The sequence below is a fragment of the Idiotropiscis lumnitzeri genome, chromosome 8 (genome assembly GCF_059441095.1).
Source record: "Idiotropiscis lumnitzeri isolate Australia: NSW breed Sydney's pygmy pipehorse chromosome 8, RoL_Ilum_1.0, whole genome shotgun sequence".
Lineage (NCBI taxonomy): Eukaryota > Metazoa > Chordata > Actinopteri > Syngnathiformes > Syngnathidae > Idiotropiscis > Idiotropiscis lumnitzeri.
The window spans coordinates 20,954,138-21,015,085 of NC_142398.1; the positions used below are offsets into that span (position 1 = coordinate 20,954,138).

General features: G+C 40.6%; 5 protein-coding genes across 10 annotated transcripts; 3 read left to right on the top strand and 2 right to left on the bottom strand.

The window, feature by feature from the left end:
* Window positions 1-17,934: 17,934 nt before the first annotated feature.
* On the bottom strand, window positions 17,935-21,547 carry LOC148332710 (uncharacterized). 2 transcript variants are annotated; one of them, XM_088303119.1, is made up of 4 exons: window positions 20,891-21,547; window positions 20,729-20,814; window positions 19,874-19,925; window positions 17,935-19,404 (listed from the first exon to the last, which is right to left on the bottom strand). In XM_088303119.1, the coding sequence occupies exons 1-4, from the start codon at window positions 21,183-21,185 to the stop codon at window positions 18,272-18,274; spliced, it is 1,566 nt and encodes a 521-aa protein (XP_088159245.1). In that variant the 5' UTR covers window positions 21,186-21,547; the 3' UTR covers window positions 17,935-18,271. The 2 variants fall into 2 exon arrangements, with proteins under 2 accessions (XP_088159245.1, XP_088159246.1); XM_088303120.1 differs by lacking the exons at window positions 20,729-20,814; window positions 20,891-21,547 and adding an exon at window positions 20,325-20,687.
* Window positions 21,548-21,996: 449 nt separating this feature from the next.
* Window positions 21,997-29,666, top strand: LOC148332711 (uncharacterized). Its single transcript, XM_088303118.1, has 4 exons — window positions 21,997-22,566; window positions 23,686-23,858; window positions 24,860-24,908; window positions 25,489-29,666. The coding sequence occupies exons 1-4, from the start codon at window positions 22,311-22,313 to the stop codon at window positions 29,559-29,561; spliced, it is 4,551 nt and encodes a 1,516-aa protein (XP_088159244.1). The 5' UTR covers window positions 21,997-22,310; the 3' UTR covers window positions 29,562-29,666.
* Window positions 29,667-31,747: 2,081 nt separating this feature from the next.
* Window positions 31,748-36,466, top strand: LOC148332712 (prostaglandin D2 receptor 2). 2 transcript variants are annotated; one of them, XM_088301723.1, is made up of 3 exons: window positions 31,750-31,900; window positions 32,968-33,032; window positions 34,939-36,466. In XM_088301723.1, the coding sequence occupies exon 3, from the start codon at window positions 34,946-34,948 to the stop codon at window positions 36,287-36,289; it is 1,344 nt and encodes a 447-aa protein (XP_088157849.1). In that variant the 5' UTR covers window positions 31,750-31,900; window positions 32,968-33,032; window positions 34,939-34,945; the 3' UTR covers window positions 36,290-36,466. The 2 variants fall into 2 exon arrangements, with proteins under 2 accessions (XP_088157850.1, XP_088157849.1); XM_088301724.1 differs by lacking the exon at window positions 32,968-33,032 and having other exon boundaries at window positions 31,748-31,900.
* Window positions 36,467-40,355: 3,889 nt separating this feature from the next.
* Window positions 40,356-54,084, top strand: cabp2a (calcium binding protein 2a). 3 transcript variants are annotated; one of them, XM_088301829.1, is made up of 8 exons: window positions 40,356-40,533; window positions 40,606-40,788; window positions 45,418-45,639; window positions 50,748-50,778; window positions 51,259-51,393; window positions 51,725-51,834; window positions 51,942-52,089; window positions 52,856-54,084. In XM_088301829.1, exons 1-8 carry the CDS (start codon window positions 40,474-40,476, stop codon window positions 52,879-52,881), a joined length of 915 nt encoding a protein of 304 aa, XP_088157955.1. In that variant the 5' UTR covers window positions 40,356-40,473; the 3' UTR covers window positions 52,882-54,084. The 3 variants fall into 3 exon arrangements, with proteins under 3 accessions (XP_088157955.1, XP_088157958.1, XP_088157956.1); XM_088301832.1 differs by lacking the exon at window positions 45,418-45,639 and having other exon boundaries at window positions 40,362-40,533; XM_088301830.1 differs by lacking the exons at window positions 40,356-40,533; window positions 40,606-40,788 and adding an exon at window positions 43,895-45,181.
* Window positions 54,085-55,262: 1,178 nt separating this feature from the next.
* On the bottom strand, window positions 55,263-59,798 carry LOC148332714 (uncharacterized). 2 transcript variants are annotated; one of them, XM_088301828.1, is made up of 7 exons: window positions 59,606-59,798; window positions 59,364-59,529; window positions 58,768-58,866; window positions 57,878-58,672; window positions 57,440-57,582; window positions 56,917-57,026; window positions 55,263-55,930 (listed from the first exon to the last, which is right to left on the bottom strand). In XM_088301828.1, the coding sequence occupies exons 2-7, from the start codon at window positions 59,467-59,469 to the stop codon at window positions 55,795-55,797; spliced, it is 1,389 nt and encodes a 462-aa protein (XP_088157954.1). In that variant the 5' UTR covers window positions 59,470-59,529; window positions 59,606-59,798; the 3' UTR covers window positions 55,263-55,794. The 2 variants fall into 2 exon arrangements, with proteins under 2 accessions (XP_088157954.1, XP_088157953.1); XM_088301827.1 differs by having other exon boundaries at window positions 59,364-59,513; window positions 59,606-59,797.
* Between the last annotated feature and the right edge of the window lie 1,150 nt (window positions 59,799-60,948).

Below are 60,948 nucleotides of genomic sequence, written 5' to 3' on the forward strand. Positions count from 1 at the left end.
GGCCACATGCCTGAGCCTCAAACTTAGTTGTGCCATAGTTCAGCTGGAACACTGATGTTTGGAACAACACAGAGCTGTCATGGGGAGATGTGCCGTTCTGTTCAATGGACTCACAGATGCTTGTACACACACACACACACACACACACACACACACACGCAACTTAGAGTTTGAAGAGAGTCAATTGGTGGCTACTTTTGAGGAAGTCATCAGCGTGCAGTATTATGCGGCCTTGTGGGGGGGCTTGGGGGAGTGTAGAATAAAAGAGGAAGTTGCATGCTCAAGCTAGAAAATCCAAATCCTGCCGGAAAAACTGTAGCGATGTGCTACCTAAAGGGTTTTAAAGACCACTTATAATCAAAACATTTCAATCAAAAAAAAATAATCTGCATTTATATTGTTTTTAAAAAAGTTAAATGCTTTGGTCAAGTTTTGACTTTCGGCCCACTGTGTATTTGAGTTTGAAACCCCTGCTTCTAATTTGACCACAGGCGAAGTCACAGTGGCACCTTCATAATTCCCAATCACAATATAAAGTTGCACAAACAACATCACACACACACACACACACACAGTGTTAGTTAAAATTCCTTGTATGACTTGGGCTGCTGTTTTGTAACTTGGACCTTTTGTATGCCCATCTCTGCGACTCGAAGAATAGCTGAGTCAGCCTTTTAACTGAAATTATGAAGCACAGAACAATTTCCAATTTCACTTTTTCTGGCAAAACTACCTTGAACAACCACTCCGGGCCATGGATCACCCAGCCGCCCGATTCACACTTCTGCAGGAAGAGTTACAGAAGGAGCGCATCACAGTTAATCCAGTTTACTTGGAAAATTGTTCAAATGCTCGGCCAAATACAAAGCACCATCCACTCTGTCAGCAATTGCACAAGCACAAGTACCGTATGTCTCCTGACCGTACAACTTGTCACAATAAGTACAGCATTCCTTTGGTCAATTTTTGATGTTCCTTCAACACTCACACCCAGGGAACAATTTAAGAGAAAAGATTTTTGCTTTTATTCCATCAAATCCTCCACAGAGGCCTTATACTGCATCTGTCTTTCCCTTCTTTTTGGTATATCGCTGACCATCAGCTCCCAAGATGTTTGCCAACACGTTTTATTTCGCAGCTTTCCGTGGTTATCGGGGAGATTTCACTTTGATCCTTCAACAGGAGCTTCCTTTGTTACATTAGCTGAAGCTCGGAAAGTTTTTGGGTTTTTTTCCCCTCTGGGTCAACTTTTTGTATCGGGCTGCCCCCCCCTAATTGGAGAGCAAGTTCACTGATGAGTTGAGACCACCATTTCTTTCTAATGAGACACATACTTGTTCTTTGGAGCAGCCAACCTCTGGCAAAAAGGGAACGTCACTGTTCGCAAGGTAAAAGTTGGGCCAAAAGAATGTACTCGGAGATCATTTTCGATTCAACGTGCCAACCGTGTGAATAGTTAGCAGGAGAAATCATTTGCCCTCCGGCGGGTACTGGACCTCCACCAAGACAGAAGTCAAACGAATTAACATTTGTGCAAGGAGCTGAAACATGCTGTGTGAAGAAGTCACCTGTCAAAAATAAAATAGAGATATGGCGCTCCTCTCATCGAGAGATACGGATTAGTTTGATCGCAGGATTACCTCCAAAATATTTTGTGCAGGTGGCCATTATTTTATGTTATTACATTTTTATAAATCAGTTTCATGAGTTGAACGATGCAACTTGGTTGCGCACGTGGAATCGGAAGAGGTCCGATGGGATGTCAGCAGGCTCATAATCATACGCAAGTCGAGCGTCTGTGGAAAAAAAAAAAACACCAATCACTAAAAACGAAAAAAAAAAAAAATAGCATCAAGAGACAACACCTGAATAATAAATCAATGCCTGCTTTTTATTTCTCAATTTGCTACTTTTGAAAATTTCAAATAATTTCCTTAACCATTATTTGAATATTTTAGAATTGCTCAATGGTTGGAAAGTTGACTTTTCTGTTGCGCATCATCAGTGGAAAGCTTAAATTAATCCCTCTACGGTCCAACAAGACCTCCTGGGAAATGAAGAAAAACGTGAATAATTTTTATAAATCTATAAAAAGAATGCACAATATTTACTGGATTTTCCAGACTCTAAGCCGCTACTTTTTTTCCCTCGATTTTGAACCGTGCGGCTAATACAAGGGTGCGGCTTTTCTGTGGATTTTTCTTTCGCCACTAGGTGCGCTCTATAGTTCAGAAAATACACTAAATAAATCTCAATTTTATTTTTTTCTTGGATCTGTTTTGTTTTAATTCGCAAAATTGTAATGTTTTAATCTGTTTATGTACCTTTATGTGCATTCACAGTGCAAAATCGTTCTGTACATGCAGTAAACAACTCTTTTTTTTTCAACATAAAAAATTGCGGCTTATAGGCTGGTGCGGCTTGTATAATTATTTATTTGTAAAGCGTTGCTGCGGCTTATATACAGGTGTGTCTTATAGTTATAAAAAAATACGGTATCTAAATGTGGCAAGCCTGCGGCCTCTGAATGCTATCGTCCAATCAACGTTACAAGCCATCTGTCTCAGAGTCCGGTTTGTGCGTGTACGTGCACTGGCTATAACCTTGCTGTTTCGGGAATGTAATCGTACACAATTTTTTTTTTTCAATCACTCAAGACTGTTTGGCGCTATTTTTCCCATTTGAGAGTCTCTAGGGTGGAGAAAATCTCATTTATGAAACTTTTGTTTGCATCTAGATTACAAATCTAATTATGTCTGTCTCTATTTTCCCAGCGCTACATGCAAACAAAGGTCTAAAGAGGGATCATAATACACCTGGAGTTGTTTACCAACCGCAAAATAATGGCAACATGATAGCATGTGCACTGTAGCGCAGCAAGCCGATGTTATTGTTTATTTGCATGACTGATTTCTCGATTCTTAATTCAAATCCAATTTAGTTTGGCAATTAATAAATAATTAAATAGAAAGTACATTTCCAAAGTCATATTCCATCACGACACACGTTATTCATGATTTCACGAAAATGACCATGCGCCTGTTTTTATGCCGAACGCAGACTATTACCAAATTGTCGAATGAGTCTGGAGTGAGGCAACTCGGTTCACCGGATCGCCCGGATCGGAGCAACACGGCCCCAGACACGGTAGACTGGCACGAAAAATGAAGTTTCGCCCGTCGCTATACACTAAGTATTCTCTAGTACGCTTGAGTTTGAGCTACTAAAGATAAATAAAGATAAAGATGTCCTTTAATAGTCCCACAATGGGGAAATTTGCAACGGGTTTTGCTTTTGCCTTCCGGGTTCCGGATATCGAAATTTACGTTGTGAGGAATCGATTGTTAATGTAATATAGTAGTAGAATTTTTTATATTTTTCCGGATGAGGGAATTTCCGTTTGACAGACGTCCATTGGTGGGAATGCTTAGTGTATATTTGAATATATATCCGATATATTCGAATACAACTCCTTCCCTTCCTTGAAAGGTACTCCATTTATTTGCCTTGTGAATGACTCTCACTTGTGCGGTCGCCGCAATTTTACATATCGGAAACCAACGGCTGTGAAAAGTACCATCCTAATTTGTTGCACCAATTACAAAATCAATTTATTTTATCTGAGCTCTGTACTCAACTATAAATTCTTAATCATCTACCTCCAATGGATTCATGTCTCCAAGTCGCGTATTCGCACCTATGCTCACATGAAATTAGTACACTCACTCTTTCTGTCTCTCTCGAACTCGCTGCCCTTTTTCTTACACACACGGACGCGGGCGAATACTTTACAGCTGTCCTCTGCCGTTGCTGAGCTCCTCGGTGCAGACAGCTCCATCCATTGTGTGTGAATTATGTCCAAGGTCAGTGTGTACTCAGCAGGTGATAATAAAAACCATAGCGCTGCTAACCACAGACTCGACCACCGAATTTGACAGGTGCTGGGTTAAACGTGAGAGGAAGAAAATGGAAGGAAGGGGGAGGTCAGTGCAGTCAATGTGCTGAGCAAGGACTTGGCCGAACAAAATCAAGAGGAACAGGATTGAGGACCACGGCGTTAGACCTTGAAGGCAGCGTTTGTGAAGATGTTGAAGGCCAGACGTTTGTTTTTGGGACGTTTTCATAAGCTTTTTGCACTGCGGGTGCTTCACATGAAGTATGTCAGTGATAGATAAGCGATTGAATGTCTTATTTTGGTAGCATTACGTTGACGTGAGTGTGCAATAAAATATGTATGTATGTATAATGCAGTGCTTCTCAAATAGTGGGGCGGGCCCGGCGCGATGTTAAGGGGGGATGTGAACCTGGGGAACATGTTTTCTTCCTGCCGTACTACAATAAAGTGTAATTGCACATCCACTCCAGTAGGTGGCAGTGGCGCTCTCCTTGCCCATTGTGCGCAGAGAGTCGTAACTCTACGGTGTAGCTTTGTTTTGCAACGGAAATGCTATCATTTAGAGTTGCAGCGAAGAGTGGGTGGTGGGTGTTTTTTTTGGGGGGGGAGCACCTGTAAAGTTGTCATTTTGACAACGCGTGATAAAAAGAGTAGAGGAAAATTGCGAGTAAAAGTTCATGATATCAGAATTCGTACTTTTCGTTCCATTTTTGGTGAAAGGTGTGAAATGAGATTATTATTTTTTTTTTTTATGTTAAATGAATGCCACGGCTCAATAAAGGTTGCGAATCACTCTTCTTGGTGGAGAAGAAAAAATAGACAAAGTGAAGCTGAATTAGTTTGTTTGCAGTTTGGTTTTCACTCACTCAATTCCTGCTGGATTTCGGACGTGAGAATCTTTGAGAGTATTTTGAGAGAGTGCCTGTCAAAGGCGAGATTTGGGAATACTTTCAGGGCCTCGCAAGCTTACAGGGGACAACTTGTCTAAGAGCACATCAAGCTGTCCGAATTTGTTTTTGCTGCTTTTTTTCACTGTAGGAGGTTTTTCCCTTAATTGGGGTGATGTTTAAGGTTAGCGCAAGCCTTCGGGGAATAAATACAACTTGTGTGGGGCTTGCTGAAATTCTTGCGTGATATCTCAACGGACACTGATGCAGATTTGTTTGAAAGCAATGATTTGGGTCATACGTGGTTCAGTCTCGTATGTTTTGCTTATTTTCCATAGGACCAATTTTTTTTTATTTTTTTTTGCGTGCTTAGAGCTTTGTGAAAGTTTTTCCTATCCGAGAAGGTTTACTCATTTAAATAGGGGTGTTTACATTTCACGTAATTGGTATGTGCATGCTGTTTTTTTGGCTGTGTCTGTGTGCATTACCCCGCAATTCCCCATGCACCTCCATAATTAGTGAGCGCTTGGTAATGCAGTCTAATGGCTTCACGGGAACATTCTGAAATACTGATGAACATCTGTTTGGCAGGAAGCATACTCGCTTTTCATCATACACTCTCCTTCTCCATTCCTCTCATCTATTTGAATAGAATCTAAAAAAAATTTTTTTTTAAATGCTTCAGTTTTTAGTTTTTTTTCCTACTACATTCTTCACAAATCTGTCAAAATCTATGTTAGTGAAAACCTCCCCGTTGTGAAATAATCCATCCACCTCACAGGTGTGGCATGTTAAAATGCTGATCCGGCAGCCGGGTTATTGTACAGGTGTTCCTTTGGGCTGCTCACAGTAAAAGGCCACTCTAAAACTCGCAGTTTTACTGTTTTTAGAGTGTAGGGAGAAAGTCAATCTGGTGTGACCGCCGTTTGAGCCACTCAGTGAATCATCTTTTTTTATGCATTGAGTTGATGCGGTCTCTTGTTTTGGCTTTTTTTACCCATATGGGATTGTTGAGTTTTTCCTTGTCTTCTTGGAGGAGATGAGATCAGGGGATGTCTCTAATGTTTGTCGACCGTACGCTTGTGAACCCCTTTGAGACTCTCCTGTGATCAAGGGCTGTACAAATCAATGACTTGATTTTGGTTGTTTATTGCGGCTTGTGGACTCTTGGCTTTTTATTGGCAGGAACTACAACAGACTGTCGTCTACGCCAATCCGGAGCGTTCCATACTAGTAAGGCTATTTTCTGTGATGCCACTATATCACTTCATTAGTGTTGCTTCTTTACAGTCAATCGGCAGAACGGGCAGATGAAGGGACAAACGGATGGTGTAATCAAGAACTCAAATTTGTGCCAAGCGATGGATCTATGCGAAGGTTGCTGAAAGAATCCGCCTAATTGGACACCAGAGGCATCACAAGTTGAGTTCGAAACATTTCCAAAAAACTTTTTTTTTTAATATTAGCGGATCAAGCAGAAGAACATGAAGTGATAATTACGTGTTTACACTTAGGAATGAAAAGAAATGAAAGAGAATATACGGACTCCTGAATGTTGATGTACTTGATAAACCAAAAGAGGCACATTTACAACCAATTCTGCGAATAATCAACAAAGCCTTTTCGCAAAGACAGAAAAGAAAACACACACACACACACAGTGATTTATTTTGCCATAAAACAAATTTATACATACATTGGTTGCTTTGTATTAACAGTCGTGGGTCTTCACATTATAACATGGGATATTTCCAAAGAAAGAGGTCACACAGCTTGTTTTATATATATATATATATATATATATATATATATATATATTAGTGCTGTCAAAATTAGAGCGTTAACGCTTGAGATTGATAAAAAAAATACGTGTTACAAAAAATAACGCCGTTAATGCAGTTTATTTACTTCCGGTGGGGGCTGACCTTTTACCTCTGCTCACGTGGTGCAACCAACCTTCGAGGAGAATTCCTGACGCAAAGATGGACCAAGACGGGCTTTTAGGTGGAAAGTTTTACTTTAAAAAGTTGCCCGATGGCTCGTTGGAGAAATCTACAGTAGTTTGCTCACTGTGTAAAGCTGAATTTAAATATCAGAACCACGCTGAGGAATGCGCTGACCATTTTGTGGATATTGCAAACAAATGGGAAATAAAGGCGAAGTTAACCACTCTTTGCACTATTAGTGCCCGGTGGCAGCCGCGAGACAACTCCCATTTCAACACCTGCCCTGCACAGCCCGCAGTCTGCAACGAACTGTGACAGTTTGCCTTAACAACAGCGGATTTGAAAGTGTTTTGGTCAAGTGTCGCCAGATTGTCGGGCACTTCAAGCACAGTCCATCAAACGCCCAGGATTTCAACGAACAGCAAGTTGCGCAAAGACATAAGCAAGAATCGCTGGCGCAGGAAATTCCAACAAGATGGTAAAGCGGATCCGGAGAAACAAATCTCTATCAACTACACTGGCGCAGCAGAAGCGTAAGGTTGCCATGCTGAATGAACACGAGCTGTCCAAATTGCAAAAGCTAGAAGAACTACTTGAACCCTGTAAGTAAGTTCTGTCCATTTTGCTTCCTTTTCCGCCGTGTGTGTGCGCATGCGTGCGTGTCAGCGTGAGAGAGAACGAGAACATTTTCCTCATATGGTTTTTCTGTGCCTTGCCATGTGTGTGTTTTGTGTGAACGGTGGGTGGGGGGGGGGAGTTTTTGTTTTTTTTGTTGGAATTGGGATGTTTTTATTGTACAGCACTTTGAGCTGCATTTTATGTATGAAAAGTGCAATATAATTAACGTATAATTTGATTTTGATGGGCGGACTTGCCAACCTGCCATTTGATGCAGTCGGTCACCAAACAAACAACAAATAGACGGGGGTTGCACTGCAGAGATGGCTGAATTTATGGCACGTATTCCCTATGCTTACGTCAAGAGTCGTCTTTTTGCTCTCAATTGCTCCATAAGCAGCCGTGCAGCGATACGCATGCAAACGGTCAAATATCTCTCATTTGGCAGCCCACTCCAACCTCACGTGTGCGCAGCACTGATGAATGTTCAGTCCGAGGGCAGACTCGGACAGTTGCATTGGGCCACTGTGACTTGTTCGGTAATTTCGTTAGGCAGACGTGGCGAAACTTTGGGTAAATCGATTGATGGCTTGAAGCTCGTCAGTAAAAATTCATAAATAAACGGCATCGCATTAAAAGCCGCAGGCAATAATAAATTGTACTCAAAGTATTTTTACATCTATGTGGATGAGCCTCAAAGTTTAATGATCATTTCGAGGACTCTATAAAACTACATTTTAAAAAAATGACACAGCAGAAGAATGTTTTCACAGCCCTGCCAAATTTGCCCCCAAAAATGAATAAATTAACAATTACAGAATAAAATCGGCGGATTTATTTTTACTGAGTCACAATTTTTCCCCTCTACTTGAGTGGTATTTAAACATTTTGGAGTGCAATTGCATCCCTCGGCCAAAATGGATCAAAACATCTTTACTCAGATTTCATGAGGATATCATGGGTGTAAAATGCCTGCGACTTTTCAGACGTAGGCCTTCACTTAGTCAGAAGGTCACGTGTCGAAATTATGCAGTGATATTCAAAATGTTTGCAAATTTCTAATCTTTTTGAATGAAGGCAGCCACGCCCCTTTTTGCAGAAAACGCTTGACATAAAATTTGAGATTTAGTGTTGCGCCATAACTTCTCAATAAGTACACAAATTCAAATCAAAATCTGCTTAGTTAAAATTTCCAGGGTTTTTTACAAGCATGTCAAGTGTTCCAGTTTCCTAATAGTTAACATGCAGTATGTATAAATGTATTTAGCAGGATATATCCCCGATATCACTCAGGGCAGTTCCTTCAGCTCATTATCTGACTTGCCTGACCTCGGGTTCATCGGAGGCGTCACTCTCTTTGTCAAGTGATTCCATCGCCAAGTCTGCCTTCCTCAACCTCCAAAATATCCCCAGACTTCAGCGCCCTGTCTGTGACCAGACCACGTAGTCCTGTTCCTAGCATTTTTTTTTCTCTCTCTCTGTCTGTGCTTCCCAGAAGACCTTGAACGGCATTTCGTGGATAAACAAGTTGTTCTGACACCCAAAGAAGCTCAATTCCTGAAATGGGCGCTAAGTGCACATGAATCAATGCTGATGCTAGTTTCGAAAAAGATGCTCGAGTTACAGCAACCTTAAATAACCCCTTTTATGCCCGTTTAGTCACAAATATATTTTCTGAGGAAAACACAGATGCCAAAAAAGGAAAAAAAGATGTCATTTTTCAACCAAAATTGCATGAGAAGGCATACCGGATCAGTTTTTGATGTTTTTCATGGATCATATTGTTTCCTTCATCACATTTCTGTGAGGACTGAATTGTCACATGGCATAAAGACAAAACACACATTGCATTCCTCTCTCCATTTTCTGAAACGGCAGACTTTGAGAGAGGAGGCGTATGCTCATATTCACATTTTTAGGCGATCGGGAACCGGGATGGGCAACGGGCGGCTCAACTTTTTTGTGGCCCTCGATTAATTTTGGAAAAGAAAAAGAAAAAGAAAAAAAGGCATTTTAAGTTGTAATAACAGTGCTGCCCACTAGATGGCAGATATCGCTTAAAAACACTTCCAACCCCAAGACCGTACTCCACCAGAGAAGCCAGGACCAAATTAAGTCGTTGGTTTGCTTCAAAGCCTTTGCAGTTGAGGAGAAACGCTTGCATAAACATTTATTAAGTATTCAAATACTTTACTGTACATCTAAAAATCAGACCTATTCTTAACACAATGGCGTTTTTGCCATGCATCTGGTTTGGAAGTGACCGCCCCAGACGCACTGAGGAAAAATTGTGGCCCAGTCCATCAATGAAGTTGGCCAGTCAGTCATAAGTCAATATTACGATTTTAACGAAGAGCTGAAAGTTTTGTTGCCATAGTTACTCAAATTGAATGCAGTACAGTATGATCGTCGCACATGGCAGCCCGTTGAAAGGAACTACAGTCGATTCTGTTTTAATGGCCACTTCCTTGCTAATGAGGAAAAAGCCCGTTTGGTTGAAATGAGAGAAACAACTTCAGGACATTTTACCGAAAATGACATTGACTTCACAGGGAGCTGTAGTGTTGTCAGTTGTACGTTTTTGTTAGCGGACCCCCTTGGGTCTCGATGTTCTATTAGTGCACAGCAGCCATGAAGCCAAACACCACACAAAGCAAACAGTAGCGATGCCCCCTGCAGCATCTGAGGCTCAGTATGTGGTCTGGAGCAATTACAATCAGAGGGGGTGTTAGAGTTCACCTATTTAAAGATCTACCGACGATCTATCGCGAGAGCATTCAATCACGATTACACATTTGGCCCAGATGGCATCATGTTTGATCTAATTGGAGACACCTTGTATGATCATGTCAACATTTGTGCTAAATAAGGCCTCACACAGTCAGACGTGTTGAGTGACTGGGCCATCAACATTTGTGGATTTTATTAAAGTGTCAAAATAGCCATTAAAAATAATTTATGAAACCTGTCAGGCCCCAATCATAAAAAAATGAAAAAAAAATGGCATCAAGCTGTGTTGTGAACTACTTGCTTCAAAGCAAAGTTGCCAGAAAGTGACAGTAACCACCAAATAAAGGAAAATGAAAATCAACTGTTGTGACTGCTCATGAAACAAATTCAGCCTGAGGATGGTGCACGGAGTCAATATTTTTGTTTACCTCAAACTGCTGACAGCTTGAGTAGCCCCCGCCCCCCGAAAAAAAAAATCTAAATCCACAAGGCAGTCGTGCTGCTCGATTCCAAAAACAAAAATATGAATCACGATTATTTTAGTAATAATTGAAATCACGATGGCTTTTTGGTCCAAAAGAAAAAAAAATGTAAACGGAAATAATATTCCACAAATAAAATGTATTTTATCTTAAAATAAGACACATTTTTAAAAAGGTGCAAATGCATAAATACAAGAATGTTTCCTTGTAAAAAGAAACCGTGCATTGTAGTTTACTTGCAATAAATTTTCCATAGTAGTGTTGCAACATTTAAATAAACAACTTTGATAGAACACTCAAATTGTGAACTCAAGTATACACACTGTCGTCTACCTAAAAAATCGTATTTTCTGATTATGCCAATTTTGTAATAATTGAGCTTAATAATCGTAATCATAATTTAATTCCAATGAATTGCACCGCCCTACAAGGCAATAAGGAATAATTGAGAATTATTTGATGAAATCATTAAAAAAAAATCTTTGGTGCAACAATGCTCCAAAACTTTTTTTTTTTTAAGTGACCCTAAACTTGTGACTTTAAAGTGAAACAGTTCCATGTGTAAACGAACATCGGAAAACTGGCAATGGTTCATCATGCTGCGGCTTTCCTCATTCACCATCTCCTTGCTCCAGGAACAGCGTTGTCCTGCTGATAATGATCTGCTCAGGTGTATTTCCAATTTCCATTGTGCTTGGAAAGGAAAAACAACCAGCAGAGAGAGGCGGTAAAGAGGAAGTAAGGGGGGAAGCAACTGCGCGTTGGTTTCGCAGGGTGACATCTGAGCAGAAACATAAAAAGACCAAGGAGGAATGGTAATGATGCCTGTGGACGGACGGGGGGGATTTGAATCTTTTTAATCTCCAAAAGCGGTAAGAAAGCAACCTGAGGCATTTTTGATCCGATTTTGTTGAACTCCACAAGTAGGTCAATAGAGCTAGTGTTGCTCATTAGCAAAATGGGTGGAAAGCAGTGAGGAAAAAAAAAAAGTTGCATGCCAATGCAGGAAGCCTCATCATTCATGTGCCCTTGCAGGAGACAAGTTGGAGAAACTTAAGGGGAAGATTATGTGGCAATCTGGAGGAGACGTCGGAGCAGATCAAGGACATCGGACGGGAGATTGACACTAAATAGCAACCAGATGGCTTGCATAGGAAACCACAGTTAACACTGATAGATGTTGAAAGAAATTGTGTGGGGAGGAAAATATTTGTGGAAGCACTAAATATAATGAAGAGGTCAAGTCCAGAGAAGCACAACAATGTCTGTGTTTTTAAAAGAGCAATTGTATATTGTAAAATTAGGTAAAAGTAAATATTTCATAATGCCTATTTAAATGGCATACTTTTTAAAATGACTTAATTTCAAAGTTTGAATGAAGTCCATTATTCAATTTCATAAGGTCCTTTTCCACAATGGTGAAAAATAAATGAATAAAAAAAACTGCTCTAAAAAGTAATCAAATTAACTGAATCAAAAAAAAATAAAATGAAACAAAATAAATGAAAATTCAAACTATTATAACCCCGACAAACCCATCTTTAAAAAAATTGTTGTGGAATGCACGGCGAACTGATGCTGATCAAGCAGTCACACTTTTTGAACTGAGACAAATGATGGATGGAAGTGAGTTGATGTCTGTGTTGGGTGACTGCACCCCCCCTCCTCTCTCTTTTTTTCATCTCATCTCTCGCTCCCTTCCCATTTTGTGCTTTCATTCCCTCGTATGTTTGTGCAAATCTGCCTCCTTGTTTAAACTGATGAATGATAGGAGGAGATCTGCCTACTCGATTGTCAGCCTCTCCCTCATCGTCGTCGCATTGGACCCGTACAATTTATAGAACCACCGTGTGGAAGATGAGGATGGGGAAGGGGGGCAACACGCAAACAGATATGCATTGAAAAAGCGTTGAGCAAAATAAATCAGTGACAGAGTGACAAACTAACGGCGCAATGACAGTATAACACCAAAAGCGTGTGCAATGTGTGCCGCCCCACAGAGGCGGCCTTCAAAAATAAATGCAAAGTGAACGCATTTTCTATCGGCGTAATGACATGTACATAATTGCCGTTTGTAAGAGACGTCATTCAAACTTGGACCGCCACTGACTCCAAAAGCCCACTAATCGTCAGTAATGAGGAAGCAAAATGATTTACAGTTGCTCACATGTGACTATTTAACCAAATACAGTACCCTCAAATCCCTTGTGAGACACTTTATGAGCAACAGTAAAGTTGCGGTCTGACCAGAAAGTGGCAAACGATTAAACTGTGGGAGATAGTTATTAGGATTAACAGAGAGCAATTAAATGCTAATGATATACTGAATAATGAGCCCCCCCCCGCTCACTCTCATTAGCAAACTGTTGTCATTTGTATATGAGGCAGAGGCAGGAAGGAATGGAAGAGACGGAAGCAAGAGAAAAGGAGACTAATGTGAGAAAACAATCCGCAAGGCACGAGGGAGACGAGAGGGAAGCGAATCACAAGATATACATTTCTTAATTATGATGTGTGGAATAGTGTGAAGAAAGTCTCCATCCAAAGTCAAACGGGCATGCCTCACTAGCCCTCACTGGCATGTTGCATTAGCCCGAGAGCAGGATGGAGAGCAATTGCTCAAGCAGCAAAAAAATCTCTCATTTCTTCAGAGTGCCCAGATTTTTAGATTACGTTGATGAGAAATGTATTCTTCTCCCCCCCAAAAAATGGTTTTTAATAGAGTTAAGGCCAGTTTTGCAGATGTATGTACTATTTTTAATGCCCCCCTCCAATTTCTCCTTTCCCAATTGCAAGCCCAGAAGCTGCTTTCTGCGGAATGCCAAGAGCGCCCCCATGAGGCCAGAAAGACAACCTTTCTGACTTTCCAGGGGGGCGAGCATCACTTTGGAGACCTGGAAGTGCACCGGAGTAGATTAAGAAGGGAAATTATTTATACATTTCTCCTCAATTATTTATTTAGCAATTGCTCGCAGTGTTTACTCGGGGGTTATGAATTATTATGCTGCTATAAGCTCCTCAAAAGACACCCCTGGATACTTTTAATTCCTGTACTCAGGATTCACAGAGATTCGCAGAGCTTCCAGCAAGACACAATTAATAAAATGCTTCCTCAATCAATTTTCTAGACATGTTTTTTTTTTATTATTATTTTATTTCTGTGCAACAAGAAGCATTTGGGCTATCATGCCAAACACCATCATGTGGGTATTTTCCGGTTTATATTTCCGGGTAATGGAATAAATGTGAGCTCAGCTAATCCCTTCCCTATTTTTCTATCCTCAACCTCAGTCTCCTTCTTCCCTGTATCACGCTCTGTCAGTACATTGCAAGACATGCCGCTGTCTGCTGGCTTGGAGGCTGTCAATAGTTTATCCAGAGAGTGGCAGTAGGCTTAGCCAGGCTGAGGAAATTTAGCCTTAGATATTTTCTTTCCTTTCAAGGCTTCCATGGCATGCCATTCCAAATACCAGTGACAGAGAGCGAGAGAGCAAAAGAGAGAGAGAGAGAGGGTGAAACGGAGTGGGGGCAACTTTAATAGATAGAAATTGAACATTACGCGACCAAAGCTGTCCGAGTCATCCTGGCTGGTACTGATAACTCACACATAGACATTCATTCACAGGATGTATTGCTAAGCATGCTTGTCTGCTCTCTCTCTCTCTCTCTCTCTCTCTCTCTCTCTCTCAAGCACAAAACATTGTCTAAACTTAACTTGAACGGAAAGCACATTCCAAAGTGAGATCCCATATTTTTTTTCCTCGACACAGACTTCCTCTTCTATTAGTTTATCTTTTCTCCAAATGTGAATAAATTTGGTTCATTTGTGTCTCTAGAGTAGGAAAACTAATGTTTTTTTTGTAGACAAATCTGTCAATTCGGAGCAAGAGACTTTGTGACAATGCGCGGTTGCAATGACAACTTGTGTCTGATTTGCAAAAGATTTTTCCGACGTGAAAGCAGCAGCTCAGTGACGAGTGACATTGAACTGAGGGTTGTAAATTTTATGGAGCAACACTGACCCCTAGTGGGTGTCATTTAGATTAGGTTTTGTTTTTGTTTTTTTCCCCATCAATTGTGTTTATGAAATGTGAATGGGTCAATCATATGCTTGCACTCGTGACTGAATGCGACGAGTTCATAAAGAACCTTGTGAAATGAAATCAATGGGTTGAGCTGTGTGTGAACATTGGTTGAGTGACGTAATCCGATTCTTTTAGCGCGCTAACTCCTCTTGTCTAATGTTTTTTTTTTCACTCTTCTCTCCTTTCTGCGGTCCAAACTGTTCAAGGCCATTTTATAAAATCGTTTTATTCCGATGGTCAAACTTTAAATGGCCCCTGTCCGAGTAAATACAACCACATGTGCTGCTGTATGTCTCGCGTTTTTCTCACCGAGTGCTCTCGATCGTTTCAAATGGCTGTTTGGGATTTGGCAGCAATTTTTCAGCTGACTGAACCGCTAATGCCATTCTGTTTTTGATCCGGGGTCTGCCTGTGCAAGAGCCCAAGTCAGACAGGGAGACAGGTTTGCTAAAATGGCAGATTGATTGAACAGCAGATGGGGCCAAGTGAGGGAGAGTGAGAATTTTGATGGCTTTTCAATCAAATGATTTTTTCATCGGGGATCGATGATTTATGTTCGGAAGCATTCTCGCGACAAATGTATACAAGTGAGTAAGGCTTAGCGTGGTTCTGGTGAGAAGTTGCTTGGAAGTTTATTGCTTGATGAGTTTCCATAGTGACTTGGGATTTGCTTGAGACTTACTTGTGACTTACGCTCACCTCTGAAGTAAACCTATGCCGCATTTTTTTTTGTCCTAGCAAAAAGGAATTCCAACAGTCTTTACATTTGACCTGACTCTGGAGCCCAATATGCCCATTCTGACTCAGACACTTGCTCATTACTGAAGAGGTTGTGGTACTTGGGCAATTTGTCTGAAAAAAAAAAAAAAGGTGAGGTTTATCACGAGGTCATTTTCCCTACCCGCTTGTCTGCACAGTGTGGACACATTCAAGTTGACCAAGAGAAAATGGGTCATGTATGGTCAGTCTGTGTCTCGGATGATGTATTTCCAAGCTGTGGGTGGCTTCTGCTCGGTCGAGCCCAGACGTCCCAAGTGGTCTCCGTATCATGTCTCTCCGCAACAGTAAATGACCGTTTATTCTGACAGGAGACGTGCACATGGCCCAGCAGGAGGCAGTTTACTCATTCATTTTCACCAACTTTAAAAAAATAAAATAAAAAGCTAGACAGGCACCTGAAATATATTTTAAACTTGAAACCATTTCATATTTTCTGTTGGCTTTTGAATTTTTTTTTCAGCAATAATAGAATGATTCATCTTTGCATTGTCAAAAAATAAATAAATACATACACCGGACATGCATTTGTACCTCCGATGTGAATCAACAATATCCTTAATGAATGGTTTAATATATTGCATTCTAATTGAAAAGTAGTGATGGTGAAATGAAGCATCAAATTTCCTTCATCAACCAGTTGTATTTTTTTTTACTCTTCTAGATGGCGCTGTTGGTATGTAATCATCTATAGACGAGTCAAAAAATACAACTGGTTCATGAAGCAAATTTGAAGCTTCATCTCCCCCCCCCCATGTCTCTCGGAAAGGCACATGTAAACCTCTCGTTACTTCAGTCATTGCTCAGTTTTATATCAAAGCGTGCACTCTGTTCTGATTTAGAGGTGCACACAGAGGAAGATGAATTATTTGATTTCTGAAGTCTCTGCCAGACTGGAAGGACGAACAAGATTGAAACTGGGACAATGGCAGAATTATAAATGAATAAATATATTCCAGCATGGCTGTTTTGACCCAATCATACACAAGCTAAACCAGATGTGATTTCACTCACGTGGCTGCGCAAATACAACACACAATAAGCATAGCGAAACCAAAATTCAAGTGGCTTTTTTTTTTTTTTTTTTACATGTTATCCTTTCAGCACATAAAAAAAGTGCTCAGTGGTGTTCAGGGACATTACCCAAATGTCATCTCATCTCTCAACATCTCAATATTCTAAAATTTGGGTTTCAGTGAAGAGAAGGAAAAAAAAAACTGAAAATTGAAAAGAAAAGTCATTCTAACTTTACGGCAACAGTTGGGCCTATTCTTCCAAGCACCGAGATGGAGGTGGTGAAACTCAAGGACTTGAGTTTCTTCAGTGCGCCGACAGCAAACAGTTTGAAGAAGAGAATCTAAGTTGAATTCATTGTTTGAGTTTATTCATAATGCGTTAAGTGCAAAATTTAACAAAAGAATTGTATGGCACTTAAATTTTTCTCGGAGCTCTCAATTTATTTAAGTAGTCAAACTATTTTCAAAGCAGTTTCTGGGCTCTGCTTAACTCCTGACTTCTTCAAAGATATTGAAGGTAAAGACAAAACTTGGGGATTTTACAAGCATTTTTTTTTTTTGCAATACAGTGCTACTGTTTTTGTTATTAAATTATTTGGTTCAGTCAGAATGCATTTGTTATTGACTGTAATGTATGTTATTGCGCTTCATTGGTACTACGGTTGAAACAGATTTTTTTTTTTTTACGCCAGCAAATCTTAAATCTACAGAAAATTGCGAAAAAAATAATATCAGAAGTGTCAAGGAGAGACTACTTCGACAAAAATGATTTGAGAAAAGTGGGTGAATTTGTTCTAAAATAAAGGCGCCATATCGCCGTTTCTTGCGTTCAATTCTCAGAATATTACCTCAACATTATGATTGCATCCAAAAATACTACTTTATTCATGCAGGACAAATGTTTTAGTAAAAAAAATAGAACATGCCAAAATACCTATTGCTACCTAATATTCCATACAAAACAGGTCTGTTTTTGAAGCACCTACAAAAAAAAAAAAAAAAAAAAAAGTGGGAAAAACAACAGGGCTGCTGTGAAAGTATTTCCCACTTGCTCCCAATGGGTAATGGATTTCTCCTTGGAACCAACATAAATCTCTCTTTAGAGGCGATAGCATCTACAACAGAGGGACTGTTTGAAACCACATTTATCTTCCTATCTCTCGCTCTCTCTCACACACACACACACAGATGTAATAGCTTCTGCTCGCTATTTCTGTCCTTTGAAAATGAGATTAAAATGTTATCCTCTGCGCCGCCTGCAATTTGTGGCTGCAACTTCACCAGAAACAGATCAGGTTTAACTCTGCACGACACAAGTGACAGTTTCCAGTGACACATCATGTCAACGACACATCATATATGAATATGTAACAAAATGTCTAATAACGGAATTTACAATATAGTGCAGGAGTGGGAAAACTACGGTCCTGGGGCCACATGTGGCCCCTTAAACGTTTTAATCCGGCCCGCCCAACTTTAAAAAAATTAAATGAATAAACCTTGTTCATGTTTTATTTTCTAACTACTGTGGCTTTTCAAAGACATACATATTGTTGTAATGCTTTTGTTCACTTTCATTTAAAATGAAATGTATTTTTTTTGCTCCGCTGAGGTGAGGTTACCAAATCACTCCATCCATCTGCTTCTGGTCCGGCCCCTCTGTCAAATTTTCGAATCCGGCTGAATTGGTATATTCACGGAATAAATATTTGGCCTTTTTTTGTTGTTGTTGTAAATTACACTTAACAACACTTCACATGTCCTGTCTTTTAAATGCAATTGAAGTATCCTCAGAAGCCCAAACACTGTTTTGCTTCAAGACTGCTGCCTGCCCATCATTCATCAACATGTATCCTCTGATGTCGTTTCAGGTTACATTTCTGCGTGAAGCGTTTGCCGCACACCAAGCAGCAGTATGGCCGCTCTCCGGTGTGGACTCTCCGATGGGCTTTGAGATTGCTCAGCTTGGCGAAGCTGCGGCCGCACAAAGAACAGCAGAAAGGCCTCTCGCCTGTGTGAGTCTGCAGGTGCGCCTTTAGGTTGCTCGGGTGGGGGAAACATTTGCCACACTGGCCACAGCGCAGGGAGTGCCTGAAACCAGGGTGACTGTCTGGATGGGATAAACGATGTCCATGATGCCAGTTTGCAGATGGAGGCTGTGCTCTGTTGTTAAGCCAGAGCGCGGCAGATAATTTGTGTGCAAGGTGATCCCGCTGGACCGACAGTCCAGTAGGGGGCATCGCTTTTGATGTGGAAGGAGTTTTGTTCAGTGGATTTAAGTTGAAGGTTTGAGAGTGAGTTGGGGACAATGTTGCGATGCTGTTTGACGGCGGGGGAGGAGTCTTTATCGAGGGTTGGCTGACATGTTTCACCGAAGCCTGCCGTCTGTCACATGTGGTGTCTTTAGAAGGCGGCTTGATTCCTTTCAGCATGACAGTTTTATGGAAATTTGGATTTTGCCTAACTGCACATGAGAAGGATGCAACTCCTGACTTTGTTGTTGCCTTTTTACTCACGCGCTGAGTGTTAACGCCACCATCTGAGGCCACGAAAACCTCCCGCTTAATTGGAACGCTCGGCGAGTCTGGATTTTCCAAGGAGGACGACTCGGAGGTAGAAATCGGATCTCTGCTTGTGTTAACACGACTCCTGTCATCTTTTACAACGGAGTCGACCGGCTCATTCTTGGCTGGCTGTAAAGAACAATTGCTTTTGGCAGTATCACACTCGCAGTCAGGTGGAACTCTGTGATGATGAAGCGTGAGGACTTTCCAGCCGGCGTGCATTTCCGCAGACACATCTGTAGTCGTGTCCAAGCTCTCCAGGCCTTCGGAGAAGGTGTATACATTTGATATCTGCAGGTCTTTCTCTGTTTCATTCTTTAAAAAAACATCACTTTTGTTGGTTTCCTGGCTATCACCTGGATATGCATTAAACCTCACACACACAGAATCAGATGCTTCTTCACCTGAGAATGAGAAAAATTGTTTCAAGCACGAGTTCACCAAGGATGAAGGATTATTTTCATTTTTAAAAAGTTACCAGAAAGTCTTAGGCTGCTTTTACAATTGAAAGCCAAATTGCACATAAAATGGCTTGCAAAAAATATTTGGCCCCTTTGAACCTATTGACAAATTGCAGGCTTCAAACAAACAAAATTGCATTGTTGATAAGAATCAACACAACACAAAAAAACATTTTTTTCTAGAAATAAAAAACTGAAAAGTGGGCCGTGAAAATTTATTTTGACCCCCTGATTTAATAGATTGTAAAAGTGTAAATTTGAAGGGCTGAATAACTGTACTGCATCATGCGGAGGTGTGTGTGTGGGGGGGGGGGTGCGCGTGTGTGTGTGTGTGTTAAGGACTCTCTCAATTATGCTCGCTATGGGGGGAAACACCTCATACTGCCACATTCTGAGGAAAGTTCAAACTTACTGACTTCATCTTTCACATCAGCAGCCGGCATCACATCAGCAGGTTCATCTTTCTGTAAAAAGGACAGACACAAAATAATTGTAACCATGTTGCTAACTTTCACTTGCCTCACTCTTCATTTCAATAACCACAAATCTCCTGAGAAAACCAAGTGGTTTGATGTATGATATTCATATACATACAGGGTACCCCAAAAGGCAATATATGCTTCCCTTTTCATATTTCATTTCAAGTGTCATTTGATTGACGCCTGGCAAGAAGTTTTTCTGGCCGTCACATTGCTCCAATGCAATTCTTAAACATCTCACCAACTGACAAAATACACCAAATTGTTCGAGTAGGTGTTCACGTCAAGTCAAGGAACGTTATCTGCAGCGGTGTAACACAACTAAACATTTACAAAAGCCTGTTTTAGCAGACACTTCTGAGAGAGATAAAGATGTACCCGTACCAACTCCAGGTCGTTAAAATGCCCCAGGCTTTTTATGATGCTCAATGAGGTTGTAGAGTCTCCTCTCTGGGAACTGTTATCAACAGTTGGCGGTAAGAAGCAGGTCTTGCGCTGCATGTTTTATATAAAACTGATATTTTTCAAAAAACTTTCCATGGATAGCGTCAATTGTATTTAGAGCAGTGCCACAACCATAAAACTTCTCAAACTGGCACTGAAATGCAGACTGTGACAGAAAACTTTTTGCTTTTGCTTGCCGTCAGCTTTTCAATACTTGTGTAATGGGCAAGGGAATGATGTGCTTACAAAAACTACAAAACCCCATCTGTCAAGCAAATGAATGTTTGGAACAACTGTATATAATGCGCTCTTGGTATATTTTATGTCTGCTGTGAGATAATCACATGCGTGTCCTCCTCTTGGGTGAGAATAGCTGAGGGTTCATCTGCCTCTGATTCTATTTCACAGCTTGGGTTGGAGGGCAAAACATCTGGAAATAAAAGCATTGAATAATCATTTATTTTGTCATCTTTATTTTCCAAGTGCTCGTTTCTGTCAGTTCTCACCACCAGGCTGTTCTTCAAGGCTTTCTTCTGAAGCGTTCCCATGGTCATCACTTGCAGTCTCATCAAACGTGCCATTTTTATTTCCTTCTTTCTCACCACGATCATTTAATTTCATCTCAGCGCATTCCAATTTTATCCTCAGGGTCTCCAACTCCTGATTCTTGCGTTTCACTTCATCCAAAAAGCAGTCCTCTACCAGCTGCGTGACCTTGTACATGGCGGTCTTCGTCATAGTCTCCATCAAGTCGAGGAGCTGCGTCTGGAAGGTGACAACGAGGATGTCCAAGTCTGCCATGACGGCAACTCGGGGTACGTTTGTATAAAAATGTTCCAAAATGAAAGTTTGGCTTGGCACGTAAAATCGAAGTATGGTCGTTCCTCTCGGTAATCGCCACTCTTAGATTCGTCTTGTTGCGTGAATTCCGCTTGCTGTGAGCGAAGCAGCGGATACTTGCCTGCCTTCGCTTAGCAAGCTTATGCTAATTAATCAATTCCATTGGCCACCAAATAACGGTCTTCGTTCGATTTAAGTATAATAGCGAACGCTATGAAAATGTTCCCAGGAAAGGAAAGTGGAGTAAATGAAATTAGTGTTAAAAAAAAACACATTTGGTCAATACTTGAAGTTTGACGAGCTGCTTGTTGTTGACAGTGACGTGGTACGGTGGCCGCTTAAGACAATGAAAAAACAAAACGCGTTTATCATTAAGTGAAACCCAAATGCTGCCCAAGTCCGCTTTTTGTCGTTGTCGAATTTTGGCTGTCATTACCATGTAACTCATCTCTCCAGGTTAATGGAGTCACAAAATTCATTGCCATTTCTGAACTGTAACACCAACCTATTTTGGCGCATATATTGTGAAGTTTGTTGGTCATTTATTAACTTACTAAATTAAAACGTGTCTAGCCTTATACTTTCGCCCATGTAAATAAATCAAAAACTTCAAAATTCCAGTCAACTGTTATTGTATTTCTTTTTACTTCCGTACATTAACATTTGTACTTCCGAGTTTTAGCTACGGCATGCAAGTTAGGACATAAGGCGTAATTTACTTCCAATGCATATTCTTAATAAACCCGCAATACGAATGTAAACGGAAACTCTATGACTTCGAAGGGCTTATAAAGCTTGTGGGCCTCAATTTTAAAAAAATATGGAACTAAAAGACGGCGTCCTATTTGACTCCGAGGGCTGCGCATGCGCGTTGCTCGTCGCCAGACAAGACCGCAGTTAGACGTGCGTCACGCATTTTGCTGTTCGCAAATTTAAAACGGACTGTGCATATTATTGCTCAATAAGCGGGTACAAAACCGGAGGCCATGTTGAAGACGGTCGTTACGCCATATATTGACTAATCTTGTAAATGCCGTAAAAGTGGACCCGTGATTCTTAACTCAAGCGAAAGAATAACATAATACGATGTCAACGGACGATTTTCAAACCAAGTTCGCTTCCTTTATGGAGAGTATAGTGAAGAGTACAATCGCAGAAACTACCAAACTTTTCGAAAGTGTGGTTGATGAATTAAAGGCTGAATTGTCAAAGGTCAAGACGGAGAACGAGGCCCTCAAAACAACATGTAGACAAATGGAGGATGCGAAAACGAAAACCATGGCAATCGGCGAGTCTGGCCAAAGTGTCCGTCCGAAGATGCGTGATACAGCCGATCAAGGCGGTGAGTTTTAATGCGTTTCTGAGTCGTAAAGTAGAATCTTAATTGGATAAATTTTTCTCAAAGGTATGCTTGAAGATGTGTTTTATGAGACGGATGTGCTACATTCATCTGTAGACTTCGTGTCGTAGGAGGCAACCCTTCAGATAATACCCTTGCATTGCGTGATAAATGAGAGAAAGTCCACCCGAACGCATCCATGCTAAGCTTAACGCTTAAAGAATGCGCACATTGTTACAGTGGCTAACATTATTTTCCCTCCATTTTGTTTTGTGTTCGTGTGTGTGGTTGGACGGCAATTTATGCAGTTGCACTTCCGGTGTCGGTTCGTGATGTGATCCGCTTGCGATCGGGCTCCTTTTGTGTCTTGCGCGCCTGCTGATGACGTCACGCGTTCTAATATATTTGTTCATGTTTGTCACCCATGTTTATTGTGTTTGTATGTTTTGGGTTACTAACAAGTATGTTTACTACTGCTTTTGCAAGGATCATCCTTGTTTATTTGGTCTTTTTTTTTTTTTTTTGGTGATGTGGGGTGGGCGAGGACAAAGACGTCACGTCAATGTTCCGTCAATGTTCCGTTGCCTTGGGAATCATACTGTGGTTCAGGGTCGAAGGGAATACATGGAAATATCATGTCATTTTCCACACCGCTTATCCTGGACAGGGTTGCGGGAGGGTGCTGGGGCCTATCCAAGCTGACAACGGGCGAAAGGCGCACTACACCCCGAACTGGTCGCCAGCCAGTCACAGAGTAGACATAGACACCGTCACTGAGTGGGAACCGAACCCATGCTGCCCGCACACAAGTCTGGCAAATGTACCGCTACACCATCACCATCGCATTCTGATGTTCGTGTAGCGCTTCTTCCAGATGTATTGGTAGGAACATACTCCACACATTGCTATTTTTGCCTTAGAGACAGAAATAATGTGAAAATGCCACGGAGAAATGTATTCAAGTTATGCCGAAGTCAGACTACGTGAATGTATCTCGATTTTGGGCCGACAGATGTCTCGTGACAAACGTAATGTCTCATAGCCAATTTTGAGTTGTCTTGACGCATCATAACTTGTGTAGTGATTTAGGATATTATTTTCACCCTGCATATTATTTCGCAGATATTCTTCCTGGTTATCCTTTGACGGAAGTGCAACCAGAGGAGCAAAGTATAGCCGAACAAAACAAACGATGTGAGAAAGAGTACTTGGTGTACTCCCCGCTGAAGGACCATGACTATGACACTACAAAGGATGCACATTCAAAGCTGCCAATTTCACTTCCAACTCACAAGGTGTGTATAACTTCTGCTTGCAATATTAAAATGTAAAATACATCGATGTATTTTTAGGGCTCGAAATTGTAAAACTTGACTTCTAACGGATGCTTCAGAATTCATAAATTGTCTGGCTTGGCATCTTTGTGCCTCTTTACAGTGCATCTCATTTCTTATGAGTGTGTTTTGTGAATTTTCCTGGATTCTTGAAACACTTTATACGAAAGGACAGGAGAATTAATAAAATACTTATCCACCAGAAATGACATTCAAGTAAGCACGCTGACATTCTAAGGGGGAAAAAATAGTGGCAGTGTCTATGGTAGAAATGATCGCTTGTAAGGTGACTAAGCATTCAAGTGTTTTAGGCTGCAAAATTCATTGTTTTGTTTTTTTAATCCATCTCTGGGGTGGCGATTTTGTCACTTGCTGTCAGCTGAAAATCACATGCCTGTTGCTCAGGTCTCAGGTCACAACCAATCACTGCTTATGTTTTCTGAAGCTGAGTCACGATTGGTCGTTAGTTACTGTGATGTCATTTTCAGTCAACAGAAGTGACAAAATGGTCATCCCTGAGATGGCTGAAAACGGGGAGAATTTACTGCTCAACTTTTATTCTGCAAACGCCGTATTAACCGCAATGCCATGTGTCGGCTAGTGGGACTGCATAGAACATATTCTTGTCAAGAAAATTTGGGGGTTGACTTCTCCTTTAACTTTTCTTTTGGTTTCCTTCCACGTTGTCCACACATGCAAATGTCCGCATTAATGGTTGTCTACTTGTGCCCTCTGATTGGCAAACTTTTTCAGGGTGTACTAATGAGAGGGTTCTCGTTGGAAAAACAGATAGGGTAGGCTCCATAGAATGCAAAGAAGTAATAAGGCTTGAGTGGTTTGGTTTTTGCTTCATCTGCTCCATCTTTATTCTGTGTGCAGTTATTAAGCGGCTTGGATAGTGGATGGACGGATAGTTGCTTTATTATTGTCTTATGTTTCTTTTTTTCTTCTCTATTTTACAGGATTCAGAATGCACTGTAATCAGCAGGAACACATTGTGTGCCGTTTCAGGTGAGAAGTCCAAGCTGGCTGAAAATATTGACGCACGCATTTTTGAATTGTACTTCAAAAATGTGCGAATTGCAAATGTTGTGCCAGTCTTAAAGGGGAAGTGAACCCCAAAGTTTTCTTTCCGATATATTCTATGCGGCCCCACTAGTCTAAGCACGGTATTTGATTAATATTGCGACTGTGGAATATAAATTAAGAAGGAAAATCCACCCGTTTTTTTTCCATCTCAGGAGGGGAACACTTTGCCAGTCGCTGTCGACTGAGAACGACATCTCGATTATTCGTGGCTTAGGTCATGACCAAACATGGCTCAGGATACTGGTGAGCCGTCATTGCTCATTATCTGAGCCCTGAGCAACTGTGATGTCATTTTTGGTTGACGACAAGTGGCAAAATGGCCGCCCCCCCTGAGATAATAAAAACTGGTGGATTTGCTGCTTAATTCTATTCCACAATCGCAATCTTAATCAGAATACCGTGTTTAGACTAGTGGAGCTACATAGCACGTATTGAAAAGAAAACTTTGAGGTGAACTTCTCCTTTAATTTCCTTTTATTATTCCCCCCCTCACATTTCTTAGATTCACCACCAACCACTGTTTGTGGAAATGAAACCGAAGGCTTTGAGATTGACCAACTAAGTTTAAATGGAGAGGACGGAAAAAAACAGGAGACGCAAGTGCCCTCAGTTGACCCCAGTTTGGAACAGGATCATAATTTACATGAGGCACGTCATTGCTCCATAGCGCCAGTCAATGATTTCAAGTCACCTGGTACAATAAGTAATAAAATGGAAGTGGATGCCAGAGCTGGTCAAATCTTGGCCAAATTGGTGACCGGAGGCTTTGCAAGTCCAGGAAAAACCTTCCAGGAACAGTTGAAGGCATCAATTGAGCAACCATCAGTATGTGAAAAACCGCTTGTCAGTGCGCAACGATGTGTTTTTGTTGAGCCGACACTGCTGGACACACAACAGCAAGGAGAACCATTGAAATGCAGCTCGACAAAACATGAGAGCACGTGCGAAACCCAAGGGCCTGTGAACCAAAACGGAAAAGAGAGCGAACCGTCCTCCCAAAAAGTGACACGCCTGCAAAAGACCCACATAAAAACACTTTGGTGCCCTCCAAACGGTCCTGAGGAAAGAATACATCAAGTGAATAATTCACCTTCCGTTTGCGACGAGAGCACGTCTTCATGTTGGGTTGTGGAAGTCTCGTCGGAGCAACCCGAAGACACGGTCATCATTGTTTCACCTTCGATACAAAAGAGAACGAGCACGGCATCGGAAGACCGAGCGGACTATCACACTTCACCTCTCTTTGTTTCAGCGTTCTCTTTGTCCGAAACAGGTTTATATTTTCAGCATCCCTGCGTGGAAATAGAAGAAGCGGCGATTCATACCCCGAGCAGTGCCAACCCATCCGCATCCAAGTTATCCAAGCGACGGAGCACCTCGGTAACGCTTCAAGACGCGACACTCCTCGTTGAAGCAATGGATCAGTCCGCACCAAATTTTACCTCCCCCCGTGAAAATGAAACGCTCTCTGTTGCAGCCTTACCACCTGCGGCCCAGTGCCCATTACCCACCCAGTTCCCATCCCAGTCACCACCAACCGCCAATCGAAGTGACAAAGGTGTGGATGAGGTGTCAGCAAACAAGACACTGTTTGTCACGTCTACAACAAAATCCAGCAGTTCTCAGTCCCACATCCGAGCTCCGACGGCGCTCCAACAACAACATAGCGTTACGTCTTCTGACATTCCTTCTACATCGTCATTGACTGCCCCAGCAAGACCCGCGCTGGAGCAACGCTCTCCCCGCTCTCCAAGTATATCGGCAGCACCGTTACAGACACGAGACCCTGTCCCGGATAATATCATAGTTTTGTCCGAATCGCCATCCGTTCCTCCACAACATATAATTGCCCCAACTGCTACGTTCCACGATGAGTGTCAAACGCCTTCTTCAGAAGTTTCCCAAAGCAAAAATGATCTGACTTTCACAACGGCTGCTCCCCTTGTCCCATCTGACACAACAGAAGAAAGGACATGCCAAATACCCCACACGCAAATCAAAATAATCATTCCCCGAGCTTCAGCTGTGCTCGAAAATGATCCCCAAGTGTCTGAGATGCTCGTTGCACCGACCAACCAGAATTCATTTGGACCAGATGTCACTCTGTCATCGTCACAGCGCCCAAATTTGTGTGTGCAAACGAAAACAACACCGCAGACTGGACGCATCCCATTTACTATCTCCACATTGTCACCCTCGCAGCCGGAATGTTCGTCGCAGCAGACGAGCATTTGTGAACATTTACAAACAACTCTTGGGGAACAAACGGCTAAAAGTCTCATGATAAATTGTTTCCCACTGGACCCATCAATCGGACTAGATACGCTACCATGCCTGGCATTGGCCTCCAGATCCATTTTACTTTCACGTGGAAAGGAATCTGAAGTCGTCCCACCCCGCAGAACCTCATCTGTGGTCGATGACCGGGCATCCGACCCAAAAGTCCGTCCATCAGAAGAGTCTGCATTCTCAACCAGCATGTGTCTCAAATCAAACGAAACTGAAATTCAAAACGCCTCTTCGGTGTCAGAGATGGCACCAGCGGACACCATATTGGTTGAGGAAGCAGACACTTTTTCGTCATCCTGTTCACCCTCCAGTGTGGCCCAACCAGTCTTGGAGAAATCGACAATGGACTTTGTGTGTTCAGCTGACGCTGACCGAGCACATCCAATTTATCCACAGAATGAGGAAATGATCAATAATGGAGGGCGGGAATGCGCTTCACCAATTGGCTGTTCTGCTCATTTCCAATTAAACGCCACCGCCGGGGACATATCGGATCCTCATTTACAATTGAGCCAAACTCACTTCCTTGCTGATGGTGCTTTAATTACCCCCCCACTGCCACACACCGAAACCAACACCACCCATGTCAACTCCAATCATCCTTTACAGTCTAACAGTCTAAAAACGGGAGACGCCCAAAATTCTGCAAGTCAAACATTTGAATCGACCCTATATCCATGGTCAAAATCAACTCCCGGTACAAGTGACCTGATAAAGACAAAATCATCCCTGCTAAGTACGTCCGAGCCATGTACCAATGATAGTGTCTGTGAAAAGTCGGGAGATTTTAATCAGAGTCCCGTGTCAGGTTTAACCAAAGATAAACAAACACAAACAACACTCCCTGCTGTCATCACTGAAAGTTCGAGTAGGATTAAACAGGAGGCGAGCCCCAACAAGTTGAAAGCCACGACCGTGTGTCTCAGGTCAAGCACAAGAAAAGATTCCACCACTTCTCTCAAGACTAAAGTCCCACCTGAGAGTCCTAAGAGATTTGTCTCTGCGAAGAAAAATGCTGGTGTTCAAAATAGCCAATCAAATTGCGCTCAGGATCTTCCCCCTCCTAGGACAACTTGTCCAAAAAACTCCCACTTACCCGCCGTCAGTCCAAATGAGTCCAGTTTAATTCAAATTGCCCGCCCCGCGAAAACGCCTTATTCTGAATCACTCCGAAGTTGCAACGCTTCGAAAGAAGAGCAAACCTCCAGACCGCTAAAAAGAAAATCCACCACGTTATTTTTGGGGAAAACGTCTCCCGCAAGTGCTCGGTGTTCACGTAACACCAGAGCGAGTACTGCTAAGAAATCTAGATTAAATCAAACGTGTACTGCGTCAGAAAAGAATGTCGAGAGAGAAAATGCAAAAAAGTTAGCCGCAGCGACAAAGGCTAAGACTGTCGACAAATCGAAGCCAAGTAAATTAAAGAAACGTAATCAAGTAATAAACCATTACGCCAGCGATGAAACACCAAACAAATCTTCCCAACCGGTGTGGACTCGAGCTCGAGAAGCCGCCTCGTTAAGAGAAACGAGGTCATCACTTTTCCAGAAAGGGACAAGCATCCCAAGATCTCCCGATCTCCCGGCCGTCTCCTCGCCAAATCTTTCTCACCATCCGACACATGTCAAAGCCGCGGCGATTGTAACGCCGATGCAGCCTCTCGCTGCCATTGGTGAGCGGCTGCTCAAGAACCAATGTGGCGAATGTGGTCGTGTTCTGAGTAGCGGTGCTGCTCTGGAGAGCCACGTCAGCCTCCACACCGGCCACAGACCGTTCTCTTGTACACTTTGCGGCAAGTGCTTCCCTGACGCCAAAGGTCTGAGACGACATGTCCGAGTGCATCGCGATGACCGGATTCACGTCTGCCAGCAGTGCGGGAAGGGTTTTGTTTATGGTTTTGGTCTCACAAAACATGTCCAGATGGTGCATGGGAAAATCAAGCCGTTTGTCTGCCATATCTGCAACTGTAACAAGGCTTTCTTCACAAAGCGAGATCTGGAGACCCACATACGAATCCACACGGGGGAGAAACCATTCCAATGCCACCTTTGTGAAAAAAAGTTTGCAAGGAGAGTCGAACTAAACGTGCATCTGAGGTGGCACAACGGGGAGAAAAGACACTGGTGCCCATATTGTGGGAAAGGATTTTTAGACTATAACAACCTGAAAAGACACAAGTATATCCACACAGGAGAGAAACCGCATTCTTGCCCGCATTGCCCAAAACACTTTACACAGTCTGGACACCTGAAAAAGCATGTCAAAAATGTTCATAAAGTAAAATGATCGTCAGGCTGTAAGTTGCCATTTTTAAATACAAATGTGACAGTTTTTTTATTGGAATCATTGATATAGAGATGATGTGTGAAATAAAAAAAAAAGTTATTTGAATATACTTGGATGTCACTTGTTTATATGTCAAGTTTCTATAATATATGCAACCAGATTTTCCATCGAGTTCCTTGTAAACATTTCAGTGTCTGAAGTCCGATTTGTATACGCAAATGAACTGATACTATATTTGCACACTTTTTTATATTTAAAAAAATCCTATGGCATTTACTGGTTTGTGCAATGAACAATTTAGGTCACTTGGTGACAGTATTTTCCTTTCACACAATATTTTCCTGCATGAAAATATTAAATTGCCAACAGTCAAAGAGTCATTTGCAATGCACATTATGTGATGTAGATGCCAAGAAGAAAGTGCTCATAGGTCAAGACACTTCTGGACAACTCGTTATTCTCAAGTGACACATCGCACCAGATTACTCAATGCAGTACATTTTGGAGAGAACAATTTACTCAAAAAACACTATTTGGTCCCATCAAACGCGGTAAAATATTCACCGTCTACGAAATTAAGAAATGATCTGCATGCCGCAGTTTTCTATGTTGAAAAAAAAAAAATTGCCTTTTAACACGGCAACACCTCTGCCAATTAAAACAGAACAGACAAAAAAAATCAAGATTTAGATTTTGAGATTTTTATTTTCTCAACTATCGAGCGCCCCCTATCCGTGAAAGAAAAATCCACCGAAAAGCCGCACCGTTATATTAGCCTTATGGTTCAAAATCTAGGAAAAAATTAGCGGCTTATAGTCCGGAAAATATGGTAATCACATCATCAAATGTATTTTTAGAACTATAAATTGTTTAATTGTCAAATTAAAGGGAACAAAGAAAAGAACTTCCTGTAACTTGGAATGTAATTTGGCTCGAGTGACTGGGAACTTTAGATTACGACACCACCATCAAATTTGTATTTTATATCGAGAATTTGGAGCACTGTGAGAATCCAAGATATAAATATGTGACTCGAATCAATACAAATGGAAAAAGAATAATCATTAATAAAAATGTGTTTTGTCATATCAGCATTTTATTGTTGCAAAGACGCTGCCTCTGCTGGATTTCAAAACAATGTGGCTCACCTTTCAAACCATAAGCGTTCAAATACTTTCAATAACAAGTTACATCAAACCTGTCAACTCTTGAAGACAAATTGCTACTATCGTGTTTTCTATCTGTTTATTTGTTTCACGCTAAATTGGGATGTACTATAAATAGATAAACACAACATGGACATGAATAAGAATATTTTTCTCCACTATTTATGAAGGAATTAAAACACAATATATACTTCCTATAAAAGCTGACTTTCTCGTTCATATGAGGTCATGAAAAAAATTCTTATCATCTGACAAGAGCGGGTGTGATCTGCAACACTATTATTAGTGGCGTCACAGATAAAACAACCCAAACAAGCAAATTTCCCTTCCTGTGTAATGTCGAGAAGCTTCCTCGACCACATCCACATATCATTCATTTATTTCTCAGTCACGTTGCATGATGAATATAAAGTTTTAGCACTGTGGTATTTTATTTGTAAATATAATCTGAATAGCATCCTTATCACCTTGAATCCTCCACTTTTTTATCGTTTTATTCCTACAACTTGGTTGTTGTGCACATTAGACAGCGCCTTTTATTCATTAATACATGTTGACTTTGGCGACTAATTGAGCGTGTAGTTGGCCTTTTGGCAAAGCCTCCACTGCTCATCACCCTGAAAAAGATCAACCGTGGCAAACGATAGGACAAAGGTAAATGTGGTGACTATTGTAATATTCTACCACAAGAGGGCGACAAAGATGCATGTGTCCAGTGTTGCTGATTTTATGACTTTTTTGGGGTGGGATGGTCGTGGAATATTAGTTCATTTTTGTACAAACTATGAAGCAGAGGTGTTGTGTTGGTAAACAAATGCAATGCAATGTATCATCTTGTCGTTTAGGGGGCAATTCAACACGAGTTTTACGTCACGATAATATGAGACAGTCGATCACCAACTGCAGGTATCATTTAGTTCCCCTGTCCCATTCCCTGCAGTTCCCTGCGACATTTCCTTTCTAAGAATCTTAATAAATAAAGATAACAGCCAATTTGTGGTAACGCCCTGCCTCACTTCAAGACCTCCCCATCAGTATTTAGGGAGGGACAAGCAAGGTTCCGTTCTGTGTGTTTGGGCTGAAGTGACAAAACAGGATGAGATGATCGCTTGTGACAGTAAGGCAATAACAGGAAGTATGAAGGGAGCAAATTAACGCCTCACTCGTGTCTAGGTGAGTATGACACAAATGACTATAAATGCGTTTGGACTCTCAAATTGTGTGTAGCGGTGAAATCATTTCCGTCACTGAATTGTTAGTTTAGTGCTGAATCATTTGGCTGAAAGACCTTTATTTTAGGAAAATTATTACTCTATTAGGAACATAGAGTATGTGTAGTATGATAAATAAATGAAACAAAAATAAAACTTGGGTGATGGATTTCGAGATTCTTTTTTTAAATGTTAGGGTTCTATACCCAGAGGCATCATATCTGCGCTCGAGCGTAAAACTGGCGTATCCTGATTTTCGTGCTGACGCAAGCCTCGGCAATGTAGTTTGGGAATTTGATTCAACTCTGTGCACCATGCTGGATGTTCCAGCAGTTCATGTTACATTCGCCCGGCGTACCTGACAAATTGGTGGCGGGAAGTAGATTAAACTACGCCTGCTGGAAGAATGTTGAAGTGTTGGAGCAGGTATTTCAAACACAAAGATGGTGAATTTGATCTGATTCGGAGTTCTGGGAATGTTTGTGGTGGATGTCATTGCACTTTATTCATCAAAAAAAAAAAAAGCCCGCCCCTATGCTTGCATTGAGCATCAAAATAGAGCCGATAATGTTTCTCTAAGACAATTTTTGATACGTACTTGTTTTTTTTATTTGTATTTATTAAAAGCCATATATATGAAATTTATAATAAAATGTATATTGTATCTGGATCTTTGCTTGGTTTACTACATTGGCCATGTATCCTGAATTACAAAATCATCTATACAATAAAGCAGTTGTTTTAGAATGATTTAATGTGTCAAGAAAATATATTTATAACGCTTCAATCACTTTCTCTGCATACACCGTGTATGGTTAATCATGTTTATAAGAATACAACAAAACTGTCCTCACCATATTGTGTCTAATTTCAGGACAGACCCTAAATCTGTGATTGCAATGACAATTTTGAACATCAGCTGAGGGTACGGACAATAATACATCTTGATAACAAGCTACTGTAAATATTGTAGTTGAAACATTGGTCTGCAATTTGATTTATTATTATTATTTTTTGGCTTCTTTTCAGTTGATGAAGATGTTTCTCTGCAAGCGGCATTTTGTTATTGACACAACGGAAAGCTAAACAATCAGGCAAGTTAGTTCCTTTATTAATCATGAGAGTAGACTCATTAATTATATATATATTTCTATATATATATTTATTTATTTATTTATTTATTTATAGAGAGAAGAGAGAGAGACAAAGAAAAAAAAGACCCCAAAAAAATGAGCGATTAAAGTGTGTTCCTCGTGTGGTCTTGTGTGCATTTCAGAAGTTCTCTGCTCAACTAATCAGAGTAATCACGTACCAAGACTGGAATGTGGTTTGTCAAGACCAAAACAGGCTTTTTTTTTTTTTTTTTTTTTTTTTTTTTTTTTTTTTTTTTTGCTGTCAATCAAAAGAGGGATTCCACCTTAGACAGATCATCCAATCCGGGCCAGCGCAATGCCCACATAGACCTTTTGTTGTCAACCTAAGATGGCTCTCTCGCGCTCCGTGCCCTCTGCCTTCAGCTCCGAAGAGCTTTTTGATTGTCTGTGAGCAGTCGACACTTAGCGCCCCACTGTGTAAAAGCGCCGTGGCGCTGATGGAGAAGAAAGTGGTGTCAGTTACCTGTGATAAGTAACTGATTCTGAAAAAAAATATGGCAGTATTCCATATTTAGTCAATTGTTTCTCGCATTCTACTTAGAACCATGATAAACAAACGGTGGGAAAAAAACGGGTGCTACCGCCGATATTCTCCACCAATGAAAATCACCGAAAAAAAAAACTCGACGAGTCGACTCACTGCGCCTCCTCTATCAACTTAATGAAATATTTTTCTGTTCAGCTGGGCTACAAACATGTGACAGGTTTGTGGACGTGTCTTTTCCACTAATATTCGTAAATGTCCGCATCCGAATTTCAAGATGAATCGGATGTTTCGCCTCCCTGGGGAGCGTGACTTAATTCAGAGTCTGACGCACGTACGAAGCGGAAAAATTGGATGGGAGACCACAAAACCACAAATTTCAAATTTGTCAAGGTACTTCTGCATTTCTGGGGTTGCTCAACCCTCAGAATGTATTTGTTATGAAGGTGCACAAATGTCAGACTTACTGGCAACGATGACATGGACAAAATGTCTTGAATCCGATCACCGTTCGGATTCAAATTATGATCGGATGCACTGTCATTGTTTTCATGGACGCTAAAAATATTGGTCCCATTAGAGCTTTGGTCATGCGTCACACCTTCAATCGAAACAAATTATCTTGACGAGCAGATTGACCAGAAATATTCGTATTGTTGGTTTCTTTTTCCCATCTGTGCCGCCCGGTCCAAAGTACCGCTCCTCCGTGGACGGTGGTTGGGGACCACTGTTATATTTTATCTCGATTATTTTCTTTCAATCTGTTTTATTGATGCATTGGCACGGTGGCCCGACCGGTTAGCACGATGGCCTCACAGTGCAGCGGTCGTGGGTTCGATTCCGGCTCCGGCCTTCCTGTGTGGAGTTTGCATGTTCTCCCCGTGCCTGCGTGGCTTTTCTCCGGGTACTCCAGTTTCCTCCCACGTTCCAGAAACATGCATGGCACGTTGATTGGACACTCAAAATTGCCCCTCGGTATGAGTGTGAGCGCAGATGGTTGTTTGTCAACGTGTGTCCTGCGATTGGCTGGCAGCCCGTTCAGGGTGTCCCCCGCCTACTGCCCGATGATAGGCTGGGATAGGCTCCAGCATCGGGTAGCGGTACAGACAATTGGGTGGGTATATTTTTACAGTAAGATTTCCTACCCTGATAAAAAAAATAGCATGCAAATCAACGACGACGGTCACGAGTCGTGTTACACAATGATGATGCTCCAACGGGTTGGCAATGCACAGTTAACATACCATTAATTTGTCAAAAGTAATTGAGCACAAGTAGATGAGTGACTATGACTGCCAAACGTAGGAGCAAGTGTGAATATGTTATCCATCCCATAAAGTCACAAACTCTTCTCTCTTCCAGAGCACTCATGTCCAACACAACCGTCACCTCCAATGCCTCGGGGGAACTTCAGTATTGCCCCCTGCTGCAGCTCATGCAGGAGCATTCCCTGAACAACCACACCAAGACCAACTGGATCGTCGTTTCCTTGCATGGCCTGCTCTCCTGCTTCGGGATTTTGGAGAACGCCCTGATCCTTTGGGTGGTGGGATTTCGTCTGCAGCGTCGTACCGTGGCCTCCGTCTGGGTGCTCAATCTGGCCATGTCTGACTTCCTGGCCACGCTGACACTTCCTCTCTTCACCCTCTACCTTGGCTCCTCCCACAGTTGGGAGCTTGGCAACACCCTCTGCAAAATACAAGCGTCCATCTTTTTCTTGAACATGTTTGTGTCTGCCTTCCTGCTGGCGGCCATTTCGCTAGACCGCTGCATTTTGGTCACGAAACCGGTGTGGTGCCAGAATCATCGATCGGTGGCGCGAGCGTGGAAGGTTGGTTTGCTGGCGTGGCTATGGGGCGCCATGAATACATTTCCTTACTTCTTATTTCGCTCGGTGACTGAGACCGCGGATAAACGGAAACTGTGCTACCATAATTTTGCCTTGTACCAAACATCGCAAGGCACGCTTGAGAGAGACTGCGAAGTGAGGCAAACGGCCACGGCTGTCTCGAAGCTCTTGCTGGCATTTCTGATTCCCCTTATGGTGATTGCGGGAAGCTACATCCAAATTGCTCTCAGCCTGAGGAAGAGGAGTCGGAAGAGGATGCGGCAGAGCGTCACGTTAAACGAGACATTCATCGGATCCAATAATAACGAGGCATCGGGAGCGACAAGTACCGCAAACATCTGTTTGAAGCCTCTCGCTTTGAGACGATCGTTCTCCATGCCGTCGTCACCCTTGTCCCTAACCTCCTCATTTAGTTTCAACAATCACAACCAGCTGTCCCAGAGCTTCACCAAAATGGTGACGTTTGTGATTACGGTATTTGCCCTATGCTGGGCTCCCTATCACATCTTCTGCCTGATTGAGGTGTCGGCCCTGTACCAGAAGGAAAACCTTCAAGTGGTGGAGCTGGGATTGCATCTCGCCACAACCTTTGCATTCTTAAATCCAGTGTTGAATCCCATTCTGTACGCCTTCAGCTGCCCGCACTTTTGCGTGAGAATAAGACAAAGCCTGGGCGCTGTCTTTGACGGACTGGTAGAGGAGGGAGGAGGAAAACGATTGTCTGCTTCTTGGAGCACACGAGCTCTTAAGAGGCCGCAAATCAGCCGACGTTGCTGCTTTGCGACACCCGGATCGCCAAAGGCTCCGCAATTCCCTCGGACTTTGCCTGACCCGCCACCGACATTTGGTGCCAATTGCAATTGATCGAGCCTCAAGGATGTCCACGAAGCATTCAGACTTTGAATCGAACAATGAGGTACAATCCGTTGACTTCATGTCTGTTTTGGAGTAAATCTGTTTCAAGAATGTCTCTTCTGCCTGTACAGAATATATAATAAACACGGGGAACACATGAGTATTAAAACTAAACTTTTTGACTGATATTGATCTGCTTTATTTTGTTAAAAATGCCTTAGTCAATGCTCCTGAAATTAACTCATTCACTACCAGCCGTGTTAAAAAAATAAATAAATTAAAAAAAGAATCGTTGACGTCTTTAGCCGTCAATGGTAGTGAAATGAGTAAAGAAACGGAAGCTTAGTTAAAGTGTTTTTAATCCCGACGTTCTCTGAGTCAATGGAGAAAAGAAACAATAATTATAAATAAGAAATTCACATTACAATGAAACTGCGACATTCTTTAAAAAGAAAATGCAATTATGTGAAAATCCTTTCAAACTGTATTGAATTGAATACAATACAAAGACAACACATTTCATGTTCCAAAAAGTTTAAGTACGTTTCTTAAAATACAATTTAGGCTCAACATCATCTGCCGTCCAAAAGATCACAAAAAGATTCTGAAAATCTGGAAAAATCTCAGCATAGAGAAAGGCTGAAAATCAACATTTGATGCCTTTAATCAGGCGGTTCTGCGTTAAAAAGTGGCGTCATTGTGCGAAATAATGCCTTATCTGGGCTCAAACTCATGTGCAACTGTTTGACGCCGAATGGAGAAGTGCGCCGTGTGGTCTGACGAGTCTGCATTTTAAATTGTTTTGAAAAAGACGGGCGTCGTGTCCTCGAGGCCAAAGGCCCATCCCAATTCTTTTGAGCAAGGCTCGAAATTCATTTTTGGGAATGATTTGCTTTATATAACAGCTATGTAAGCTGTTTTATTTTTTATTTTTTTGTCAACTATATTGCATGTCTAAAAATAGATATATGATAGCCTCACATATCTTTATCTCCATTGATGAACTGGTTTTGTGTTCTGACAGCAGCTTGCCTCCTTTAATTTTCCGTCTGTAGCGCTTCAAACTTTGTACACCCTCTTTGTTTTATTGGAGACGTTAACCTGCGATTTTTAGATGAACTCATATGAACTTAAGTTTTTTATTATTATTATTTATTTATTTATTTATATTTTTTATATTTTATAATTCACAAATGCTTGTACGTAAATGAGCTCTCGCTGATGGGCTAACCTGCTTCGTGGAGGGACAAACGCAGAGCAATGTGTCCACCGAGTGTGTTTACAATTTGCCTGTCGTGGACTCACGCACTCGTTTGGAATAGAAAAAATACTTTCAATGTGCTGATGTTAGATGGTTATGACCCTGTGTTTATTTATTAGATGCGTCAATGTTGCCAATAGACGTATTTTATGGTTTAATGCCCGCAATGTATTTGAAGTTGAGCGTGTTGTCGACTTTGGCTCGAGCACCAAGCTCTTCAGACACGCCTTGTACATGTCTTGCCACCTCCTTTGCATGTTCTAATTTATTGTTGCACTGAAGCGACTCTTTGTTTACTTTAGATCAAGCCACATTGTTGGCGCCGGGTGCACCCGCCCGACGCACAAGTTTGCTTACTTCTTTGTTGGTCGGCGGACGAGCCACTGGAATATTTTAGAATTAGAATTAGAAATCCCTTTATTGTCATTGTACTCAAGTGTGCAACGAGATTAGAGAGCTCCCCTCTCCAGTGCAATACAACAATAATACAGACAAACATATAAATTCGATAAATAAGAGAGTACGCAATGGAAAATAATACTGAATAGGGTATATAAAAACACGAATCCGGGTAATCTGTTCCCACAGTTCAGTAAATGTGGGACTGATTAATAAACGTCTGTATAGATTACTAAACTGTGGGTACAAATTAGTAAACGGTTGGTATGTATTAGTAATCTGTGGGAAAAGATGAGCAAAAAAAAAATATTTCCTCATACTTTGGCACCAGAGGGGCTCCGTGTAAAACAAATGAGTGTCCTCAGTTTCAAAAATCTTATTTGGTGTTGTTAAAAGGAAAGGTTATGTAACATGATGGAGGTCTTAGTTTAATTGGAACGAGTTGCATGCATCAAATTCAAAAAGAAAAAAACATATTTGAAGAAGAAGAAAATCAACAACAATAACGTATTAGTTTGAATATTAAATATATTGTACGTGAAATACTGTGACATAATATATGAAAAAACATTTTTTTTAAAAATCAATATCTAATTGTAATGAAAAAAAAAGATCATTTTTTGGAGGATTTCAGTCAATTCTAAACAAAGACATGATTTGCATTTGGCAATTGATCTTGCAAAATGATTCCATCTGCGGACCGTAATGATTTTTTTAATTGTTAATCGCTAGAGGGCAGTCTGTCATTCTATCCATTAAACATGAAACATGTTCAAGTAGGATTATGCTGTTCAAATCCCCTAATCCAGAATCATTATAAATCTGCACTGCTGAACATTTGACCACCTTTCTGGAAGATTGGATTTGATCATATCAGACATTTAATTTGGATTGACTGTCTCACAACTGCCACCCAAATTTTCTGATTCCGTCACACTCAGACGCACGCACGGTGGTGGGTGTAATGTGGGTCAAAACCAATGTGGGATTATTATGGAGGTAGTTGTAATTTGGAGAGAATATTAAAGAGAAGAAGATCATGAATATAAAAAGAGAACAGGATTAAAACAGAGTCAGTCAGACCTACATACGCGGCTCCCTTTTGATCTCAGCCAGTCAACAGATAATCTCTCCGCAATTCGGACGTTTCTCTTCTATTGTTTCCTTGCCCAAACCAAAACTTTGAGCATGTCCACCAATAGCAACTCACTTGGAGGGATGAAACGAGTACTGATGAAACAAAATGAGTACAAAATAAAATCAATTTGTGAAATTGAGCAGGTCGGACGTTTCACTCGGTATGCCCGAGAAGTACTCTTCTAAACAGGAAGTTGTGAGAAAGGAGAAGAATCAAATTGAGAAGGTGGCAGCAGGTTGAAAGAATTGCTTGAAAGGGTTTCATGCGCTAATACAACGTTTATAGTTGACAGATGCCGGCGGCTGGAGCATTAAATCTGTGTTGCATGTTTGTGATTTTCTTTTGGCCACCAGGCATTAATGCTTTAATCTATACTCTCCCGTTTACTTGGATTCAACACGTTGATGTCTTGTTGCTTTTACCAACGTGAATATATTGCATTGTGTGCGCATCATATAAACATGACGTCACATCCTGTGGAACAGCTTGAAGGGACAGCTGCTTCTCCAAAATGTCCAATAAAAAAAAAAAAAAAAGACAGCTGCTTCTCCAAAATGTCCGGTATGGAAGCATGCGTTTTATTGCTTGCTATCACTATGCTGTCTTACTCTCTCCCGTCCTGCTCAATGAGCTTCCGTAAAAAGAAATTCATTCTGTTGAAAATATGGTTTGATGAGATTTGGATCAATTCGCAGCATCAGTGAGTCAGGGTGGTGGCTGAAGAAAAATGGGATTACTGGAGAGTGAAGAAAAATGTGTCTGCAATAACCCCTGACATATGGTACTTTTTTTTTTTTAAAGTGTGCACAAATCATTTGTCCAAATATGTGCATTTTTAAATATGCGTTTAAATCAGGTGTGGCCCGGGGGCCACATACGGCCCATTAATCGTTTTAATCCGGCCCGCCTAACTTGAAAAAAAAAATTTAATGAATAAACCTTGTTAATGTTTTATTTTCTAAATACTGTGGTTTTTCAAATACATATATATTGTTCTAATCCTTTTGTTCACTTTCATTTAAAATTAAATTAATTTTTTTTTCTCCGATGAGGTGAGGTGACCAAAACACTTCATCCATCTGCACTCAGTCAAATTTTAGAACCCACTGTTGCCCGCCAATCAGAAAGTTTGAATATTTCCATGAAAACAAATAATGTGCTTTGCGTTTGTGGAAAACACACTGTAGTAAATTAAACAGGAGCTGCTCAGGACACGAGCAGACAAATGAAAATATGATGCATATAGCAGCAGGGATGAAAGAGAGGCAGGGATGAGGGAAGGAGGAGCAACCACAGGAAGAGATGTGCCTCAGATTATCAACTGGTGTCAGTGGCTCTACAAACAGATAAAGAGGACAAAAGGAAAGAGCACACATCTCTGCGCATGCAGAAAATATGACAGACGTGAAGAACATGTCATCCATGGAGGTACCGGAGGGAAAATTACTAAAGAAGGTCAGTTGAAGTTTTTGATTTGGCGGTGACCTACGTCTTGCTGTTGATAATTGAGCATGACATTCTTTACAGGGTTCCATTAAAAAGAAGATTGAGTCACTGAGGCGTTGGAGTTCGGCTAGTATAAAGAGGCCCCCAAAGCCAAAGGCCAAAACCTTAAGTCTGTCCTCCCCTGTGGGAGACCGTGATGACCTTTGGCTGCAAGAGGGAGACCGGGGGAAGCTGCGGCCCATTGTTGACTCCGTGTTTGGCCAGGTAGGATTCTTAACTGCTCGATATTTTCTCGTGAATTGTTTCATTCGTCGTTCAATATGAGTTCAAGTGTGGTACAAAGGAAAACTGTTTTATTTACGCATGCCGGTGGGCATTTTATTTAATTTCAGTCGTTCAGCACCAAAATGATTCATTTACAATCGACAAAAGAAAAGCGAGGCTGTGGAAAAATAATGATTTTTGTCATGACATGTCGAAATCTTACATTTGTGTGCCACATCTCTTGAGGAGTTACAACACTTTCCTTTCTGACGAAAAGCAAATGGGTGTATGATGAGTCTGATTTTGGAAACTGTGACAAAATGTGAAATCCCTTCATGATTTTATTTAAAAATCTTATGAGAGCAACCTGTGTATACTAAATGGCAAACTATCTAAGCACTTTCTTTCTGGCTCATCCTCATTTGGGTTCTGGGTGAACTGGAGCCTATCCCAATTGACCAGGCTATGGATATTAGCCGTGTGTTTTTAGCTGTTTACTCTTTTTACTACTAATCCAAAATGTGGCTAATTTTGCATTAATAGCTGTTCATGCGCCACTTTAATACAGTTTCCAGCTAGACCAATGTTCAGATGTATGATTTAAGCTCTTATTTTTTAAATTAGCTTCTTTATCTTCAAGTTAGCTTCAAGGGTTAGCATAGTGGAAGGTTGGACTTTAGCTGCTAGCTTTAGCTGATGTTGAGTAAATTAGCATAGCACTTCCCTCTGGAATGGCTTTCCATGAAATGTTTTCATCATTTTATTAGTCAGGCAACACAACACAACACACACACACACACTCACCTAATAAAAAGTCACACTAAATAATTTAGGTTATTTTTTTTCTGTTTACATATTTCTGTAAATATTGTGTCGAGTCTATGAAGCAAAAACTCACAAGTTCATTTCAAATACATTCTGTGAAATTCCAGTCCACGTGTGACATTAATCATAACTTGGCCAGTGAAAAGAATTATTTTTGCAATATTCAACTGTTCTCAATGTGAAAAGAAGGCATCTATGCTCTCAGCAACAAATGTAGCAGATGACGTAGGTGGTGGTGGGGGGGGCTTCTAGGATGAGGGCCACAAGCTGATGGATGTCATTTAGAAAGAAAAGGCAGAAGAGATTGATTGGGATTTGACAGGGATTAAAGTCGAGCGGCAATGAGTGAGAAGACAAGACAGGCAGATGCACATCATTGCCACCACTTTTTTTTCCCCCCCGCACAAAGTGAGACTGAGGGAACTTGGAGCATGAAGCACGGTCTGGACAAACAGATTTGATTCCACTGACTCAATTTGGCCATCCATTAACGCGAGTAACAAATTTCACAATGGATGATTGATTGGCGGGAATCTCCTTTTTTTTTTTTTTTTTAACTCATTGACAGGCAGCCATCTCAATAGCATGAAACTGCAAGCGCTCGCATTGATGGAGTTCAAGCAATGAGCGCTACTGACACTCCCTTTGCGCGTTACTCGTAGCTCCCAAACTACTTAATGGGCAACCCTCCAGTATATAATACCCTATAATCTATCAGAGTTAAATATGAGACCCATTTTGACATTGATTTACGGCTCAGAGACGTTACCGAGCTGACAAAGTGATCTGTCGTCCGCACTAAATTACGATATATAGGAAATGCATTTTGATTGAGAACTTTATTCTAACATCATGTCCAGCTTTACCGGTTTTATGAAAGTAGGTAAACAGCTGCAGCCTGCGCCTTCACTAAAGTGGCATTCAACACAGCAACAGTTGTCTCCTCTACCGTGGGATAGAAATCAAGAACATGCAAGTTCTAGCCCGTGGCCATACTGTATAGGATGTATTATCCTATTAATGTGGAAAATAGTTCATCCCGTGGATGTCTTGAGCTGTACAGAAAATGTAGCCTCCACTTTTTGACCATATGCCAACGCAAAAGCAAATTTGTGGTTAGGCGCAAAAGCTGTCATCCTCCTTTTAATGATGGTAGTAAATGAGTTAAGAATGGGTTAGTGTGTGAAAATAATAGCTGGGACAACTCGGGTGACCATATGTGGTTTCAGTCTGTAGAATCATGTCAGATTCGGGGGAAAAAAAACTAAACAAAAAATTTTTTTCCCCATGTTTTTTGTTTTCTAGTACGTCTGCCCTCAAAGCAATTGTTAAATATTCATAGAAATATATTCACCAGTTCATCATCCCCTCATCTTCTGAATAAGTTAATCAGTAGATTTATTGAGCTGATTTCAAGATGTACATACAGGAGCAAAAAAAATGGAAAAATTGTAGACTGAAATCTTTTTTTTTTTTTTTTTTTTTTAAATATTCCAAAAATAAGTTTTTATCACAATGCTCAATTTCTGGCACATGTCTCTCTGCTCTATTCATGTTCGTACGTTTAGTATACACAACATGACAGCACTCTGTAAACCACTCAAACACCACTGCCGTGTGTGTTTGAGTGGTCCAAATTCCCAACTTTTGGCGCCTGTCCATCTTGTTGTTTACTGCCACAGCACGGGATTTTCGGAGCCAACTTCTGTGTTTGTGGCTGTCGAGGGAATACTTGGAAATTGTCAAAAAAAAGTGCTGTTTGGAAATGTTTGATTAAGTAGTCATTTATTGCCATCGTTTTGACAGAGGCCACTACTCTATTTAATTTGAATCATGATGTGATTGCGTCTGAAATACAATGCGCGGGGGGGGCGGGGGGGAAAACCCACTCCGGGGCTGAGATTTGCTAATCTGATAGCTGTCCAGATGGGTCAGTGAGCTAAGGCGCATGCCATTATATAACCGAGATATTGTGGATTCAAGTCATGATGTTTGTCATCTCATCATCCTCCTTGTACATCAAAATGTAGATTTACATTGTGCACCCAATTTCTGATTGAGTGTCGGAAAAAATATAAGGGCTTTATTCAACCTTTCAGCATCTAGCTGTCTTGTGTTGTATCTCTCTCTGTATGATCGATGACCATTCTTTATTGCAGTTTGAGTGCAGCTTTCATTTCCTAGCTGCCACAAAGATGAGCTCTGCTGCACTCTGTTGGCGACTTTTTGTCAATGCAACATGTTGAAAACTGTCCACAACCACTCGGGGGGGGGGAGAGAGAGAGAGAGCGAGAGAGAGAGAGAGAGAGAGAGAGAGAGAGAGACACAGAGACACAGAGACACAGAGACAGAGAGAGAGAGACCATTACAATTAAGGTACTTTCTACAGTTCTTGTCGTCAGAATTTTGGTATCATGACATCATATACCTGATCCTAAAATGTTTACTGACTAGTTCCCACTCTTTATATGCCCTGTGATCGACTGGTGACCAGTCCAGAGTGTGGTCTGTATTTTTTCAAATTCATTCTGGATAGGCCCCAACTCCCCGCGAGCCTGAACACAATGTTGCTGTGGCGTAGAAAAAGGATATATGGACATTTTACTCATCGTTGTGCTAACTGACTGACAGATGAAGTACTAGATTTTTTTGTGTAACTGCCCTATAGCATGTGCCCTATATTTATGACATACTCTCAATCCTAGGACGAAAGATAAAATAATGTCTGTCCCACAAAGTATGACTTTTTTTAAAAAAAATACAAATGTCCAAGTCTCAAAATTGCATGTCCCTTGCTTAGAACAGGAACCCAATTCAAGCCTTTCCACTCATGTCCAACATAACGCTTTCCTCTAATCTGAAACGCCAGGGATTAAACAGACAGCCAACTCCCCATCCGTAATTCTACCCATATACCCCCCCCCCTTCCCGTGCTCTTTCATGTAAATGCAGAGTTGTGCCAGGCTCGTCATTTTGAGACCATAAACATGATGTTCGAGGGGCGGAGAGAGGAAAGTAGGTGGGATGGATTAGATTAAGTTGGTCCAAATTCAAGAGATCACTCGCAGTAGGGGTGACCGGCAAAATGTGTTTTTGTGTGCAAAAGCCAGAGAGAGAGAGAGAGAGAGAGAGAAAATGTTCAAGTCATGCAATCGGAGATTGCGAGCTGTTTCAGCCCGGATATGACCAGGCTCTCCAATACTGACCTATCGCTCTTCAGCACCTGTTCAGAATTTTACCGTCTTAAAACTATTTTTTTTAACCATCTTCCTATAATCTATTGGAGGTGGGAGTTTGAGATTGGATGCAACACCATGCGGATGCGTTGGCTCTATCTGGATCAGAAGAAAGTTGGATTGTAGCTTGTTCACGCCAGAGGAAAGTTTGCTCGCCCAATGATATGCGCAGAATGTAGCCCGCTGTTGGATTTTGGACTTTAATGTGACTATTGAGGACGAGCAGAAGTGGGACACGGGAGCAGTGCTGAGTGGGCAAAAAAAGGAGGGGAAAGTGTGTGGTAATGGGAAATATCAACAAGTCATCTCGAAAAAACAGTACAAAGAGTAAGGTAAGGATGAAAGATTGCTTTTTTTACTGGATGATATGCTCTAGCCTATCTTATGTTCAAATGAAAATATCAAACTCTTTTGAACATTAGATACTAGAATTTTCTCCGCAGTCTGTCAAGTCCAATTCATTTCCTATTTTAAATTCTGACTTCTGTCCACAATCGTGAGTGTCGTAGAAGTGAATCTGCTCCACTGCTGCCATTGATCATTTTTTCATTGGATTGCCTCTTCTAAGGGAGCGTCTCCTGTAGAGCGAAGTGGGTCCCCGCTGGCTCCAGCCATGCTCGGGGGCCTGAGAGATACAGGTGAGATGGACGCGGAAGAAGACGAGGAACGAGGGAGCGAAGCCGAGTTCGATGAGCCGCTCTGCGCTCTGGTTAAGAACTGCAACATGTTGCACAACATAGTGGGGCCCGCGTGCGTCTTCCTCAAACAGGGCTTCGCACAGAGCCAACTCGTATGTATGACTGCTGCACACACTCACAGATGAAAGCTCTGGAGTCATAAAGATGATCTTCTAGTCCGGATTTATGTCATGCAATCATAATATGTAGCCATCAATAATAGGCTAGCAGCACTAATTGAAAAAAGGCATTAAGAAGGAAGTGTAGTCGCATATTATGGCTGATTTACTGAGTTCTGGTCCACAGGGACGTGAAATAACCTTGATGTGGAGAAGACTTTTGACGACTGGTGTTTTTAAGTCATTGAATCCCAGACGTTTTCATGAAAGGAAATACCTCAATCACAGCGTTTTGAGGTTTTTTTTTCTGAATTTTGACTGCTTTAGGCCTTGAGAATATTGCATTCTAAAGATATAAAAACGTGGAGCTATGACACACACAAAAAAACTAAGACGTATAAATACGTCTTTGGGAGGCAGGGATTACAATTTTGAAAACATATACATAGATTTTATGGATTGAATGAGTTGAAATGTGGAAGGAAGCTGCAGTACATAAAAAAAAAGACTAGCACACAGAGAACATGCAGAGGACTGGTCAAAGTATGCACTCGAACTGCCAATCAAATGTGTGGCAGATGTGCTAACCCCTCCACTACCTTGCCGTCGGTCTCATCCAGCTGCACGTTGCCATCAGCATCTTATTTGTCATTCAAACAGCCTGGATGAGACCTTTTCTAGATACACGTGAATCAAAGTAGTTATTTCCTGCAAGAAGTGGACAGGAAAAATAATTATAATAATTGTTTATCGCCACACTGCACGGTTATTCAACTCATGGCTCTCGGGCCAGATCCAGCCCACTGTCATGTTTAAGTGGCCCGGAAAAGCTTGCCACAACTTCTCCTTGACTTGTGCAATAGCGTGAGATGATGTCGAGGTCATCGGGAATGAGGAATGGAAAAAAATCAAACTCCAATTGGGAATTTTTGTAATGAATCTGTAATTACTGTTTTCTGAAAACATTGATTCTTACTTCGTATGCTACCTCCAGCAATATAAAATGCAGACTTTGCAGTAAAAGAATAACATCGACTTACTTATGTACCAGAAACTCATCCAACCATGCGCTTTGTGAATAAATGTAGCAGTTGACATTTATTGGGGAATCTTGTGGGGCACAGGAACAGGATGGTACAGGATAAAAATTTCACGGGAGTCGATGGTTAGTATCTAGAATAAAAAAAAAAAAACCTGAGAGTCCATGAGGCGAAAGGGGGCAGCAAACCGTTGAATAAATTATTAAAATGCACCTTCAGTTTTTATTTAATGAAGCTGACCTCCAAAATAGGAAAGGTACGCGAGTGGGAGTCACTTTCACCAGGATGGAGCAGGTCAGGTTTTTTTTTTTTTTTTTTTAAATCGTCCATGATTGGGACAGGATTTTTTTTTTCAGTGGGAGTGGGATGGGACAGGAGTAAAAAAAATCCACCTTCTCGTGCAAAACCATGTTGGGACAAAAGAGTGTTCCCTTAAATATTTGCACAAATTTGGAACAAAAAAAGTGTCTGTCTGAGTGCTCGAAGAGCGAGCTGACTCAAGCCTTCACGGATTAATTCATCAATTTGAATATCAAAAATACTTTACGCATGTTGTGCAGTCAGTGCATTCATTTCTTGATTTTTTTAAAAAAAAAATTATTATTTCCTCTTTTTTAATTATTTATTTATTTATTTTTGCCAAACTTTTTTTTACCAGTCTTATACAAAGTATGTAAGCAATACTTGGGTACAAGTATCGAAACTGACATTTACTGTATTTAAGTATGAAATGCATCCATCCATTCATCCATTGTCTGGATCGCTTATCCTCAGCAGGATATTAAAATCAATCGCCTGAATATATGATATTAAAGAATTCATTTAATTAAATATATATATATATATATATATATATATATATATATATATATATACAAAATGTTCACTTTTTGGTTCAATTTTCATACATATTGCAATCCATTACAATTCAATCAAGAACCACATGTAGTGTGCAGGTGAATTAATGTCCTTTTAATGAGACTGCAGCTTTACAAAATTGGTTTGGGATGGAAAAATGAAAACCCGATAAGCTTTCGTGATTTGTAATACAATTTAGGGCTGTAATCTCCTTGTGTTGTCCCCTCAGCAACCTCTAATCCAACTCTGTATTATTCGTGCTGATGATGCCACAGCCTTGCAAAACATATCGTGAACAGATGTGTCCTTGTGTCAACTCAACACCGTGTCACACATTTTGATGCATATAAAATTTAAGTAAAATTAAAAAAAAAAAATTAATTTCAGAGGAAATTTCTGCATATGCTGTATCCTTTGTCAATTCTATCAAGTCAGTGACAAATATTAGACAGCTCTGGTAATTAAAAGCTCTACATTGAGCCACAACCCTGGAGTCAGTCAAAAAAATAATATTTTTGTGGTTGCTGCTTTTTATGTTGTAAATTGGTGCCAAAGTGAGTTTGTTGTCACTATGCTCTAAGTCAGACATGTCCAAAGTCCGGCCCGGGGGCCAAATGCGGCCCGGGGTCAAACTTAATCCGGCCCGCAGCCTCTGTAATAAAATTAATACATTCTGGCCCGCACATATACAGTACTGAGTGCGCGCTCTTCCTAACTGCTGTTCTTAATTTACCCACTAGAGGCAGTATCACTACAAGGCATCAGCCCGGGTGACCTTTACCCCCAATTTATAAAATGGCGACAATAAACAAAAAAAGGAAAGTTGACTGCGAGGGTCGACGCTTCAAAGATGTGTGGAAATTGGACTATTTCTTCACAGAAATACGTAACAACTGTGTCTGTCTCATTTGCAAAGAGACCGTGGCTGTTTTTAAAGAGTTCAATGTCAAACGACATTACCAAACGAAACACGCTGACATGTATGACAATTTGACCGGGGAGGAACGCAGCAAGAAATTGGCGCAACTTGAAGCGGGTTTATTCTCACAGCAGCAGTATTTTGCAAGAGCCCGAGAGTCAAATGAGAATGCCACGAAAGCTAGCTACGAGGTAGCAACACTGATCGCGAAGCATTGCAAACCTTTCACCGAGGGTGAATTTATCAAAGACTGCATGATGACTATGGCGAAGAAAATATGTCCCGAGAAGCAGCAAGAGTTTGCCAAAGTTTGCCTGGCACGTAACACCGTAGCACGCAGGATTGAGGAAGTGTCGTCAGACATCAAAAGACAATTGGGGGTCCAAGGAAAGGAGTTTGATTTTTTTTCGCTGGCTTGCGACGAAAGCACAGACGCCTCGGACACTGCCCAGTTGCTTATTTTTTTGAGAGGAGTGGACAATGAAATGAACGTTACTGAAGAACTACTTGACCTGCAGAGCCTGAAAGCCCAAACGAGAGGAACAGACCTATTCTCTTCTGTTTGCGCTGCCGTGGATGATTTAAAACTCCCGTGGAATAAAATTTCTGGGATTATTACGGACGGCGCACCATCCATGGCTGGCGAACGAAGTGGATTAGCGACACTAATATGTAACAAAGTAAGTGAAGAAGGGGGTAGCGCTGTAAAACTCCATTGCATCATTCATCAGCAAGTTCTGTGTGCCAAACATCTCCAATACGAACATGTTATGAAACCGGTGATAAAGGCTATTAACTATATTCGCTCCAGAGCGCTATGCCACCGCCAGTTTCAACAGTTTCTCAGCGATGTTCATGCCGAATATGGAGATGTTGTCTATTTCACTGACGTGCGATGGCTTAGTCGGGGTTCTGCACTGTCGCGCTTCTACTCTCTTAAGCAGCAAATCTGTGAGTTTTTGGCTGAAAAGGGACAACCTATGCAAGAACTAAGTGACCCCATGTGGCTAGCTGATTTGGGTTTTCTAGTTGACATTACAAAGCACCTTAATGTCCTGAACACCAGTCTCCAGGGACCAGACGGAGTCATAAACCAACTATTTTCACACATCAAAGCCTTTGGAATCAAGCTCAAACTGTTTGAAAGACACCTGTCGCAGACCCAGCCCAATACTGCACATTTCTCAGCGCTGCAAGAAATCATAATCAGATTCCCAGAGAGCAATATCAGTGCACAAACGAAGAGGTACGCATCAGATATGAAATCTTTGGCTGAAGAGTTCACACAACGCTTTCGGGATTTTGCAGCTATTGAGAAGGACATCGCTCTTTTTTCATCACCTTTCTCCGTGGACACAGACAATGTTCCAGCCCATTTGCAGCTGGAGCTCATTGAGTTGCAGTGTGACGCCGAGAGCCGTAGTCGGCACCAGCAACTTTCTCTTGCCAACTTTTACAGAGAGCTGGATAAAGGCAGGTTTCGAGAGATTCGAGAGTTTGCTAAGAAAATGTTGAGCTTGTTTGGGTCGACGTATTTGTGTGAAAAGACATTCTCTGTAATGAACTTAAATAAGAGTCGTCTGAGGACACGGCTCACAGACTCTCATCTGCGAGACATCTTGCGCATTAATACTTCTGATCTTTGAGCCAGACCTGGCCTTTGTGCTGCAGTCCAGATCTCAGTATCACCCGTCACATTAATGCAGGCAAGTCATTTGTCATTAAAATAACTGACTTAATTTTGTTTTGTTCAGTCACAAATTCAGACAAGTTGTCGGTTTTCATTCCAGAATAAAATTTTCAATCAACATTTATATTTGATATATCAAATTAGTCCTGCACTTGTGGTAATCATTTCTGTTTTTCAAAAATTCTGTGGACATTGAACTCCCATGATGATAATATAATTCATGTTCAAATATTATTTGCACTCAAGAGTATAATTACTTCTGTTTAAGAATAAAAAGTTAAGCAAATATTCAATTGCATGTGATGTTCATATTTCAAATGAACCAAAATACATGTTTGATGGTTTAAATGCAAATAAAAAAGCAAAATGTGAAACACAGAATCGCTTGCTAAAATGTGTTTGAATATATTGTTGTTTATGCAGTGAATGTCAGCCGAGGTCGGCCCCCCCCACATTTTGCAACTTCAAATCCGGCCCGCTTTGCAAAAAGTTTGGACATCCCTGCTCTAAGTCGTTTAACCGTTGACTAATGTCCCTTTTCTGCTCTCTTCCTCTTCTTTTAATGCATTATTTGACCTCAATGTAAACCCGGTAGGACCGCGACCTGCGACCTGAAGAAATGGAAGGTATAATCGCTTTTGTCAAATGATTGCATGTCTTCCCTCACCCTGTCATTGCGTTCATTCTAATCAATTGTTTGGGAACAGGAGACCTTTTGGCACTTTGCCCTCATCCCATTGCTCTTCTGAACTATGAGTGATTTGCATGCAAAGATTCAAAACTGTAAGCGTTTTACAATAGTTTTATAATAACCACAATTGTAGAAAATAAAAATGTGACAAAGGTGGCGAGGATGGCATTTTCCCTGTGATTGTTTTCAGATTGTGATTGCTAAATAAATGGACATCATATTGTGCATGTCAACACAACAGTCATGATTGGAAAGATGTAAAAATGCAATTGCAGTTGCATGTTATTGGCGCAGTGGCAATTGGATTTTGAAAGTGATTTATATCCTGAATCTTTAAATGTTGTAGAGAGAGAGGTGCAAAGATGGATACTGTTATAATAAGCTACAAAAAAAAACAACAACGTTATTCCGACAGAGCTGCGTGAGGCTTTTCGAGAGTTTGACAAGGACAAGGATGGCTTTATCAGCTGTAAGGACCTTGGCGAGTGCATGAGGACTATGGGATACATGCCAACAGAAATGGAACTGATAGAGCTCAGCCAGCAGATCTGTGAGTCCCGAAAAAACGGTCGCTGATCAAAGTGAAAAGTGAATTGAGAAATCATTCGATTGATTTACTTGATTTTTTTTACTTGTTTTTTTGCATATTGCACAAAATTTGAAATATTACCGCAATTCCATTTTCAGATCATCTGTGTAGGGTCCAACTGCGGACGTATTTAAGTTCTACAAAAGCGAAACAAGTTACAAATATTAAATAATTCTTTGAACGACACAGTCAACAATGTACTCTGATGAACTTTTGTTGGTGAAGCAAGTAGTTAAAGGATGAACTTTTACTGTACTCTATGTAGTGTAGTTTTTCGTTTGTTGGCCTCCAGGTGGCGGCAGAGTCGACTTTGAAGACTTTGTGGAGTTGATGGGTCCAAAAATGCTGGCTGAGACCGCAGACATGATTGGAGTCAAAGAGCTGAGGGACGCCTTTAAAGAGGTAAGCATTCCAGATGCTGTTTTCATAAGTCGTCCAATATTTGTCCGTGATATCATCATCATCATCATCATCATCATTGGCGGGATCCTTTCTTGTCATGTTCCCAGTTTGACTCGGACGGGGACGGTCAGATCAGTCTGGGGGAGTTGAGGGAAGCCATGAAGAAATTGATGGGAGAGCAACTCAACCACCGCGAGATTGACGAGATCCTTCGTGACGTTGACCTCAACGGGGACGGAGAGGTCGACTTTGAGGGTGAGTATGAATATATTTATGTTTTGGCCCATCTGCCAAGCTTCACTCAGTCACGTTCCCAGTAGCAGTTTGCACATCTGTATTGCATCATACTTGTAATGAAAAGAACATTCATCAACAAATGTTTACAAAATTCTTTACAATGCAAGTAAACTTTGTGGATTCATTGTTGCTCTCATTCCGAATCTGCCTCTTTAATAATAATAATAATAATAATAATAATAATAATAATAATTTTTATTTATTTATTTATTTACTCATTCATTCATTCATTTATTATGGAAGGTCATAGGTAGAAAGTATAACACATGGTAAAATCCGTATTGCGTAATAGGCCAAAGTTAAAAATGAAAAAATAAAATAAAATAAGAAAACTTGATGTGCCTGGGGGGAAAAAGGGGGAAGAAGTTTTTTAAATCAACATCAAAAATACAACTTGGGACACGTGAATCCATCTCAAAATTTCCAGTTGACATGTGTAATAAAACGACTCTTAATAAAGCGCTCAAAATAATAAATTGGTTTTTGTTTTTTTAATGAATCCATCTTTGAGAGTATAAATCAAAACTGAGTACTGTCCTCTTATTTTTGAAAAAGAAACATTTTGTGCAAAACATAAAACAAAACACTTAAATATTGGATTTGATCAGAATGAGCTGGTATAGTGAATGTACATTCTGCTCCATAAATATTCACGATTAAAATTCAGTTTGAGATCAAAATTAAAGTTGGACTCGTCCTTCACGTTAATATTTTCTTTCTTCAGAGTTTGTGCGAATGATGTCTCGCTGACTGAAGCGTCTTTACTGCAACGAATGGGGACCGGACGACACACTGTTAATGTTCTTGTAATTGTAATTCTTCTCGCTAAACAATAATTATGTTTGTGTCCATCCTTTGATTCTGTAACAAGTGTAAGAGAACCCTCTGCATGTGTTACTGTTACTGTTGTGTGTCGATGTGACGTGACTGTTGAGACATGTAATGGCATCATATGAAATAGAGAAGCAGTTGAACAAGGACTGGTATGAAAACGTTCAAACGCTCAGGTCAAATATTCCAAATAGAATGAGACAGGATGAAACGATTTTCATTCAAAACACAAGAACGAAAAAAGAAAAATCATGAAACGAACATGCTGCTTCCAAACATCTTGTTCACCTTGGATAACTTCATTTCAGTTCGATATATATTTACTATGCCACTTTCAAATATAGGATTGTATTTATTAACTTTTTTTTTTAACTTTATTTTTGAAAATTGACTAAATGAGTTTGTATTATATGTTGCAGTATCCAAACAATAAGTCTGAACAAAGGCTGACCTTGCCAATGTGGCTGATGAGCACGCCCTCACAAGTCATAGCTACTTTAGCAACGTTGCACATTTGAGCAGTATCCATTGTGCTTTAGCGGCCACTTCACTAGCATTAATAATAATATTTTTTTTTGACTGACGCAATTTGGATTATGACAGTAAGTAAATGTGATAAGGAGTGTTTCAAATCCAAATACTCTGCTCAACCGCAGTTGAAATAAAAGTGCATTGCACTGTCTGCTCCCCATTTTTTTTTTTGTAGTCAGTGTTATAAAATACTAACTACGGGTTCAGAGCTGAAATGTATACACGTTATTTGAAGCAAACCTGGTATTAAGTGAAATAAACCAAACCATTTACTGTGAGAATGGGTTTACTCAAAATTGTAATTAAAATGAAAACAGTTTCTTATTAATGAGATGATCTAGTAGTTGAAAAGGTAAATAAATATTTAGATTAAAAAAAATGATAATCAAAATCACTTGCAACTTGTTTGATCCTATTTTTCCCTCATATCATGCAATGAGTTTTAGTGACACTGCTAGCTGGTATTGTCTCAAATCATCATTTTTTAACTGTTTCAAGAAACAAATGCTCTATTTTTACAGTGTTTAAAAACTTAGTAATATATATGTATTTTAAAATGAGAATTTAAATAAAGCACTTTTGTCCAATAGATTTTTTTTATTGCATGTCTTCTTTTCTTAATACCGTTGCTAAGAAACACAAGGTGAGGTGAGGACCTCACGGAGTTCATTTTCCTGCCATGGATGTCATCCCGGTCGCTTAAATTTTCACTCTCCGAAGTTCACTGTTGATGTCAGAGCAGATCTAAGATTCCACAATTTCATTTCTTCATAGAACACTTGAAGAGCTTTGACATTTTGACGAACTTTTGTTCAGTAAATAAGGAAAAGAATGTAGAAAGTGCGCAGGTAGAAACGTACAATTCCATCTGTTGAAAAAAAGAAAACAGAAAGAAAAACTAACAAACGGCATCTGTTCATGCATAATGTTTACCAGTAGGGGGCGCTGCTGGCAAGCACAAGGGTGAACACATCATTGTTTTATTCAGCAAAAAGATTGTCTTCTGTAGAAAAAAAAAACTATACTACACTAAGTAGAAAAACATTACTTTATCGAAATTTAAAAGCATTCAGGGTGTTTGTTGTTATTGTTACGATGACAATAGTCATCCCCCAGTTGGCTGTTTTTGTTTGTTTGTTTTGCTTTATTTAATTTTTTTACCCCACAATAACACTGAATTGAAATCACACTCATTTAGCTCACAATAGACATACTTCATAATAATCATATTTTCAACAAACCCATAAATAGTATTATATATATATAGAGATATAAATATATATATATATTATTTTTTTTATTATTACTTAATACAACACGTCTTTCTGCTATATGGCTGCTGATGTGGCCGCATTATTTTTTTTTAAATTATAACACCATATACTCAGAAAACGTGTTACATGTTAAAAAGCGAATCAAGCTGTTTTAACAGCTATACTAAGTATGTCCTTGTGTCTGTGTGTGTGTGTGTGAGGGAGAGTGGTTGCAACCTGGAACTTTCAAGATGACCCTACTGCCACCTGTACAGTGATTTCCCCAAACAGAAATGACTGTGTGTGTGATTCGTACGGTCTATTTTTAGGTCACCAATGCTTGCATACATATTTATTTTTGTACATGTGTTATCATTTAAACATTCGCTGCCATTGACGGATATGGAAGCCAAGAAATACATTCATCTTACCTGGGTTGGCAGTGAATGACTTAAATTGTGTCTCTCAGGCTTGAAACTGACACCATGTCACGTTTATTAATCATGGTTGTGGTACTTATTTGTTCATGCATATTTATTTCACGTATTTTTATGTATTTTATGAACAACAATGCTCCAGCTTGTTATCATTCAGAATCAAGTACTCGTAAAAGCATACGCCCACGATTAACATAAGGAACTACTAGGACAACAGAGGCAAGAAAAGAACAGCAGAGAAATTACATCATATTTTTTTGTAAACTGTGAGCAAAGCTGTAGATGATAACCATATTTCAGTGTTTGAAGGGGAAAAAACTTTAGTACTGTACTTCCCCTGTTTTGGTATAAGTTTCACAAACCCAAATAATATCATCAGATAAATAATACTTTTTTAGGGCCATAATCTTCTTCTTACAAGAGCGCAACAAAAATGTGCCTAAGTCTTTGGGAGAAAGCAGAGAACGGCCACATTTCAGGATCGTGCCGCACAGGGTGTGAACATTCCTAAGTGATGCTCTTCAGTCGATGGGATGATCTGCACAGCCAAAAGTGCACACCTGCATGGCGTTTCTGATTGAAGCACATGGGAGAATATGCCCCAAAGGCATCTACTTCTCACACACCCAATATCTCTGTGAACTACATTTTTCATCATTCCATTCGGCATTTCCTGAGGAACGGTACCAAAACTCCCCGCAGTCCTGGTTGCCATTGTAACTGTTTGGCTGTCCGTCAGCCCAGAACCTGCAATATCGAAAGAGACAACATATATTAAAGTATATAGGAAGGACCAACCATGGGGAAGGAAGGGCATATGAAACTTTTGAGGACTTTCCGTGCAATTGATTCAGAAAAAAGTTCACCTTCTGAACCATAAACCAATGACGGCGTAATTAACTAATGCTTTGTAAGAAACCTAAATTATCGATTGAATATGATTTTTGGGATGGCTTCGTGTTGATGTAGGAGGCAACTGTATAATGTCAGTTAAAACTGAGGTGGGACTGCAGCACACTCTATTGGTGAGCCGGTGTCGGTACAAGATGTGCTCAAGTTGCCAGATGTGGACGGGGTCCTTCGGTAGCCTTCGCGTCTGCTGATGACGTCACGCGTTCTAATATATTTATGTAATATATTTCTTTGACTCCATGTTTGTCACCGCTATTTGTTAAATTTGTATGTTCTGAGTTACTTAATAAAAACAATTAAAAAAAATAATAAAGTACATTTACTGCCACTTTCGAGAGGATTTTTTTTTTCTTTCGGCGTCCTCTACGTGCCTGTCGAAGACGTCACATCAATGTTCCGTTGCTTTGGGAATCAGACTGGTTAAGGGTCGGAGGAAAAACATGGAAATGTTTTACTAATAACTATTTCACACCATATGCAGACAGTGTAGTCATACAATCTTTCTGCCCGAGTGAACCATGGCATTGTTGCAAGTTCGACAGGAGAAAAGTAAACGTTCCACTGCTGTTGCATCAGCGGCTTCCCGGAAGTGACGTTGGAACTGACGCACCAACGTGGCAGTGATGCAGTTATTTTGTTTTATTTTTTTATTTAGTGAATCAAAATATGCAAATTCAGCAGCCGGGGTTAAAAAAACAGAGGCAAAGACGTATATTTGAAAAATACGTGTTAAAGTGTGACGTCATTAACAAGCGCGCAGCCTCTGAAGGTCCCCGACCTTGTGGTTCATAAAGCAATTTAAGAAAATATCTTTTACTTACATTAGGGTCAGTGCGGTCCCATCCACCCACTTCCATTGACCCTCGATGCCCTCATCGGTCAGTCCAATCCAGATCTCTTTGTTACTTGAATACAAACCATTAACAAATTTCTAGGGAAAGGAAAGATAACCATTTTTTATACAACATATAGCTTCTATCATATGATACATGATAGAAGGTGAATTTGTGACTTCCAGGCCATGGAACGTTATGAGTTTTCTTCTGAGAAATGCAACCTCTGTATTGATTTAACAAAAAAAAATAATTGTTTAGTATGTGTCTGAGATGTATCTTTGAACCTTTTGCAATTTTTTTTATTAGTTGTGGGTGATACTTTTTCCAACTTTGCAACAGTTTGTGACTCTTGCTGCTTGTTTTCTGTCTTTTTATCAAACAGAGCCAGTTCGAATTGCTTGTACGAATTGTTGATGTGGGAAGTTCCCAGTAAAACACGACTGTAACCATGAGATTCCGTGAGTTTCAAAGAAAAAAAAATGTGTGATACAGTCATGAATCAACCCACCATTTCTTCTTTGCTGTTTATGATGACTAGGTCTCCTCCTTTTCCTTGACAATAGTTTCTGCTCAGGTACCATGTCTTCTTGGTCGAAGAAGCAAAATAGCAGTTATTCTCGTACTTCTTCCAGCCACTTTCACAGACTTTATCTGTAAAGAAATGTTGCATTGAGTGGTGGGGTGGGGGCGCAAATTGTTTTCTTCGTGCTGGGGGGGGGTGACAGAAAATAATTGAGAAGCACTGCTTTTAGCATATACTGTACAAACAACACATATTTTTTCCCTCGCTTTTTCTTATTCGAATTAAAAAAAAAATCCACACTCTTTACATTCAGTTTATAAGCACATCTAAATGCATGTATGTCCATTTCAACCACTAGAAAGCGCAAATGTTTCCCTTTCCTCGATAAATTTGTTAAATACCGTAAGCGGTTTTCTGCGTTACCGTTCATTGTTGTGTTCAATTTTGTGACAGTCGCCCGCAGCTGGTCGACCTCAGCACTCATGTTGCCGATTTCCAACCTCTGCAGGTCTCTCTCTGCGGTGACATTTTTCAAGCGTCTTTCGAGATCCTTTTTCTCTTCAACGGTGGAATTGTAGGAGGCCATCAATTCGTCAGTCGCTTTGGCGAGTGTGGTGTAAATGGCCTGCAGGTTTTCTTTTTCCAACGTTATGTTTTGGTGACTGCTTGCAATGTTGTCCCTCTCGCTGGAGGACGAGTTGTATCGCTCCTGTAGGTGCTCGATATCCTTGATCAGGCTGTTATAACTCAGTTGCAGCTTCTCTTTCGACCTCGTTACATTGTTGAATTTGTTCTGCAAATTGTCCCTCTCTTTAATCACAGAGTTGTAGTTGGTCTGCAAGACATTTTTGCTCTTGTCCAGTGATTCATATTTTATTTGTATTAAGTCTTTGGCGGTCGTCAAGGCGTTATTATTCGTCTGCAACTGCTCCTGACCGGCCTTCAGCTGCTCAAGATCTTTCTGTAGAGCAACGTTGCTGGCTTGCAATTTGCTCTGGCTCTCTTTCAGTTTGTTTGCTTCCGCTTTGAGTAAGTTGTTGTTGGTTTGGATTTGAGTTGTCGATTTCGATACGTAATTGTAATTTTGTTGTAAATGATCATGGCTGACTTCCAGATTCTTCTTCTCGCTCTCTACCGTCTTGAGTTGGGCCTGTAGTTTGTCTTTCTCCCCTCCGACAGTTTCTAGCTTCTTCTGGTTGTCTTTACCAACTTTCCAGTCTGCCGCAGAAAACAGAAGTATCAAAATGAAGCAGTTTCACACCGTTGCCGAACGTTTGACACCCGCGGCAAGGATAACAGTACGGTAGACTCACAGTGAACCGACTGACCGACGACGCCAGCCACCAGGACAACACACAACAGCCCAAGGAAAAGTGTGGAAGCTCTGAAAGGGCTGTTTCTCATTGCATAAACTGAAAAAAATCATTAGAATTTTCTTGGTAATATGGCATTTCGAATTTGTTGTCCATAGTCAGGTACGAATGCGTCTGATTAGCCAAAACGTTGGGGGCTTTCTGAATATTTCATGGGAGCTATTCTGCTTTTATTTTGCTTTCAGGCAATCTTTCAGTGTGAACCTAAAATGCGTGTGATGTAAAAAATGCATTTCCTGGTTCAGTTACAATTGATCTTTATGACAGTCCTGTGAAGATGTATTTATCTATTTTTATTTTTTTTAAAAATCATCCGTTTAACAGCAACAATATAGGGAAAGCGTGTGAAAATTTCCCCTGAAAATAAAATAAAAATGTGTCTGTTGCTACATGGCTATGCTAAAAAAAAAAATAGACAGCAGCAGCCATAATATTTAAACATAAAGAAAACCTTATTTAAAAAAAAAAAGTTAAATAGTACATAAGAGGTCGAATTTTAAGATGATTTATTTATGAATAAACTGAAATTGTGTTACCTGAATATTTAAACTTGCTGCCATCCATTAAAAGGTGTTTGTAGCCACGATTGCCATCATCTATGTCCATCGTCGTCTCTGTAGACGTTTGGTACTGAACGGTCATCTTTGCATCTGCTTCCTCTTCGTTGTTGAAGTAAAAAGTCGATCCTGGTACAAATGTTTGCCGTTTGAATAGAAGTATTAATATTTGATTTTGGCCACTTTCACTTGAACGTGAAAAATAAAATAAGAAGACTTACCACTCCTTGCAGTGTTTACATCAATTTTCCAAAGTTGACTTGGCAACACTTAGGAAGTGAAATGAAGAGTAGTTTGTTCAATATTTCCCTGGCAGCGTCGTCCGTTCAAATTCTCGTCACAGTGACCTATCCCCCCGTGCTTGTGACTGTGAGAAATAAATGAGTTTCACGCAGATGAAATTGACAAAAGTGCACAGCAACTCGAGTACTATTTCACAATATGAAACAATATCCGGAAGAAGAAATTGTACAAACCACAGAGATGCTTACCATGCAGTTTTTATAGGATCCTTCTTGCAAAAAAAAAAAAAAAAAAAAAAGTCAGTCAGTTGGTTAATTTTTTTCCGGCCTGTATTGCTCAGGAGTATTCTGGTTAAATAGATAAATTATGATAAAAAAAATAAAATTATTCTTGACATTAAAATGTGGGTTTTTTTTTCAGTTTATCATTGCATTAGTATCGTTCCATCCTGATGTTATGCACAACTCCCGAAATGTTTAAAATATTTTATATTAAATCCTGGGATGTTAAAAAGGATGAGTTGAGTTGAGAATGCAACAAATGGAAGGAAAAACATGATGCGCCCGAGCAGGACCAGCCAAAAGGAAAAGAAGAAGAAGGCATTATTCATGATCCTTCATGGTGATAGTTTCAGGCAAAAAGTTTTATTGTAGCGCTTCGATAAATCAACAACCGTTTGTTCAATCGTTGTTAAATTCTTCCATAAGCAATGTAATCCATTTAAATCTTCGGCACGCTTCAGCGTTTGTGAATGTGGGAAATGAAGCCGTTTCAAACAGAAGAAATATTTGCACAACAGAGATTCGGGCGCCGTTTCACAATATGAAACAATATCAGGAAGAATGGATGTGAGAAACCGCAAAGATGCTGACGACGCCGTTGTCAGAGTGAGTTGGTCAGCTTTTTCCAACTGCCAGCAAGTTTTCACATGAAGAATCGATGGCATGGCTGAATGGAGTGATGCGTTTTAGGTTAGGCAGGGGAGCTTTCTAAATGCATTATACAACGATGCCGTGAGTTAAGAACTAAAAGTTTTTCAAACGACAAGCCATCATTCAGCCGATACTTTGCACTCTGACTGAGTGCTGTATGGTGGCAGTAAACTCCCAATAAACAACAATTCTTCAAGAAAGAGACCTCAAGCTGTTTGATTCCACTCCCGTTGAAAGTTTACTGCCAAACAAAACCTAAAACGAGGATCATTGCATTTTGTATATTTAAAAGAAGCACATAGAATGCCCTCGAGGACGCAGTACCGGGACCCGAGCCACCCTTTTGGATCCTAGTTTGGGACACTGTCCCTTTGGTTGTCCAAAAGGAA

Excerpts from the sequence above, each read along its gene's own strand:
- LOC148332710 (XM_088303119.1), bottom strand. The coding sequence starts at position 21,185 with ATGGCAGACTTGGACATCCTCGTTGTCACCTTCCAGACGCAGCTCCTC. Across the intron at positions 20,815-20,890 it reads CCTTGAAGAACAGCCTGGTG|ATGTTTTGCCCTCCAACCCA; the intron begins GTGAGAACTGAC and ends TTTTATTTCCAG. Across the intron at positions 19,926-20,728 it reads CCCAAGAGGAGGACACGCAT|AAAGATGAACCTGCTGATGT; the intron begins GTGATTATCTCA and ends TCCTTTTTACAG.
- LOC148332712 (XM_088301724.1), top strand. The coding sequence starts at position 34,946 with ATGTCCAACACAACCGTCACCTCCAATGCCTCGGGGGAACTTCAGTAT.
- LOC148332711 (XM_088303118.1), top strand. The coding sequence starts at position 22,311 with ATGTCAACGGACGATTTTCAAACCAAGTTCGCTTCCTTTATGGAGAGT. Across the intron at positions 22,567-23,685 it reads TGATACAGCCGATCAAGGCG|ATATTCTTCCTGGTTATCCT; the intron begins GTGAGTTTTAAT and ends ATTATTTCGCAG. Across the intron at positions 24,909-25,488 it reads CACATTGTGTGCCGTTTCAG|ATTCACCACCAACCACTGTT; the intron begins GTGAGAAGTCCA and ends CACATTTCTTAG.
- cabp2a (XM_088301829.1), top strand. The coding sequence starts at position 40,474 with ATGACAGACGTGAAGAACATGTCATCCATGGAGGTACCGGAGGGAAAA. Across the intron at positions 50,779-51,258 it reads GCGACCTGAAGAAATGGAAG|AGCTGCGTGAGGCTTTTCGA; the intron begins GTATAATCGCTT and ends TTATTCCGACAG. Across the intron at positions 52,090-52,855 it reads CGGAGAGGTCGACTTTGAGG|AGTTTGTGCGAATGATGTCT; the intron begins GTGAGTATGAAT and ends TTCTTTCTTCAG.
- LOC148332714 (XM_088301828.1), bottom strand. The coding sequence starts at position 59,469 with ATGACCGTTCAGTACCAAACGTCTACAGAGACGACGATGGACATAGAT. Across the intron at positions 58,673-58,767 it reads CGTCGGTCAGTCGGTTCACT|ACTGGAAAGTTGGTAAAGAC; the intron begins GTGAGTCTACCG and ends TTTCTGCGGCAG. Across the intron at positions 55,931-56,916 it reads GGGACCGCACTGACCCTAAT|GTTCTGGGCTGACGGACAGC; the intron begins GTAAGTAAAAGA and ends TCGATATTGCAG.